We start from the raw sequence: 72,089 nt of genomic DNA, 5'->3' as shown, positions 1-72,089 counted from the left end.
TCCTTCCTTGCAATGCCTTTGAGCAGTGTAACTAGAGTAAGGTAGTTAAGCTGGAAAAAAGGGATCTTTCCCTTCTACAGAGAAAGTGGCAACTTATCAATGCAAATTAAGAGTGATTGTGATCAAAAAAAGACTTGAGTTTATGTGTAATAGGAATGTTCACAGGGAAAAAATTAGCACAATTTTAAAGGAAAAAATGAGTGACTCCTGGTAGCCTGAGGGTATGAGAAACTGATACGATGTGTTATTGCGCGCTTTATGCCCTTGCAATATTAATGCAATTGCCATGACAACTGTGACATCCTCTGAAATTATACACCTTTAGAATTACAGAGCATCTTGCAGAGGAAAACACCTCTGCGGCTAGCAGAAAGGCTGCTGTAATCTAAAACATATCTCCTATTTTTAAAAGCATTCAAACATTTATTCAAACAATTCTTTCTTCTAAAAAGCATAATGATAAATTTAACCTACAGCTAAAGCTAAACTCTCTTTGTTTTCTAATTTGTCTGAGCTTAATCATGGCTGTCTTTTTCCATAGTGAAAGGTAAATGTATGCCTTAAATTTGCTTGATTTTTCTTGTTGACCTGTTGACATTAAACGCAAAAAGACTTCTGAAAGGAGAAAAATATTCATTTCCTAATAAACTGTATAGAGATCTGTTGCACAAAAGCAGCTAACACTTCTTATGAAAATTAAAAGGTTAAAATGCCCCAAATCATTGACCATGACATCTACCAGGCACCTTGCTTAATCAGGAGTTAACTAAGGCAGAATGTAGCCTTTACATAGCTATAGTGCCAATACAATGTTTTGAGTGAACACTAATCTGAATCACATTGAGAGCAACACGGGAAGCTGTGTATCTGCGGGACTGAATAGCAACCGCATAGCAGTGATAACTGCTCCGTCAAATAACATAAAGGCCACCAGATGCCTCATCATGCGAATATTATCCTTTTCATAATATATTCAGAAAAAAAATCAAGGTGACATAAGCAGGCTTTAGTAATGATGTCTCCTTTCTAGCAAAATGCCTCATGTGTATTGCCTACACCTGCATCCTTTTTATAGTATCATTACAATTCTTTTCAAAGTGAAAACAAGCTATTATTCAAATGCCTATTCCTCTACTAATTTCAATATCAAATGAAAGCATGCAGTACCTCAGATTTATCAGAAAGCAAATGAAGATTTATGAAGCACAGGAGAGTGAAATAAAATGCTAAATGCCTTTAACACCTAGTAGAATCCCAGGCATAGGTTCAAGATAGCAATTACTTACCACCCAGCAAGCTCTCACTGAACAGTAGAGCAATAAAAGTATCAGAAGGATATCAGATTCACTTTATATAGTGTCCAATATCTCTAATCCAACAAGAATACCTTAAAGGCATTTCAAAGTGTCAATATAGCTATTTATCTTAATAAAAGGCTGCAGATAGAGACTACATGAACATACACAAGGAGTGGAATCTTTAGTCCATTAAAAAGCTCAGAAGCCCAAATCCTTTCACTAGTTGAGATACTGGGTTTTAGGCATTTCTCTAGCTTTCTTTTTCACCACATACTAGTCAGACATGAATCTAAATGCTCAGTCCCACCTATTCAGCCTAAATGTCTTATAACAAATTACAGCATAGAAAAGCCCAAATAATATTCCCAACTTTTGCAGAAATGCCCAGAAGGCGATCACAGGATACCCACACTAATAAATTAGCAGAATAATCCTGCATCCGTTTATCTTCTTTACAGTCCAAGCGGGCTATGGGAGCCCTTTCCATCCAGCATCAGTTCCAGCCCACTGGAGCAGGAGCCGTCTGCTCCCGCTCAGGGAAGGGCAATGACTGACCTTGACTAGAGCACAGAGCCCTTAGGAAGCTCGGACGCTGATCTGGGCCATGGAATCTGTGCAACGGTGTAACACACGCTGCTAATAAAGACCAACCCAGCACCTGCACTGCTAGACCCAACTGGAACATCAGGTCTGCCCTGCACCTATGCTTTTAAAACCATCTGATATAACCCCTCGGCAACTACAGGTCTCCTCATTAGTAGGGTACAAAAAACGCTGCCTTTCAATTCAATCCTGATGTCATGAAACTTGTAGCAGATGTGAATTTAGTTCAGTGGCATAAACTGCTTAACATAACTTAGGTCTCACCCTGACAGCAGTAGATGGTACAGCAATACAAGTTAGGTGATTCCAAGGACATAGGGGGAACCTTGGAGAGAGATGTGCACTGTATTACTCACATTTCTGTATGCTTCGGATGGAAAGAACAGCAGCATAGCTTGTGTGCTGAAATGTGGTCAAAGTGTAAAGGTAGCCAGCAGTTTTGCACCTTCCGATGATAAAGGATAAAAATAGCAGATAATTAACCAAGAAGGAAAGAACAGACCAAACACTCACCTCTGCAACCCTCTTGGAGACTACATATATGTGTATATATATATAAGATATGATATATATATATATATGATTATATATTTTATATATATTACTTTGATGTATCAAAGTAAACAATCTGAAAATCCCTGAGGACACATTTTATGCTATACTTAAACTGACTTATATGACTTATGTATAGGCATATATTAAAAAGACCTGTTTAGATTATATAACAACTTTCTTTGGAAAAACACTACAATCTAACAAATATCAGGGTTGTGTATAGCTTGGTTCCGGTGACAGCTTGTTTTTTTCTATCATGCTAACTTCTATGATTATGCCAATGAGAATCATTGACCCACCCCCAGTAATTAACCATTAGCAATATTTTCATAGCTGTTCCTTTTATACACATTTATTTACCTTCACTAAAATCAAACCATTCCTGAGACAGAGAGAAGCAACCAGAAGGCACTTTTAGGGCAAGCTCCAGCCAAGACCTGCTCCAATCGAGCAAAGCCTAAGGCAAACATTTCCAAATCTTTAATTGGGAATGGAGTAAACCAGGCTGCAGACCCATCTGAAGGGCAGATCATCTAGTCCTTGACTTGCAGCTCCCAGACAGAGCTGTAGCTTCACCCACAACATCATTCCTCTCCAACTCCCTATTTATCCTAGAGCTTCCTTCATTATAATTTTGATTATCCCAACATCTAGAAACACTGCAAAGATCTCAGGTTGACAGCACACACTACGTGCTATGAAAACACACACAAAACACCATAGCCTTGAAAAAGTTATATAGGCTAAGCATAGAGCATGAATCAACAAGATCACACAGACTGGGTGTGCACAACACAACCATATTGGTCAGCACTGCTAGCAATGATCTCAGTAGTCCAGCGTTATAAATTAAGCTGGTGGAACTGTGCTGATTTACTGAGAAAACATCCGTAGAGCTCATATTTTATTCAGCTGCTGCTTCGTATTTAATTATAAAAACCTTAAAGGCACCCCAAAGCCTACAGCAACAAGGTTGAGTCCTGCTGCGCTCCAGCTGTCTGCATTGGCAGAGCGGGCCCAATTTTGGGGGTCTAAGGACTGTGTCCAGGTGTGAGGGCTGAGCACAGCTCCGCTCCCCACAACCCAGGCAGGCAGCACCACAGCCGTGACCGAGAGCACAGATGTGAAGAAAGCAAATACACAGAGCACACAGCAACCTGTCCTGTCAGGAGAGGAAGCAGGACAACCACCGGACTGGTAGCAAGAGCTCTATCGCTGCAGGGGTCTCGGCGAGGCCTTGGTGTTTTTTGGACAGTTTCTTCTAAAATTCAGCCCTGGATTTGCTTTCTGACTGCACGAGAGAAATCTAACATGCTATTTTTTGTCCACTTCTGGGCAGTTTCAGTGAATATATTGCAGCAATTTACTGTCATTAAACATAGCCGTAAGCAGCTGTAACTAAGGGAATCAACAAGATAGTCACGCACTGAGTCACAGTGCCAGGACTCTGACAACAGTGGCTAATATTTTGGAGGAGGAGGAAAACTTTACAATGCTAAATTATGAAATAAGCAAGTCAGAAGATTTTTTTCCTATCTTCTTTCCACCACTGAAGATGAGTCCCTGAAGACTAAGTCCTAAAATGTTCCCTCTCCTTTCCTGAACTTTTCCTGCACTTCACCCCAGCAAGAAAATAAAACAAAAATCTTCTTTTGTTTTTGATTTCTGTTGCTGAAAGAGTTTAACAGAATGCTCAGGAGAAGTTAACAGAAGGGGGGTCCAGTAAAGACTATCACTCAACTTGGCTATTATATTTCCAGCCTCCCCTTCAGCTGTTTATCAAATTTTCCATCTGTTTCAAGAGTCTCTCTATGATTTTGGAAAATCAGACGTGCTGAAATCGTGCTAAAAATATTTCAATTGCAAAATATGATGCTTCATAAAATACCAGAAGGCTAGAAATAATTCACAGAGAGGCTTTCAGTATAAATGCCTCAAGAACACTTTCGTCTGAAACTTCATGCTGAATCATAAAAAACACTAGGAGACACAAAAGACCCCAAAAGACGTTTAAAGATTTTTAAACTTTTTGTACATTAACATTTAGAAATTGAAGGAAAAAGGAAAACACATTGATGACATTTTAAAATGTTTTCTTTATATGGAAAGAGATCTCTCATTGGATGCTCTTATATCCAGTTCATATTTTATTTTTAAATGTGCAGAGAAGAGTGAGAAATTTCAGGTGGAACATTGGTACGCATTATCAGAACAAACACCATTAGAATGGCACGTTGCCATGTGGCCATTTGTGTGTTGAGTCAGATAAGACAACTCTGTGCCACTGCAGGGGAAATGCAAACTAAAGCATATTAACTGAAAACACCTTGATAGTTTACTTTGCATTTACATTTGCCTGGGGTTGCACTGTGGTTAATCACATGGGTGACTTATGGCAGCTAAACTGGTACATTGATTGCCTGTGAATGTGCGAAAGGCCAGTTTCTATTTTATCTCAGCCAGATTGACTCATTGCTACTTTGCAAAAACAACAACAACAACCAGTAGTTAACCAGTAGTAGTTCCCAATTAATTCACTAAATCATAATCTCACTATGCTTTAACATGCCAGGACTTTAGAGGAAAAGGTGTTTTTCACCTGGAATGGAGACTGAAATCCAGAAGGAGATTTTTGCCAACAGTGATATGCATTTTGTAGCATCATTTCACAATACCAGGAAGGGACCTAGTGTTCCTCCTCATGAAGCAGGGCAGTAAATGGATATTGCAAATGATCTTGTAAAACACACTTCAGTGTGCTGTGTTTGAACTGCCCTCGTGCCACTTCTGGCAGTTAATGCAAAACCAAGAAAATTATTTGCCAAGAAAGATTTATAGCAGGAAGAAAACAAGAGCTATTGAGCCATCACACGTTCTATTATTTTTGACAATCCATTCACTACTCGGTGACAATGCATCTCTGCTGCTTGAACTTTGCACTATTTTATTTTATATGACCAGACATGGATAATATTGTACTGCAAGACTTGAAGCAAAGGATTTTCAGCTAAATTCTCAACTTGAAGAACCCAGTAAATATATGATTACTTTAATGTAACTGAACAAAACTACCTGGCTGAGAAACTCAACTCTATGTATTTAGCAGACCCAGAGTGAGGAACATATTGTTTAAATCTGTAATTTAATCCCTTGCAAATGTATGCAGCAGCATTTACACAGTTTTATATACCTTCCCCAGCAGCAAGCTGTCAGCATTGTCACCACATGTAAATAGTATTTCTGAGATCAAACTGACCAAAATCAGAGAGAAATGCAATAATCCACTGGTCTTCACTACGTGTCACTTGTGCATTACCATAGCCCGAGAACTGCTGAGAGTGGGAAAAAATTCTTTCCTGCCTAAAAGCAGGTAGGAGGAGGGAGAAGTGTGGAGCTGCAGTCCCTGTTTGACTTGCTGTCTGACAACACTGAGAGCATTTAAGACTCTGGGCTCTGCCCTGTGGCAGCAGTTTTCAAAGCACCCTGACATGAACCAGCCAATGTCCTCCCTCAGCTTGCCAAAACTCTGACATGTCTGAGCTGAGTGACCCATTGGGACTAAAGGCAGCCTAGTATGCTATTATGAAAGCTCTGTTTGCTGGAGACAAAATGCCCAGAAAGGAGGAAAGCACTGGGTTGCACCCACTAGTCTACCAGACTTTCCACAAACAAGAGAGAGGGCAGAAAGTATTGCCTCTGTATCATCAACCAAGTTCTAAAAACATCGGCTTGGTTTATCACAAGATCCAGCGCTTTCCAAGAAACATCAAGAGGATCAGTATGGTGAGACCTACAGGACAATGTCCATTGCTTGTAATTCATTCACTTATTTTCAGTGCTGTTTCTCTATCCACCAGTCAGCAGTTCTATATTCCACACAAGTCCCTGAAGAATGTTTTAAAAATACTTGTTGTTCTAAAGCTATGTGGAGTACCCACAGCAGAAAGGAAATGTCATGAAGAATTAGAGCAAATAATAAAGTACAAAAAGAAAGTTCAACAATCTGTGTGGCATTGGTTGGGACAGAAATTGTGCCATCCTGCTTCTGGCAGACACGTGTGGTTGCTGTGAAATAAAATGTTGATGGGGAGAAATGGAAGGGAGAAGCATTCCCAAGTGTCAGAAATGTCAAAACCAGTAAGTATGCCAATTTTAGAGACTGTCTGAACTAGAACACTCAGAAGGGCACTTGATCTTTGCTGTCATTCCTTCCATCTCACCCACAGACATAAGCACATCTTGATTTGAAAAAAACAAGTAATCAGCTGCATACATAAAAAGATGTTCACTTTAGATATGCCGTGCTTTTCATTGCTGATTGCCAGACATGGCAAATACTTGCCCAGAGTACATACTTTTTAAAAATATAGGACCTGGTGCATTACCAGAGTATCTGTCTGCTTTATATTACTCTAACAGTGAAAAGCATCCACAAACTCATTTAAAAAGGCTGCTTATGCATGAGCTGTGTGGACAGAATGAAACAAAACAGCAAGAACACACAAGTCAATGTAGCCATAAAAATCTATCTCCACTAATAATAGACATTTTTCCTTCCTAAAATGTTAAGCTTTAAATGGAGAAATGTGTCTCTTGGCTACTGATGAAATTTCCATATTTCCTATAACATTAAGATATGCCTTAAAAATTGCGTATTCTGGCAGTAGTTCATTTTTTTCCGAAGGTCATACATACATCACATGCTCAAATCTGTCGATGATTGAGTTTAAACACTGGGGGAAGGATTCTTGTAATGACTTCATCTGTTCAGTATCACTTTCTCTCTACTTCCTAAAGCAAATCAAATCACAAGGAGTATTTAAGTCCCTGGTCACATATGTGAATGTTTCAGAAGTGACTTCTATATTTATCGTCCTAAATGGAAAACGGATTCATCACCTCTGAATTACTCTGTTTATTTTTACATCCAAAACATACAAAAATCAATGGAAGTTTCCTGAATAAAGTTATTAGGCCTAAGAACATGTCCTGAGGTTGTTTAACAGAGGAAAAAAAAATCCCATTACGTCTGAGTTTCTAGATTTAACCACTGAATTTGTTCGGTAGTAATATTATTTAAAAATTCAAAAATATTTGTCTTCAGTTTTACTCAGCTCTTATTTGTGAAATTAAGATTTTTGGAAGGTAATTTCCTCATTTTATCATCTCACTTCCCTTATTACTATATGTTGCAGCCCAAATATTGTCAAATATTTATAGGCAAAACTAGGGAGCACACACAAAGCTCATTTGCTCTTTGTCAGTTTTCTTTTATATCTAGGGACACTTTGCTGAATGGCACCATCTCTGACTAACTCATCCCTGATCAAAAAAGCTTCAGGAGCTCCATGAGCTTCCTACTGTTTGTCCCTCTGCTAGATTGTCTCTATTTTCTCAGGACATTTTGTAAAATGAGGCTGACATTGACTCACAGCATCTGCATGTGATATGATAAACCGAGATTATCTTTAAAAATATATAATACCTCACAGGGCTCAGTCATTTAGTTGGCACTGTTACCTTTGGGAAAGAAGCATGCAGAAGAACACCAACTAGCACTGTGCAAGGAACATAATTACATTGTTAGAAATCTTCCTTTCTTGACTTTGATTATGATAACTAAACACTGAAAGTCCTCTTGGCCCAATCTGGAAACATCAATACAATATTTTGAGAACAGAATTACACACGAGTCTCCTTGAAAAGAAGTAAAAACTTCTGACAGTGAAAAATGCATGTATATATTTGCAACACCTTTGGTTTTAGCTGAAAATATTAAACTGTAAGGAGTATAGAAATGCACACCTGGAGTATTCTTCTCTGTGGGGTTACAGAGCCTTGTAGTTCCTGCCAAATCCCAAATGTTGAATCATTATCCAAGACTTAACTGAAATTAACACTCTCCAGTAATAGCAAGTGCAATTCAGATCCACAAGCTTTAGAGATTGAGGCAATTTCTTGTTGCTTGGTGTGCCTACCTTAAAGATCCATTTGCAGTCCATATGCACAACCTTGCAGGAAAAGGATGTTTATTTTTAGCAACATCCTTGAACACTTCCACCAGTGAGCAGATCTATAAGCAAACAATACAGTTTCTAAACCTCATTGATCCAACTGCTTTTCATTACTGAAAAACACAAATAGTGGATTTATGTAATGCAATCAGGTGCTACAGACTGGAAAAAACAAAATAATCATCTTATGTTCTTTTTATTACTGTTTTTATAAAAATAAATGTAAAGAGAAATTGAGGTCACAGCTTATTTCTCCGCACAGAATGACTCACATCTGGAGTTATGAAAGCCCTACAAAATTCAGTCCATGCAACTGAGTCTTGTGGTACAGATAGAGACAAGCTACAGAAGATACAACTTTAGAAGCCTCCAGCAGCAAGCCTGCCTTTTTCCTTTTCTGCTGTGCCTAGAGTTTTAGTTCTGCCATTTCACCAGTAAATTTTTCCCTCTATGGGACGTCTGTTCTATTTAACCAGCTTTTTCCTCACCCCAATCAGTCTGAATCAAGATGAGGAGCAAAGCTGCAAATCCTCATGTGTGCAGCTCTTTGCCATCCCAGACTACCAAAATCTACACCTTCCTGGTAGGTTTCCTTGGATTTGGAGAGTTCAAAGTCCTCCTGATCTTCTATATTTCGTGATGATATGGACTCGCTACCCCAGGAAGAGAAGCTGTTGCTTACCCATCATCACCCACCCTGCTGCCACAGTCACACTCCTCACACCCAGACACTTCCTGGCAGGGGAAAAGGCAGAAACACACAGCTCTTGTGTGCCTTGCTTTGATTATGCTCACTTGGGGCAAGACGATGTGCCAGCATGGGCTGCGCACAGGGCACATGCGGTATCATACTGCAAGAGGTTTTTAGCTCCTCAGTTGTTAGCAGGTAAGAGATGCCAGAAAAGGCATCGTCCCTCCTTCAGGAGAAGCTTCCAAGAGCTGCCCCACACCCGTCTTTTCTGCCCTGCACTATCCTCAGGCTCCCTAAATCAGATAACACCTATTATCAGAGCAGAAAGGCTGACATTCGTGGATAACATTTCCATAGAGAAACTAAACAAATCTCAGCTCAGATGGGTGATTTGATAGTAGGGCACACAATCAGAACATCTCTTTGGGGCAAAACTGGATTTTTATGAGTAAATGAACTCTTCCCTCAATACGTATTTGCTCCTCAGTGTTTCCAGCCTTGGCAACAATCATGGCAACCAAAATATTGCAGAGCAGCCTTAAAATACAAATCTCCAACCTCTTATATTCTTGGAATCCACAACAGACAGCCAGTCTACAGCTTACAACTACCCTGGTTGACAGAAGTGTCATGACAACTTCGCCATTCTGCTCCCATGCCTCCCCCTCCCACCTCAATCCTCTTCCCCATGACCACTTTCAGTTCAGCCTGCCCCAGATTTGAGCCAAAGGACGTCTTCTTCAGGAGAAGGTGGGCAGATTGTTCTACAGCTCGTGCTGCAGGTATTTAACCCTTAGCAAGGGCAGCAGCAATATAGTCTGTGACAAGCCTACGAAGCAGCAAAACTGAGGAGCTACTTACCGGAACAGGATGGCTCTTTATAGGATGATGTGACCCTTGTGATTAGTAGTGGAATAAATCCTCGAAACAGCACAAAGTAATCAGTCCATACCATGAGGAGCAGGCAACTAAGAAATAGCAGGGATACAACATTAATATCATTCTTTCCATGCAGCAGATCCACACCAGGCCTCACCGTGCCAGTTAATATGTCCCATGATGGCAGGAAAGCTTGTTCCTCCAAAATAGAGATAGGAAAAAAATATATTATGGTGGAACAACTCTGATTTTGACAGAGAGAAAAAAAAAATATCAGCAGGAAGGAGTGCCCAGAAGCTATAAAGATTTGATTGTGTCTAAAGAACAGCATTCACTATACACACCTGACAGTTTTACACACAGACACACACACACAAAATCCTAGTCTTGTAGAATAGGGGCAAATCTCATGAGAACTAAATGGTATATATGAGTCAAAAGCAGTTTCTTTTACATGGAGAACATACTGCTTATACACTTTTATATATATATATATCTGAGAAGTGAGTAGAGACATAAGAGGCTACATAGGAGGAATCAGCATGCTTTAGTTCTTAATGAGGCAATAACAGTGCAGAGAGGTGCCCACACCACCTCTAGATGTGCTAAAAGGGAGCCAAGGATATTTTGAGAAAAGGCCAAACTGGCAAATGCCTCAGAAAAACGCAGATCCTGGTTCCACTGTGGATGATTCACTGGGGTCCACTGCTGACCAAAGCTAGTACAGCCTTGAATGTGGTTTTGAGGACCTTGCACTGCTGGCAAAAAACCTACCTGTAGTACCCTCCTCCTTGCAGCCAGATGACAAAAAACACACCACGCATTAACACTAGGAAGTTCAGTACAAATGTGTCTTCAGTGAAAAGTGGCTGAGGTTCTCTACATGTGTGTTATAAGCTGAGATTCACAGCATCTACTGATCTTCCACAATGGCTCACAGCGCCTATAGAATGACAGAATAGTAACTATTAATTAACACAATCTTCACAGTACCATGAAAGATGCACACAGGGATCACTGTACGCAGATCTCTGGTAATACTACCAGTCAACTTCAAATACGTAGGTGTGTTATGGTGTTAGACTAAAAGTATGTGCAATACTGAATCACAGGCTTAGGCCACAAGCAAATCCACAGCAGCCTTTTTACCTTGATTTGATTCCTCCCTGGTAAACAGGATTTCCATGACCCAGAAGACAACAGCATCTCCTCTTCTAGAGGAATAAGTACCCAGATTGCATATCTCGAGCAGAAGTAAGAACACAGAGCATGATAATAGCAACATCCAGGAATCTGTATATCGGATAGTGAAATACAGTGAGGTAGCATTTGTCCATAGTCTCTGATCACGTAGGGAGATACCTACAGTAGAGTTTTCATCTGGACACACTCCTGAAATTACCCAGTTATTCCCGTTTATCATATGTTGGTTCACACTGCAGACAAGTCTTGCAACATCTGAACCAGGAGCACACCCAACATTCAGCTGCTAAGGGGCATTTGGTCCACAGGAGCAAATTAGAGCTGGTCAAGAGTAAAATCATTTTTAGTACACACAATTTGGACATTGGGTCCAATTTATACCACAAACAAATCTACTCATCATAGTTTGCAGTGCTTGCCAAGATGGACACAACCAAGACAAGCAGGAGATACATGAACCATGAGCAGGGGAAATGGTAAGGACATCTTTCAGAAGTAGCAATGGGTTTATGGTGCTATTGAACCACGGTGCAGACCAGGAGGGGACACCAGAAGGTGCAAAGACTGAAGAGCCTCCTCATAACCCAGTCTACAACACAAAACTTCATCTCATTCACTGATATGTCCATCAAAAATAGTGTGTATATATACAATCTTCTTCAGCTTATTTCTATATTCAAGGTGGATTTCAAGCACTTTCGGCTGGAACAGGTCTGGTAATTTCAATTTCAGCTGTGAAACTATTTTTGGTGTTATTTGTTAAGAATTCTTGAAATAGGGGCAGTTTTACTTTCATATGATTGCTGACAGATCATATCATAGCGTTACGTACTAACACTTACTCTCTTGCAATTGGATTTGAGAAACACAAAATGTGAAGATTGGCTATGGATTTTTGAGAAATTAATCCCAATTTGAATTCAGTTATATTTTTTTGTGGCAGAGAAAACATGATAAAGTACAGCTTAACACAAGATAAGGTTCATATAGATATATTTTCTAAAGGATTTAACAACACATTTGCGGAGAAAAATATTGCACACAATTTTTAAAAAAGCATTTTTGCCTCTCCTTGGAAAGGTAGATTAACACTGAAAAATACTTAGAAGTCCTGATAGTTTTCTATGTTAATTCTTCTGGAAAAATACCTCAGTACCTTTCTAAGCCATAAGGATAAATAAGAAGCAAATAAATTGTGTCTATTAGTGCCATTCAGAGAATCAGCTCTCAGGAATGAGAGAGGGGTAGCAATGCAGCCTGACATCCTGAAAAGTAAGGCCACAATATTTACTTGTTCTGTCACAGGCTCTACATGCAGCTTGCAGCAGATTACCCAGGGCACATCTGAAGATGGGACAGACATATTTACAGCAGTGTAAAAGGAGAGGCATGGTATCTTAAAATATCTTAAAGACATCGCATTTAAATGGTGCCAAGGATCTGTTCTACAAGTACAAAACCTACCTGTGCCACTAACACAAGACTCAAACAGGTGATTTCTTGTACTGCACATGCTACTCAAAATCCTGCTTAGAGCAGGGCTCTAAGTGCCTCCTAGACCCCAAGCATCTTGCTAAAAAGTACAGCTATCAAACCATGCATCAGATGAAACATTTCTTCATTAGAAGTATTGCCACACTGGAATATCACTGTTCGCCCGAATTAGCCTACGTGAAGCCCCACGGTTATCATGGGTAAGTGTCACGTTGGCTGCTCGTTGCCTACCGTGTGTGCAGCGAACACAACGCTGAGCACATTCACCATGTCTGTTGGCAGCAGAGCAGTAGGTGGGGATTTAGGCAACAAGGGAACTCCACTTCAGCGTGAGTTTGCGCAATTTAAGGCAAATATGAAAGACTTAGTCTGATTTTGGCAGTCCTCTATATTATATCATCCTCTTCCCACAGGCAGTTTCATACCTAAATAGTCTTGGGTTTTATATTTAGCATTTTACTGCCTTGGTCAGACTGACTAACTGTGACTTACCACCATTAAGACATCCGTAGACAACCAAAAATTCCCATTTTCCTTCATTTGGGTAATAGTGATTTCACATGCTTATCAGAGCAGCTTGTCATGGGCTTACACTCTTATAAGTCCCAGTCTTGTACTTCCATAAATCCTGTTCTCTTTGAAATGCTGCATACTCTGCTCCCACCTGAAGAGCTATGTAAAATACAATGTAAATCAAGAAAAAGCACCTCCTATAGCTAGTCCCAGCAGAGCCACATTACAGAAGCCCAGAGTTCCTGTTGACCACAGGACAAAACATTTCAGCAACTTGCACGAGTTGCTCTGAAAACTGCACTTTTCAAGTGTCACCTATAAATCCAAATAGGACAAGAGTGGACAGTCTTGCACAAAGTACTTAACAAAAGCACATGCTTTGGCCATGCACAGTTCTACAGGAGACAACCAAAGGCTGTGGAAGCTCCCAGGCTTTCATGTTCCTGTGACGGCCATGGCGAAGCTGCTATGGAAGAGACACCTACTAGTAAGGATTACATATGGCTTTATATGGGTTTATTCTTCATCTTTCCACGTTGCACAAAATTGACAGTTTCTTTCCATCTGCTTCCTCTCCAGAACATTAAAAATAGCATTTACAATAGAGACATAACAGTCTTATTTTTCAGTTACAAGAAATTCCACAAGCACTACCATCCCCAGCTGCTTCCTCTCCCTCTAGACCCAATCACTGCCCTTCCTGTTACCTACTTCAGCTAAAAAAAACCAACCATTAAATCAAGTGTAATACTTGGCAAGTGCATTTATTGCAGCAGTAGATATGTAACTGGAAGAAAATAACCCTGCACATAAACAGAAAAGGTACACAGCCTCTCAGCTTCACTAATCCATTCAGCTAATACCAAAGTCTGTCCTTCATGAAAGAATTGGCTACACAGTGATTTCAAGCAGTTTACACCAAAAAGTCATCTGAAAAGCCCCTAGCCATCAAGCCCCAAACCAGAGAGAAGGAGGTTCCCAAATGGTGAAGGGACGGCACTTAATAACTGTGGTTCACAATCATTGTGCCACTACATCTCTAAGCACCTCTGCTTTTTTATCCCATGATTTCTTTAGTAAATTTCCCTGTCTCTCTAGCAAAACGCCACAGTGTATGGAGAAGAAAGCATGAACACAGAAGAGCTAGAAATAGACAGGAAAAAAAAAAAAAAAACCCAAATAACAAAAAAAACCACTAACTTTGAAATTTGACCCATGAAATAACATAACCCAGCACAGAGCCATGAAGAGTTGCAGGATAGTCCTTTAAGGCATTTGCTGTTTCACACAAAAAATCATTGCTATAGAAAAGAAGGGAAACCTGCACAATAAAACAGCAGCACAACCAGTTCTAAAAAGCATTATAAAAACCTACGGCCACAAAATCAAAGCAGCAGCCAACACTGCAAGCCAAGTACTAGAGAAACGACACATCGCTTAAAACTGCGCAAAGGCCCCACAGTGATACCAAGTTCTACCACCTGACTCTTACTGCTCCACTATCAGCCTTCTTTTTTTATCAGTGGTCTTGTGACTGAAAATGAGTGTTAATTTAGCCATTTAATTCATGATTATGATGCTCATTAGTGTGTCCTCCATGTCACCTGACAGCAATAAAAAGGAAAAAACATACTTATGAGAGTAGCAGGAGCATGAAATAAATCATATCTAACTATGCTGCTTGTGTAGGGGGGCAAAAAATTTCACCACTGGATTTCTACCTCAAATACAAATGAATTCTGGCAAAGCAACGATTAACAAAGTACCTTATTTTGGCGTAACAAAGTGCTAGAGACATCAGTCTGCTGCACCTAAAGCACAGCAGTCTGCAAAGAAAAACATTGAAATAGCTCTGGTATTTCACCGCAGCCACGTTAAAAATGCAACTCAACCCCCTGGGCATCAGCTCCCAGGCAAGGGACAGACACCCAGCAAGGAAGCAGGACATTTGATTCAGTAACTGAAAGGGTTCAGATGCTGCCCAGGCTCCTGCAGCCCTGCCTGACTGATGGCCTTTCCTCAAAAATTCAGCCGGATTTTTTTCCCCACCAAACAGTATTCTGATCTTTCTCCTTCCCTGATCTCAACACCACAGCTTCCATCAAGTCTTTCATTAACTATTCTAGGATGACTAGGAACAGCAAGGAAATAGCCTGAGCTTTTCTTGTTGCCCGCTTGCTTTAATCTTTGTCTATTATATCATTTTCTTGTCTGTCAACATGAGATTTTATAAGCTTACTAGATGGTTTAGTAACTTTGAAACCCCGACAGTGTTCATGCTGAAGCTTGTTAAGACTGATTTTTGGGGGGTAATTTTAATTTTTTCCCCTATGAAAACCAAAATTAAAAAAAAAACTTCCAATTTTCAATTTCTTTTTCACCTATAAATAACTTTACAATTCATGAAACAAAAGAAAATTGAAAAACGGGAAAATGCATTTTTCATTATTTACAATGGTGGAACCTTATAAGTTTGACATGATGAACTATCTTTTCTTGATTCGCAAATAACATACTAACATACTAAATACAGGACAAAATCACATCCTTTTTTACAGAGTTTTATTGCAATAAAATATTTAAACTTAATTTGTTTCTTGTTTATTGCTCTTTAGTTTTGTATTCTGAAGTATAAAATAAAAATCCCATCTAATCAACTTAAAAACCCCAATGAATATAAATTTAAGCTTTGACAATTTCTATGAAACTAACACTAGTGTATCGCAAATTTCCATTTTGATCACAAAGCCCATGACAGAAGACAAGCTATACACTGCTTTGATTCCATAAATCAAACTTGAAAGCTGTTTTAATCTACAAAAAATATCCTGACAGAACACAGCTATTAGCTTTTATTAATCAAAACTATAAAGCACAGTTCTCTCAACTTCATTTTTCCCTCTTTTGTTTCTCCCTAATTTATAATATTTGCTATATAATTTGCTATATAATTGCTATGCTGAAACACAGAAAGTGTCAGAAATTGTGACTACACACGAGTTCACCCCATTTTCCACACACTGAGGCACTAGGATTTCTGAAAAGCCATTATCACTTTTGAGTATGTGCAAAGCAGATGGATTATTTGTTTGCCTGGGTAACTGCTACTTTTTTTGGCAAGCATCCCAACTGTTCTGATATCAATTGTTTGAAGCATGCATCCTACTCAACCATTTGTACTCAATATCCATCAACAACTTCATTTGGAGCAGCTTAGAACAGATAAATATTTGGCCTTTAATATTCTAATAGAAAGAACTTTCATATAGGTTATTTCATGAGCCTGAACCTTCAGGGGGCAAACAGCACCAGTACAGGGCAGCTAGAAAGGGGCAGAGGGGCTGTCAGCAAAGACGTGTCCATCCTCCCGGACTCAAAAGCAAAAGTACCTCACATTGCCTGCAGTGAATAACATGAACTTCAGAAGGCACAACTTAAACTGCAAATTTGCAGAGTTAATATGTTAGAAACAGTTGTAAAAAATAGGAATTATTCGTTATGTGTTTATGTTCTTTTTAAAATTTTTTCTTGCACAGAGCTCAATAATTAACTCTTGAATTTGTATCTTCTCATTCTTACTATCTAGCTATCTTCATGGGATAGAGGCACAAAGACTTCCATCACAAAGTTTTACAAAAAACACTTCTTTCAGGCAAGGCACAAAGTCAGGATTTATTAGCTTTAGTAATTTTTTTTTTAAACATTAAATACAAAAAGTGGCTGAAATGTAGATGTAAATACAGTTGTGCCACAGTTTTCAAAGAGGTTAAAAATCAGTTACATACCCAGAACTGTAAAAAGCAGTTAAAGGAGCTCAGGACATAGAGATTGTTTACCATAACTGCTCAGAAAGCACACAGTCTGAAGATACTCAGCAACCTCTAGTAACAAACAGCTCCTTTCTAATCTTTTATTTGAAAAGCATTTAGCAGTTCTTTATCCAATAATGGAAGCATTAAAGAAGAGTACAGATAAAATTTACTCAAGCTGAAGCATAAATGAAATGAACACAATTAAAATCAAGTAAAACTGATTATTTTGGTTGAGCATTTCTTAGAATATATGCTAAGATAATATGCAAAAAGAGATTCAAGAACTTCTCAATTAGGGTGTAGAGTAGCTGCCTGATATAGTCTAACAATTATAGAAAATTGTATTTCAAAGCTTGTTACATGTAACTATCCTAGATAACAAAATACATTGAAGACAACCATCCATGTGCTTGTTTACAAGTGGAAGTTTATTCTTTTGAAAAGGGGTATAAAAATCTGCTCCAACACTAAACATAAGGCAATGCATGATATAACCCTAAGGTAGCAAGTCACATGAAGCACAAGTGGGAGAAAATACTACATTCTTAAGGAAAGTGTGAGAATTTAAAGTCCTTAGAAGGGTAAAGTTACTTGCAGATGCTGATTATAAGTCATCCTATCCAAAATCCTGAGACAATTGTGCTATGTCTTGTGGGAGGATATATCTATCATTATCAAGCTAGTTTTACTACCAGAAAATGGCAAATAGTTTTAAGAACCTGTTCTATTTCTCAAGCAAGCAGAAAAACCTCCTTTTACACTGTAGTTCCACCTTTGTTAATGATCTATAAAAAGAGCAAAGGTAACTTGTTCATTCACTTCAATGAGTAAAGGCCATGGATTCAGACTTCACTACTACAGCATGAATGGGTGTTTTAACAACTTCCTTTTTGCATTTCCATCAACTCCAATCATCAGTGAACCCTAAATTCAATTTCTCAGTGTTGCCATATTTGCAGCACAAAGGTTGCAAGCCCAGGTTTCAACAAGCTGTGGATTTCACATAAGTATCTTAATTTTTGTATTCATCTTACTTTTAGAAAAGATTTTTTTTTCTAAAACTTAAGGCAAAAAAAAAAAAAAAAAAAAAACTTATGTCACTTTAAAATGTGAGGTGTAGGGAGCAGTTTAAATATCAAAAAGCTATCACCATATACAATATTACCAACAAAAGAATAAGGCAGCATGCACTCTTACGATGAAAAGAATTTAATTTTACAAGATGTTTAAATAATCCAAAGGCAAAAAAGTGTCTGTCCCCTCCAACAGCATTTTAATAAAACATGGAAATTTTAGAAGACATCAAGTTACTAAAATATTCTGTTCAACGTTTATACAAATACATTACTACAATTATAAGAATACATACAGTCAAAAGACATTTCAGAGTTACCCAATTACTTAAATTTACAAGACAAACATAAATAAAGCTGTTAAAACAGGCAAGTACAGTACTGATCTATCATTAAACACAACATTTTATAATTCTTTCACCTTGAAACCAGATTAGAATTGTGTGGTCGCTCTTCAAACCTAAAAATAAAAGAGAAATAAGTATATCTAAGTTTTACACTACATAGCCATATCCCAAATGCCGAAGTCCTGTTTTCAGACATTTAATTTACCATTTAACAAAAATCTGCTTGCTCTTAGAAGAGGCCACAGTCTTTCAGGTTATTTTTTATAATTACATCAGTTACAGCATCAAAAACAAATTGCACATTCTTTGTATCTGTGGCACATGTGAAATGAGTGTAGATTTCCTTTGTGTCTTTTCTTTTGTTCAGATCTTCAAACTGGCATTGAATGTAGGCAGCTGCTTCTTCGTAAGTGTTAGATCCTAGAAGGAAAAAATTGTTCAATAAGCAGATTTCAAATTGAGAAAGAACAAGATGAATGTTGCATCTCTGCAGAGATCTTTTTGAAACAGTTAACCTAAACATGAAAAGCAGGATGTTGATTTAGTTTCAGACATTGTTTTAAGGTACCATGAGTAACTCTTGTTAAAGAAAATATTTGGACATTTTTTTTAATATCAAAAACGAAGGAGTCAATGCAACTGCAACACCAGGGGTTTTTTCATTTTCTTTAGTGACAAATAGAACAAGTCACTAACAAACCACCGCTTTTCTGCAGACTGACATATTTTGGCTACTTCAATCAAGTTATTCGTGCTTAATTTTCCTGTTTTAACAGGATTTGATGCTACCCCCCACTATCATTCCATTAAATACTTTTTGCACCTACATTTCTTCCAAGTTTATCTCCAGCTTACTACCTTCCATAAGATGGAATAATCTAAAATTAGAATGAAAAAAATGACACAAAAGGATACACTTTTGTGAATAAAAATCTTAAAAAAAAAAAAAAAAAAAAAAAAAAAAAAAAAAAGAAGCTGAAAGCTACTAGACATTTTTCCCCCTCTCTCCATACCTGAATATTCAGGGTAGCAAATAGTGAGGGGACTTCTTTTGATTTTTTCTTCAAAGAGATCTTTCTTGTTTAGGAAGAGAATAATAGAAGTGTCTGTGAACCATTTATTGTTGCAGATACTGTCAAACAATTTCATGCTCTCATGCATCCGATTCTGTATTGGAAAAAAACACCTTATTGTATCTTATCAGTTTTCAGTAATAAAATTAGAATACATATATTTGATAAGAAATTTACAAGTGATGCAGACAAGTTACAGAATTAAGCAGCTAGCATCTGGAATCAAGGTTTATCACAGAGAAACACAGAGGCCAAGATCATTACACTGGACTACCTTAGAGTTACACTTTCATAAGAAGTACTCAAGAAACTGCTTCCTGTTCTTTGTTCTCACTTCTAGGCTTAAGCCCATGTTTAATATTTTAGGAATTTGTGTTCTGCAATTACAGTTATATTCTGGCAGAGTTACTGTGTTACCTCAAAATTTTATTTTAATGATTAGTTCTTCTGAAAGTTGAAAACTAAGTTTGGCACCTACCCCATATTCCAGCATAAAAAAATAAAAAAAAAACCTACAGACCTAAAAAAAAATCAAGTGAGTAATTTTTTTTAAAAAACATTTTTAAACTGTTGAAAACACATCCCATGTAAGTATTTTGGTCAGACTTTTATCCATTTAAGTAGGACACCAACTATGACTCTTCTTGACTAAATCAGACTTGAAAGTCCTTTTCCCCCCATCTTGCTCCCCTGTTGTAGCTCCTTTCCATCTTCCCCCTCCCCCACACTTTCTTCATGCATTTTAAGGGAAGCAGAACACTAGGAAGGATCACAGAATTCTCAAAGATTTACAGACAATAAACAAGCATCAGTTTAGAAAACTATAAATAAAAAGCAGATAGAAACTTTGTGCACACTGTTATGGGAAGAGGAACATTTCAGAGGAGAGAGGACTGAAGTCGTCCAACTATTCCTGTTGAAAACATCAGGAAATATTTCTGATACTCAATCATGATCTGTACCACAATTTCTCATACAACCACAAACTTAAAGGAACACTCTCTCAAAAAGGTATTCAGCCCTCCTTTCAAACTCACGTAGTTCCTATCCCACAACTATTAAGTTCTTCAAGATTAAGGTACTTGCCATTTCTTCATCTTCAGCCAAGACTAAGTCATAATCACTTAATGCCACACAAAAAATAATTGCTGTAACACCCTCAAAACAATGAATCCACTTCTTCCGCTCTGATCTTTGACCTCCAACATCAAACATCCTGCAAAAAAAAAAAAAAAAAAGAGCATGGAATGAACTTTGCGACTTCTAGCTTTCTGCATGTTAGCCAATAAAATCTGAAACTAACAATTGTCTAAATCAAATCAAAATGTGAGAAAGGGCATAAAATTGCAATATTGCATTTTGCAATACCTAAGTATGAAAAACAATTTTAATAAAACCTTAAATATCTTTGCATGCGACCTTTTACAATAAGAGATAAAGAGAACCTAAGTTTATTAGACACCATTATGGAGTTTTCTTCAAGTCTAATATCATCCTGCATGTTTTGAACTGTGAGCCATATAAAACAGGAGACAAACACTGCTGTCCTGAAATTAAGAGATATATGCATAGCTGAATCTTTTCCTCATGTCAGAACATAAATCTTTCCCACCTGTCTTATCCCTATCACAGAAGTCTGTTGTCTCAAATTCTGATGGTCATTTATGGCTTCAAGACAACAAACAAGGTCACCATGCAATGCTCCCTATTATTTTTCTTTCATAGTCTTATCATGCAAAAACTTTCCTCCTGGTTACAAGGGAACGTAAAGAGTCCTTTTAAAAAAAAAACAAAACAAAACAAAAAAACTTTTTCCTTTCTTTATGGGTTTTCAAGGTCAATGTTAACATCTTTCCATGTTGTCAATATGAGGAGTTTAGAATTCAATACGTATAAAAATGTTCAAATAGCAGGGGGGAAAAAGAAGGGAAGAACACAGGACAGATCAGTTCCTACACCAGCATTCAGTTTGCTCCAAGCAGTAGAAAGGTCAGTATCATTAATCTCTTAACTGGGTAAGTGTCTCTCATCCAGGGAGGCATTAGTACTAAGACGTTAAAGTCTTAAAGTGGACAACAGAACATGCAGGGTTGGAAAACTACAAATTGTTTCTTTATAGAATATAACAATGCATAAGGAAACTGGTTGACAAAACCACCAAGAAAATCACTTCTTGTATCCTTTAGCAGATATCAGCTTTTAAGGACCACGAGAACTTAAAAGCTTTATACTGATGGCAGCACTATAATATCAATCTGCATGATCTCAACCACTTCAATAACGTTCTAAGATAAGGCTCAACACAAAACCATCACCACTGAGATGGTAACTGCAAGTGCAAGAAAATGGCACAACTTTCCATAGGGATTAAAGTAGTGCAATAAAAAGCTTTCTTTTTGAGAATAAAAATCTGCAGAAAGAAAACACAACTGTATAAGCAGCATCATATCCTGATAGTCTTGCTGCTCTTATAGTATCAGAAGGTCTGTCTACCAAGCACAGTTCTGGCTTCTTTAGAATATTGCCAGGCAGAAGACTTAAGACACAAAAGTAGTATAATTTCCAGTTACATACACAGATGCTCATTTTAGTCAGAAATCTTTGCTTCAGTTCAGAAGAGCCTTCTGCCTGTGGTGTATTTCACAAGCATCAACTGTCTTTTTTGGTTTATCTTTCTAATACAGCATGCAACAAATTCCCAGTTCTTTATGCAAACCATATTCTGGACTCATCTTTGAGATTGTTTATGTAGTAAAATACAGCACTGAGTGGATTTTTTTTTCTACAGTCAACATGCCAACAGAAACAAGAAGGATTATTTTTTAATATAATGAAGCTTCATCTACACAGTTCAAAGATGAGCATACTGAAACTATTTAGGAAATAGTTTAGTAATAACTGAAATTCTTCAGTAACAAAGATAAAGCTGTGAGCATCTTTCAGCAATGTTAGCCATTCTGAACAAAGAGGCCTCACGAGTTCTTCTACTCTCTAGATGTCATACTGATGCTTGTTAGGTCACAGTCTCAGCAGACCAAAACATTCAGAGAAGCCCTTTAATCTATAGAAAACTCTTAGTACACCCTAGGAGGGGAAAAAAAAAAAAAAAAAAAAAAAAAAAGGCTTCGATACTCTACAGATTCCACTTCCCAATATGGAAAAGGTTAAATGGGAAAGCTCATCTTTTAGGCATTTGCCTCAGGTAACAAAATTCATGGAAGTCACGTACAGGTTTGGCTACTCAAGAGGATCATGATTTTGCCCACGTAAAGCAAGTCAGAATTCGCAGTAGATTCAACAAATACAAAGCCATGCTGAAGGAGCAGGTGTTTATAAAGGCTGAATTTACCTTCCTTACCTAAAGTACTAGAGACATCATTTAATGACTTTCTATTTCACTTGCATAAAGCAAGTCTTTTGGTAATATTATCAACTGACTATGCCACATTAAGAGGAATTATTTCACTGAAATTGAAGTAAACATAAAGCATTAAAAGACTTTTCCAGTCATCATCCCAGTAAGCATGTTACTTAGCTATTTTTATATTACACAAGTGGCTTTGAGTGGATTATTTGGAAGGGAACATATTTAAGGACTGGTGAAAGATATTTCATTAGCATATTTTGACAGCTTTATGCAAGACAGTTATCAGATTTGACATATTCTGCCTTCTTCATATTATTTAAGCCAAGAACATGATTCCAGTATCAATACAGAATGCAATATAGGCACTAAGTATTTGCTGTGGTTGCTTTTGCTTCTTTAAAGTTACACAGGTTGTTCATCTCAACCTTGCAATTTTCAATAAATATTTCAGGTAGGCTGGGTGTTTACAAAAGACACACATATCTAGAACTCAAGAGAAATTCAATCTTTCACATTTTTAAATTGTCAGATATCTCCTATTACCCTGTTTTTTCTTAAACTACCTCCAACTTTATGTTTGTGTACAGCTCAGAGAAGTGTTTTTTATTACTACTCCTACTACCACTCTGCAGTTTAGATGACATTAGTTTGATAACGGAGCTTACATTCTAGGAGTTTACTATTTATAAAGCACCATATTAAAAAGAAATTACAAGCCTATTAAATAATAGGCTAGTGTACTACATAACTCGATAAGTTGCATTAGGAGGCATTTAAAGTTATTTTAAGGAATGTTAAAGTGTTCAAAGCTGCTAAATTTGCATTTTAAAAAAATAATCAAATAAGTAGAGAAGAAAACAAAGAAAAAAAAAATGGACAAAAAGATGTTGAACTTTTTTTTGTTTGGATATGCTATTACACAAGTGACTAGGCTCATTCTCATTGTTCATTTAGTGTTCTGTAGTGGAATAATGCACACTAAAAACATTTTAAAGATTATTTCCAATAGAATAAAAATGGAAAAAACTTATTTCTTCACATATTAGAATTTTGTACCAAACCCAAAATGTCACAATGAAATTCAGAATTACCAGAAAAAATATTTCTATGAAATCAGATATTCTTTGAAAACATAAGTAACTAATATCGAGGAAGTCTTGATTTCTTAAGTAGTTTATAGAAGCAACATGAGGCATACATTAAAATATTTTACACGTAAAACACTTAAAGCACCTCAAAGGAAAGCCTTTATTACTAAGTACATTTAAATACTCAGATGCTGAGTTATTTACAAGAGTTCCCATGACCACCACATCCCTTCAAAAATGAAGGAATTTGAGGCCAAATACGAAGAAATACTCCAGGAAAACAAGCACACTAAACAAAGCTGTGTCTAGCAAATTTGATAAATTGCATAACAATACTTTCTAGAACTTTATAGAAGTCATAGAAATATGCATCATGATTTACATACTTAAAATGAAGATCTTTGAAAGTAAAGTGAGTTTCCACTATTCCTGTGGTTTTCACTCTAGTCCTGAGAACATCCTGTTGAGTTGGAATGTAGCTGGTTTGTGCTATCCTGTCCAAGTCATTCAAGTAACTAAAGGTAAAAATAAACACTGCTTTCAGTTATTTACAGAACAGAACAGTAATCAGATAATACAAAATTATGTAGTCCATTCATTGCTGTACTTGTTTTTATAAAAGCCAATTTTCTTTAAGAAAAAAAGGAGAAGACATGTTACAAGATTATTTGCCTAATTATGAGAATATAATTGAGATGTTTTATCCTACAAAAGCAAAATCTGACACAATTGATTGCACTAATAAAAAAATCTTCAAAAATCACAAAATTGGAACTGTATTTTTTTTTTTTTTTGCAATCAACTAAACGAACATTTTCATCTTTGTATCATTCTATTGATGCCCAGGCTACTTTTCTGAAATCAAAAATTTCCTGCAAATAAAATGGAAAATAAGTGTGAAAAGAACAATCCAGTGTTTTGGGAATAACAAATACAGGCAATGCTTAATACATGACTAGCAACTTGTTATTGGGAATTTTTAATTATCTACATTTTTTCATAATGTAATTTTCATTTCCAAAGCTTCTGTGATTCAGGCCAAGAAGCCTAGCATTTCTAAATATATATTTTATTGGCCTTTTTTTTTGTAGTAAGAAATTATGCTTTTTCTCTTTTAGTGTAGCACATTTAAGGATAGAAAAAATTCTTATGGAATTGGAGGAAGAGATACTTAAATCAGGACAACAAAAGAAGAACAGAGAAGGTTATCAGAGAAAGGTAAAGTATCTTCAAGCCCTGTCATGAACTGTAGTTAAATAAGATAGTGTGTGTGCTTGCATAAGTGAAGGGTTCTGTCATCTTGAGTTCAGCTTGTTGGGTCAACCTCTCTGTGCCTTTAATGCAAATCCAGCAAATAAATAATAACCATGCAGAAAACAGTGGGTGTTTTATTTATTTTTTTTGACACTGTAGTAGCACATTTCTATTCATTCAGCATGCCTATGATTACATTACTCCAGCTGTAATCATATAGTAGTTACTTCACCTAGAAGCAGCAAATTTTAAGGGAAGCACATAACTTCAAACATTACCAAATAATTCAGAAACATAAGACTTGAAGAGCTGCCTTCTAAGGATACTATAAACACCACACCATTCTTGTGTCATCTTCTTTCCTCTGATTCTTTCCCTCGACTGACTTGCCATCATGTCTTACCCCTTGATTCCTAACTACATTTACTTTCTCTCCTTTTTTTCATCTTCTTCCATAAAGTAGTCAGGCTTCTTGGACAAGTTCAGATACTGAAAAAGTAATTGAGTCATGTTTTTGTAACTAAATGCCATTTAACATTTTAGAGCAACAAAAGCAATTTTTTGCCTTCTTCAATAGACTAGAACAACTAGACAGGACATGAGTCAAATGTAGAACACCACCATAACCCTTCCTCTTCAAACTCAGGCAGCAGCTGCATCATTCTGACCCATGGAGACAATATTTGTCTAGTTATTTCAGCATTTTATATCTATGTAGGAACAGAATTCCTCAATAGATGAAACAACTTTAAGTTCCTTTAGCCCATACTGACAAGAGAGGGAAAATCTTGTTTGTTACCCAGTACTTACTAGGCAGCAGAGTCATTAAGCTGGTATTCTCTAGATCTGTTGAAACAAGCTTGAACTCCACTGTCTTTCCACAGTCTCTTGATAACTCCAGCAAGCTCAGCAGTCATAAATCCTTCTTCTGCTGCTCCAGCTAACACAAACAGTTGACGAGCATCATCCTTTAGGATACAAAAAAAACAAGGAGACAAGTGTGAAATGCAACAGGACTACACTTGCAATGGTTCATCATCTAAAGTTCAGATCTTTCAAACAAGTTTTCTTCAGAAAATATACATGAATGTAATCAACCTCAAAATTGTGATGTAAAATGACTCGTCTTACTATTCTACTCAGGGTGTTAGTTCCTACATTTTTCAATAACAGAAAAAGACAAGTCAACTGAATTTCTTATAAGCTGATAAAAATCAACCTTCTTCCAATCCATTTATCATTTGAATTGAGTTATGATTATCTCTTCCCAAATCATTCACCAGGTCTGAGATCTACACCTCTTCCCACGACTTTTTCCAGGTAAGGCAGGGTTACAAATAACCCCTACCTTAGTTATTCCACAAAAATCAAGTTTCTTCCTTGTGCAATTTGAACAGCCTGCTAATTTTGACAGCAGAGACTTGAAAGGTATTGTTATGAAACAGATAACAGCTAGCAGAGAAGATACCAACATTAGTACTGTCATGAAGGTAGAAGCTTGACCTTAATTATCAGATGTGTGCGACCTATACTACACACCAGCCAGCAAATCGGCGTATTTGTGGCTTAACTACCCACAGCATGTACTGTTCATTTTCAGAGAAAACCAAAAGGTAACAGATCACATTGGAAAGGATAAAGGGGGAAAAAAGGAAGGTGTAGGCACTCAGCTTGAAATTGAAAGCATTTCAGAAAAGATGATAGAAAAGTAACATGCAAGATTATTCTCATATAACTGTAACTGTAGGTACAGAGCGGAAAGTCTGAGGTGGAAGATGAGAACAAAGTTCTGCCACCTTTACTGTTACAGCTAATTGGAAACTGTTTGCAAATTGCCTCTACTTGATTCAATAGAAGTAATGTTAATAGCTTAAAAACAAAAAGCTTTATGTGAATCCAAGAGACTTGAAATTTATATGCATCTGTATACTTGTATGTAGTTATACATACGAACAACAAATAATTAACAGTTGTTAATACATAGTTCAAGAGATCTTTTGAAAGCTTAATTAGCAACAAAAAGAGAAGCGCTTGCCAAAAACTTTACAGAATAGTGATTGCTGTATGTGCAACAGGTCAAATAATGCAAGTAATTAGTAAAACTTGAATGGATTGTGATTTATTACATTAAAAACAGTCAGGGCACAAGATGGTCAGATCCCACTTCCTGGAGTTTGAACAATATGCCCACATAATGGAAAAACGGATGACAATTCTGCTCTTGAATACTATTTGTGGGTGGAAAGGCCATGGATGTACAACTTTTTCAAAAAGTCAATCATGAAAGACAACATAATTTACAACACGTGAGAAAAACAGATTGGAAAGTACCAAGTCAATTTTGTCATGAATGAAAAAAAACATTTTGCACCTACCATGATCTAACTTTCAAATACAAAAGTTAATTCTGGCCAGCAACCCTATATAACTTTTTCCTATTATTCAGTGAAACTGCCGTCTATCAAGAGGAATAAGACGGAAGAGCTGTTGCAAATACAGCAGATCTACATCATCTCAGACTACTTCTTGAAGGAAGGGCAAGGGGCAGGATGCCACAACAGGAAACGGCAAAGAAAAAAGACACACAAATTTCAGTTTTTAAAAAGCTCATCTATTAAAACAAAAAGGGTTATTTGTTCACCCCATATTTCCCTTCTAAAGATAGAAACCACATTTGTGGAAATCAAATACTGCCAATACAGAACAATTAAATCTTATTTTCACTAGGCAGTGTTATATACTTCTCTTTAAGGCTGGAATAGGGCATGTTCCACTCTAGGACTTACATTTTTTGTATCAGATTTCATAAATGAGACATTGCACAGAAACTCATTTAGTCATGTCTTAAACTTATGGCAGCAGATCTCATATCTAGAGAGTTGATCATCCTTTAAAGTATTCACTGTGTGTCACTCATAGCATGCTTTTTACCTTCAGTATTACTTTGTCTTCCAGAACATTGAAATGTACAGTCTTCAGACTGTTACTGGAGTAAAGTTGTCAGTAATTTGTGATCATATAATTCAACAGCTTTACAGAAAAACTTGTGTGTTCAACTCACTGATTTACCATGAGTCCAAAAAAAGAGATCAAAAGATTTTCCAAATGAAATCATTCCAAATAAAACCCTCACCAACTCTCATGAAGAAATTTGAGAAAAAAGTCTTAAGAAACAGTTTTCCTGATTTCCTGACTCCCCAGTTGTATACCAGAAGCTCTGGACTTAGCTCTGGATTTTTCCCCTATTTTTGTTTTTTACAATCAATAAAAATCTGGGGCTGATCTGCTACAGCAATTTTGTCCTAGAAAAGAACCTGGGAGAAGTTAAGATCTGCCTGAATGCAGAAGGATGAGCAGTTATTTCAGGACCATCCCTAACAAATATTTATCCTCATCAGTTACACACTCAGGATAAAAAAAAAATCTCACTGGAGTTCAAATTGATATCATAAGTAAAATAAACCTCAAAAACATCTTGCTAGCCACTTATCTGCTCACTATCAGATTACCTCCCCTCCATTTGTTTTCACTATGTATTTAGTTATGAATCTACCATATGCCTCTAACACCAACAGCCAGATTCTGGAAAAGACTATTGCACAGCTACCAGACTAATGTGCAGTGAGATACTGGTCCTCCACAGAAAACTTTGGTCTTGAGGCAACACAACAGCAAACATGAGAACAGGTGAGGAGAGGAACAGCCAATAATAATGTATGCTTAATTGTGAGCACAGCTAATAAACCTTCTTCAGGTAAATTCCACATATGTGCATAAAATAACAACTAATCAAACAGTGAAAGCAAAATGTCTAATAATTTACATATAAGTGACAACAGGAAGATTTATAGTTCAATTATACCTTTACCATCCACTTCGCATAAGATTACAAACATCTGTCTCCCTTATACACATAAGGCATCACACACGGCTACTGATACTAACCTCACTGATATTTATAATCGCTTTCTAAGCGAACAAAAAAAGTCTTGAACACGAGTTAAGGAAAGCAGCACCCACATACCACTTTTTCAACAATCTGCTGATCCTCTAACTGTAATTCAGCCTTAACATGATGGAAAGCGTAATTATGACAGCGTATCCTTCTTATTACTTTACGCATTTCTTTCAATAAGGGAACTGCAAAAACCTTCATGCCTTCTGAAAAGCAGCAATAATGAGGGTAGTTCCTGCTTCAAAAACTGCTTTGCTGACAATTCCATGCAAAGGAAATAAGGCACATAATCCTAACCTAAGACTTCAACACTTCAGACTAATAAATTCAACCATCAGTTTCAGTGCTGCAACAGAGCAAATTGCTGTAACCAAAGGGCAAATAAAAACACCTAATCTAAGCTAATTTTGGAGACATTCAGAGCATCTACCCTCCTGACCACATAAATAAGAACAGTCAGCATGTAGAAGGGTACAGGAGAAGGGCTGGAGAAAAGATAAGCAAAAAGAATTAATCCTGCAGTAGGTGGGATAGCAAATAGTTTAATTACAGGAACAGTAAGCGAGGTGAGATGGAAGAGAGGCAGAAGAGCTTAGAAAGAGCTCTATTCCCTAGCTCAGCAAAAGCTCCTATTTATTAGGAAAAAAAGTCAATCCTTATGCTGTCATTAAGAGTAGATACCAACAGCAGACCTATGCCCATTCCTACTCTGCTTTGAATAAAACGGAGGCATCCACATTGGAAGTCAGTATGAAAACAGGATTGGACCCAGAGGTTAGAAGCATTTTAAGGCACGCGTTATTGTGCACATGACTTAATAGAGAAAAAGTAGGCAAAAGATGACCTATTCAAATTGATTTTAAGGAACGTGAAAACATCCAACTTAAATTACATAATAAGAGTCGCAAGTTCATAAAAAGTAAGTGTAATGACTGAGTACCTCAATGTTTTTCAAGATCTCCCTACGATTCAGATGCCTAATTCTCCAGATTTAGGCAAAACTTACCTCTAGCTGTCCTGTATTTAACACTACTTGCTCCCATTTAAAGCTTTCTAAAAGAAAGCCAGTTTTTTTTCATTCTGGGTTACTTGACTACATGAAAATGAGTGCCGTTTATTTATAAAACCTTATATCCTAGAAATGATTTTTTTTTTTTTATAGGAAAAGATGCTACTGACTTTTCTAGGAAATAAAAATGGAGAAAAGTGGAAAAAATGAATGAAACTTGTATTGTGTAACTGTGTAATTAATTCAATACTCACAGCCCTGGTTGGATCACCAAAATCTATCTTCAACCTCCCCATTGCTCTAATGATAGCAATAATGGACTGAATGGTGTTACTGTAGACAACAGCTTTGTACTGTTTACACTCTTCTTCTGAATAACCAGCCTCATGGATAATCCTAAAGAAGGAGAAAAATGTTTTTTTTAATTCAAAGAAATGATTATTTATAACATACTGTTTCACTATACTTACTTCATTTGTTTGACAATTGTGCTTTTCCCTGATTCACCAGCTCCTGAAAAATAAACATGTAAAATTCATTAGAATAGACATTCATGTTCAGAATACTTTTAAAGTTAGTTTCCACATGTCCAGTACTTAACCAATATAAGTCCTCAAAAGCACAAAATGCATTTATTAAACATTACTTGTTACTAACAAAAGAATGCCTCTGGAAGTGTCATTTTAATAAGAAATCATTTAATTGGAAAGAGTTGGGAGTTTTCTTTTAAGACTTTGGAGTACTCAAGAGCATGATCTTCAGTCTGCAGGCGTTTCTAATAGAAATAGATTATCAGTTGTCCATTTCTAAAACAGCCCTTTACCTACCTATCAACACCAAACCAGAGACTCCCTACACCCATTTCGCACTGCACTAACAGTGCTCAGTGTTGCAGGTGAGCATCTTGCTTTTGAGCGTTCTAGACTCATTGCTATTACTTGGCCCTTTCAAGAATAAACCAGCACAGCCAGACTGCTATTTGCGGAAAAGATTACATAAAGTTTGTCAGTCTTGCTGATTCCATTCTCAATGATTAACAAATTAAAAGAGGAACATTAAATTAAAATGCAAAGCTTACAAAAACAAATAATGTTCATCAGCAAACAAAAAAGCACAATTTCTGCTGTCTCAATTTATTTGCCTTCAGATTCTTTGACCTGCTTCTTCCCCTGACAAATCCACGCAACTCATTTAAATCCCTTCAGACACAGCACCCTCCTTGTTTGCTTTTACTTGTCAGCTTGTGCTGAATCCTCCCCCTTATATCCCTGCCTCTCAACATGGCTTTGTAGAAGCACATATAACCTTCCCACAGTCTGCCAGTGTTTCTAAAGCACACAGAAAATCCGTTGTCCAATTTCAACAGAGCTAAAGAAAGTGCTGGTCTATAGCTGAAGCGGATGAGCAACCTGTCATGAATGAAAAGGAAAAGGCTGAAGTGCTCAGCACCCTATTCAGCCTTGGTCTTTACTGACAAGGTCTTCTCTTGAGCCTCCCAGATCCCATACAACAAAACTGGGGGCAGAGAAAGGCTAAAGGAAAACCGAGCTAGGAACTAAAATGAATTGGAAAAGGATTAATCAATGAGACCAAAAAAAGATATAAAAGGTGCAGAAGGATCTCAGCCATGCCTCTGATGTTTCTCTACAGAATCTTCACAAGTCATCATGATCACTGGCTGCTGAGAAAGGCAAATACTGAACTAGGGAACAGCCTTGGAGAAACCGAGATACCCTGCAGAAGTTGGCAACCAACCACATACAGGGCTGCACTGACATAATTAAGAACACACAGCGTACAAAGAGAAGCTAGGGAATCTGTGCTTTTTCATCCTAGAGAGATGACCAGTGGGTGTCCTGTCTTCTTCACAAAACCCATTTAGATGCCTTTATACAGAAGCAGATTTTACCTTTAAAAAAAAAAAAAAAAAAAAGAGATGAGAAAAACATGAAGCTGCAACAGGGGAAGTTCTAAAGATACTAGTGGAAAGAAACACACACACAATCACTGCACTGTTTTAAGGGTAATGGTTAAGCACTGGAACAGATTGCTCAGAGGGAGTATAGAACCTCATCCTTGAAAGATTTTTAGGGAAAAAATGGACATGCCCCTGAGCAGCCTCAAATTTTGATCCAAGCGAGCCAAGTGTTCAGGGTAACACTTCCCAGTAGGTGACATCCAGACATTTTCTCCAAGTTAAAATGACACTTCCATTTTAACTAGTCTCTTACATAGCAATGCCTTCAGAATGTTCCTCCTGGCAGATTTACCCAGTGTGTAGTCTTATGACAGTCCGAAACCAGCTCAGGGCTGTTTGCCTGCCAAAAGTTGTCCCACCTCCCTGCAACACTGTTAGTGATGTGGCTGGCTTTTCTTTCCTCCAACACACAGCACAATGAGTGTTAGTGCCAACACAAAGCACTCCGCAGAAGTACACAGATACGGAATAAAGAGAAGGATTGTCAATTTCAACCTAAGATTGGCTTAACGTCATATTTAGTTAGACTCCACATTTATCAAAAACAGGTCTTATTTGCATATTTCTTTCTACAGAGCAGCAATAGTTCTCACTCTCTGAACTGCCACAGAAATTCAGTATCAGATATATATATAAAAAAAAATCTGTATAACAACTGTAAGAACAAACACTGACCTCTACAAGTTGCTGATGAATACTGTACCTTATGACAACAGAACAAATTCAGGCAAAGTTTACACATATCTTTCAAGAATCAAAAGGATGACATGAACACCTGTAGTATCTACCAACTAAAAGCCAGAAAGCCTTTTAAACAAAGTTACACTTTAAGAGACACTATTTCAAGGTCACTCATTACGACTACAATTAAAGTATTTATAATACAAATTAACACTTAATCTGTAAATGCTTGATTATGCACTTTATGGACAAACATGGGACAAAACCATCAGGCAGTGAATTCAAAGTTTTGAAAAAAGTAGTAATTTTTCCTTTTATACAATTATGCATTTAGCAGCAATTTTGGAGCACATTGAACAAAAAAAAATATTATTGTTGTATTTCACTTGCATTAACTTGTGGAGTGCTATTTCCCTTAAAAAAATTACAATATTTGACTGTAATTGAGCAGGTAAGTGCCAGGCCTGGTCATGTTATCTCATACTTTCAACTTTTTCCTACATTCTTTCTATTCAGTTTTTCTTGAGTGGAATATGGTCTGTTAGTACTCAAGTATCACAGATAAGTGTACCACACCTTTCATTTTCACAAAAGCTCTAACAGCTCTAACACCACCACAGTCATATAATATAAACAAAAGTAACTGGTTTCACAGCACCTAACACCTACAGTGAGCTCCTGGACATGCATTGTCTATTATATCTTCCGGAAAATGAAAGAAAATAATTTTTTGTCTGCATCTTTGCTGACAATGTCTTACATAAGAAAATGATACCTTACTATCCCATACTGAAAAAGATTCTTTTGCTTCCCTAAATAAAAGCCTCAGCCAGGTTTTCTGGCAAATGCAGAGCCACACTGATGCAAAATTCCCTCTTACCTCACTGTGAACAAGCTGTCCTCATCTAGAGGAAAACATGAACTTGCTTTTAGAAAGTTTTCAACACGAGCAGGCAATATGAAAAACATAGTATTACATTTGCACACTAAATGATAGCTGTTCTTTCTTTCATATGCGAACGCAGATTTAGACAGAACTGTATACTCCTTCCTCATGTAATAAAGCATGTTATTGATGGCCTTTGATACTTGACTTCAGCTTCACTACTGCCAATAATTTTAGTACTACTGCTTCCTTACACAGCAAGCACTCTAAAATGAGTGATTTCAGGAAGAATCATTTATGAATCCAAGTACAGAAACTGCTTTTTGCAAGTACCAGGATCTATACAACATTTCTAACTTGCAAACAGTTGCTAATTGCTTACTGAAGAATCTACTCATACACCATAACATAAATAGAAAACTTCCAACAGACATTTTTCAACTTTCCAGACTGTACAGCAGAAGACTTGCACAGAAACACATCTGAAATTTAAAATAAATCCACTGACTCAGAAATTTTTGATTTCACCTACAAGTCCTCTCCCTACAACTGTCCTGCCTGTCTTCTGCCATATGTTATCTTTTTATAGCAGAAGGCACAAAACATGGTACCAGTTCCTTACTTGCCACTAATCATAGCACAAGTTAAAACAACCAGTAATTTCTGTTCTTTCTACTATGCACCCAGTGGTCTTATATAGATTAGAAGCATAATCACTTAAATTTATCACCCCAAGATACCTTACCAGATACTAGTAGCTGCTAAATATTGCAATATTCAAAACACCTGTGTTACTACAAGAAACTCAAACAGGGAAAACTTGTTATTACACTTCTAGCACACAAGTGGACCACTAAATGAAACTCAGACACCAGTACCCAAGCTACCACACCTGCTCTCACTAAATTCTATTTTTGTCATATTCTCCCGCTCCAACACTTTCACTCCTTCCTCCAAATAAAAATAATAAAAATAAAAAATAAAAACCACCCACAGACAAGAATTACGCTTTTGTGGCTGCTGCAGTTCCGTAACTACTGAAGTTCAAACATGTCAGGAAACTTTGAATGAATTAATGTGTGAGTAATACCTGGAAGAAAGTACTTCTGTAATTTAACTATGTAGTAATGACTGCGAGTCCCAGATTACATCATGACTGCTTGAAAGCACAGGAGTAACAGATTCTAAAATTACAACACTGACTCATCTACAGAGAACTGAGATAATTCTAGGTTTGCAGTATCTGCACACTGGTTTATTTCTAGCCTAGAAACAATTCTGCAAAGTACTGTCGCTTTTGGAAAGTCCCTAAACAAAACCCAAAACTGATCATATCTTTCCTAGGTTTTCAATGCTGCTCTAAATAGGTCTTTGAAATTAACAGTACAGAACAAAATATAGTCAATATATTATGTTCTAAGCACCGTTATAAGAAATTGTTTATACAAAATGTTACCTCAAAAAAAGAGCTACCCAACAAAGTCCTACGCATTTATCCAGGTCGAGATCTGCAATGAACTTAAATTATTTTAAATTTCCAAGATACCTAGACTACTATTGTTATAAATACATGATTTAAAAAATATATTAAAACATTTAATATTGAAATACTGTTTTTATATTTTTGATCTCAGAGTTCAAAGCATCATCTTACAATTTTAGTAGGATTCTACCTTAAAGTGCAGAAAAAAATTGAGCCTATTAACTGAACTATTTCTAAAGTATATACTTTTCCTGTAGCTGCTTAGCTTTGCCACCTACAAACCAGAAACAAGAGATATCACCGTATATATACGAAAAGGATCCTTATAAATATATCCTGAAATTTGCACTAGATTGAACCCTTTAGTGTACCTTCATATGGCCACTCTTCTTGTTTTACATGAAGACATATCACCATCTTTACACCATACTTGCAGTTCAGTGATTGAGATACAAGAGGACTTCTACTCCTACATGGATTACCAATTTATGACTTGGAGATACTTACCAAAATATTCCCCACTGCATATCTTATGCAGGTTATTCCAGTGCAGACATGCAACTGAACTTCTCAGCATTTTTCTGTAGTTCTGAGCATATTTTTCATCATATGCTACATTTGTAATTCAGAACTACAGTACTGTTGCATTATCTAGGCTTGTGATAGATCCAAAAGTCCCTATCTCAGATAACTACATAATAGTATAAATAATAAGTTGGGAAAATGAGACAAAAATGTAGATGCACTTCTCTCTAAACAGGAAGAGATGCAAGTCTCAGCTGAATTTTTAAAAACTATTTGTCACATGACAACAAGGAATCATCTGCAAATGCAATAAATGGGTATCCTCAAAGTTTACCCTAGGGCAATAGTAGCTATACAAAAAGTTAGCTCATTATTGTAAAAGTAGTGCAACACATCTGAGCTCAAACAAATTCTTATACTTTACCCATCTCTAAGCGAACAGGGCTTTTTATTTTGCTGTTTGGGAACTGTAAGATCCATGAAAAAAGGAGAGTAAGATTCAAAGGGCCAAGTAAGAGCCAAATTCACTATCTTCGCTGAAATGGCAGATTAAGTGACACAACGAAAAATAACCTACATAACTAAACTGAACATGTTAAAACCAAATATTTTCAGAATTCTTTCTTTCAATATGAACCAGCAGAAGAAAATCTGTTTGTATACACAATCATTCTTTACACACAGGCATTTTTTCCCACAAAAAAAAAAAAAGTGTTTAAGAGTACTGAACAAATTTGGACTTGACAAATGGTGTCAAACTGTATGAGAAAGCTTTAAATGATTTCAAATTTTGATACAGTTCAAAATAGGCAATTGTAATCAACAAGCACAGAATTGAGAAATAAGAGAAACCTACATAGACCTGATTAACTTCAAGTTATAAGGAGGAAAGACAAAATGCCCTATGGTTCTGAAAAGCAGACAGAGAAAATAAGTAGTCTGTCACTTAAAAACTAGATGACAGGATTTGCTACTAAATATTGAGCCACTAAAGCATATTAGAAGCAATCCCTGTTAATGCCTTTAAAAGCTTAGAAAGCACATAATGGTTTTGCTAAGAGTCTACTAGATTTATCAAGGATCAGTAACTAAATAGGCATACAACTGAGAAATCTACTTCCAAAATGCTTCACGAAATATATAATGCATGAAGAATATAGATAACACTTAAATGAGCTTTAACAGCTTACCTTCAGCCTGACATCATACAGTAAATCATAGGTAGATTCAAAATATATATATATATAAATCAATGAACATTCAAAACACTTAATTAAACAAAAGCCATGAATACTCAAGATAATTTTCTTGTTTATTCACAGTTCTATTACTGCAAGATATTCTATTTTCAGTTCTGGCTGATTTTAAAGTTATATTTCAATACAGTATTTACACAGTATTTAGTTACAGTAAAGCAGAACTAAGAACAACCCAGATAACAGCTAAATACCTCACTACCATGTTGCATTTTCTGGTGCAGTAACCCAGACTGATAAGTAGAATATCCTTCCCAGCTGACACTAAAACCTCTAAATAGAATAACATTTTAAGGAATGGAGAAAAAGAAGTTCAAGTTCCCTTGGGCTTGGTATGAAAACAAGCTCACACCTTCATTTTATCAAATGCTCTATCAAAATACTACTTGAAAAAGTCAGGCAATATCTCCTACTCTAGTAGTAATGTTTTAAGAGTGGGTTTTGAAAGGAGCTTAACACACATAACTAGACCTCACAGAAAAGTTAACATACAATTTCACATTATCCAGCTTTACAGTTAACTCTGACAGAAGGGGAGAAAAATGGAAGAATTCCAGTCTTTTTCCCCCCTCCCACCCACAGCATCCATGCGCCCTGGGCACATGCTTCTGCCGCTCACTGTGCCTTTATTCAGTGCTCACTATGTCCTTATTCTATGATCAGACCACTATGAAATATCACTCAGTTCACTCAAATATCACTAGCAGCAAAATAAGTCACAAAAAGGCAGTTGATTTGACTTCTAAACCATCACCAAACTAGCTGAAGTGTTCAAAGGCATCAGGTATAGAGTAAAACCACAGTCAGATGCTGCAAGAGTTCTCCAGCAACAGAGTCACTGAACTGCTCTCACTATAATATTAGAGAACTGGCAGTGCTTATTTATAGAACCACAGCATAGGTATAAAGAAAATCATCTTGGCTGCTTTTTAAAACTATAAATACAAAACACAGATTCAGATTTTTTTTATAATTGTAATGGGTAAGAATCAATATCACAGCCAATGGCTATATGCTTCATCCATGTAGAAAACACATATGTAGGAAATTATATTAAAACTTTAAGGATGGAAGGATAAGATCCATGCAGCCATTCAATTGTAACAGCTGTGCTTCTGGTTAGTTCTTTCATTTAAAAAAATGAAGAGAGTCCTACAACAAATCAAAAATTATGAGCCTGCCTCACAAATCCAACATACCATTGTTCATTACGGTACATTGATTTCATCTTTAAAAACTGTCAGTTTAGTGAAACAATTGTAAAGACTGCCTTTCCATTTTGGTTGCCTAGATACTCTTACATTACACTAAATAGTTAATAAGGAGCCTTTGAAAAGTATATTCTCCATCCCATGCACAACATTACAGTTCTAAAAAGCATGCATAAAACAAAACGATGTACAGTTTATACCAAAACCCAAAATACCGCATACTCATTTATTTTTACTAATGCCTTTAAAGCAAGTAGCTTTATGAAAATTACTTTTTGTATCCTACTAACAGGATATGAAGAACAACTTAATTTCACTATCAGTTTATACAGGCATACAAAATATTACAGGTGGAGCATGCACAGTATCAGCATTTAGAGATGATGAATCTCCCCCATGTAAGTGATAGAACTATTTTTATCAGAAACTTTTTAGATTAGGACAATCAAGGTTGGCATAATACTTAATGCCAACATCTCTGAAGACATCTGTAACAAACAAGTTTGAGAACTGCCATAAGCTCCCTATGCCTTGCAAAGTCCTTTGTTGTTGTTTGCAAAAATATACTGGAGAAAAGGCAAGAGAAATAATACTACAAAAAGCGTGTGCATGTATATACATGTACCATATTGGCAGCCAGGTCTGGAGGAAAACAGCTATTTTCAAGGTCTATGGGTACAATATTGTTGAGAAGATGAGTACAGACTGGTAGTAGTTGACTGAACAAACAGAAGTCACTAACACAAGAGAAGCAGACACATAAAGATGTTGGGATGTGAAGATTCAGAAGAATGGCACATGATTTTTCCAGCTCCTGCCATAAGCAACAAGAACTGCAATAAAAAAAAAAAAAAAGACCAGTGCTCTGTCTTGGAATAAAAGATAGACAACTTTAAGAGCATGGCACACCTCTGTTCCAGCATCAATCACAAGATAGTTCAGAAGTGGAATAGTGCCTCTACAGGTCATGTGTACAGAAGTATCTACTGAACTTAAAAATTTAAGTGTCATTATCCAGAAAGCAAAACAACTGCAGTCTTACAAATATATTGCCTATGGTCTCCTAGATTCAGGGACCCACTCCAAAAAATTTTGCAAGACATCTGAAGGCATCCTAATTCAATGATGCTAAGAACCTGAATGCCAAGTTTACTATATTAGGTGAAGAATTCAACAATCCACAAGAAAATGCTAATCCTATAAACTCACATTGCCAGGTTCAACGTATTCAAAAAACACTACGAATAACTTCATACCAGACGGCTTTCTGCTAAATGGGGCACTGTCTGTTCTGCAGTTGGCATAAATTCAGTCTTGTGTGCTCTGGCTAATTCAATAGAAGAATATTTCTAAATCCACACTTGATCTGCATCACATGTATATTAAAAGCAGAACACAAACACCACCTCCTAGCATTAGTAGAACTGCATTCATTTTGGAAGCATCAGATTTATTTGTTGGGCAACACAAGTTAAGATTATGAACCACAGGGAAGAAAAACAGATTTTAGATTTATCTACCTGAAAACTAGCCAAGGTATATACTGCTCTTCAGAAATCCAGCTCACAGTAAGTATATGAGTTTATTTGTAAGAAACAAATAAAAGAAACAAACAAAAAAACACTAAAACCACATGATTACCTCAAATAATCGGGAATGTACATTTAAAAATATCGACTTGAAGTGAATATTAGGCCTTTAAGTGAAAGATTCTTTTACATGTTAGATTCTTAGTGTTTGACAGTATATTGAACAGCACTTACACCTTTCATTTTAAATTCCTATGCAATTTAAGTATTTCTTCATCAGAAATAGAAGGCACTAATTGAAGATTATTTTTAAAAAAGCTCATTTAATGATTTAAAAGAGAGGGGAAAACCACCAATCTCCATATACAAACGAGCATGTTCCAGCTAGCTTATAAACTACATACTCAAATTGAGCCTTCTAATAATGAAAACTGCTTTTGGAGAAATTTTCCTGAAAAGATTCTCCTGATGCTGGTATATCATATCAACATGCATAGGATAAGGATAACGTTGTTTTGGACAGATAATTCTTCAGAATCCAGGATTTTTATTCCAAGAACAACTCATCTACAAGCTACAGTCAAATTTACACACAGTGACGAGAAATCTTATCTAAGTTAGATAACCTGGAGCAACAATATTTCTAACCACTTAGATCTAGCTGCATCTCCCTATAAATAGGCTAGAAAATATAAACCACACAAATTAGTTACATTAATCACTAAATCACAATAGTTTCAGTAATGTCAAATCTTCTTCATTAAATCAGTGCTATTTCCTGTTTTAGACAAGCATTTAGGGAAAAAGATATAATGGAACAAATTAAATACAAAAGCTGGAAATAAACTAATTTTATAAACTTGCCTTCCTTCAGTTTAACCTATTAGCTCAATCAAGAGATAATCAGTAAGATTCTCTAATCACCATGTAAATATATATATATATATATACACACACTTTTTTTTTTTTTTTTTTTTTTTTTTTTACAACTCCTGGAATAAGTTTCCCTTATTGAGTCAAGGCTCAATAACTACATGAACATTTCCTACATAAGCAAGATATTTTTGATGCCTCACATATTGCCTTTTCCTGCCAGCACACTACAGCTCGGACTGTTCTTTTTATTGCGGTATCTTTTTAACTGAACAAATCCATAAATAGATACACCAATACAACCAAATAGAAGATAAACTGTAACACGTGGACAGATCAAAATTGGGAAAGTGAGTGCAGAACAAGAGAGTGACTCTAGCGCAAGTACCCCAAGTTAGCTTTGTCAGCAGATAAAGTATTCACATAACATTTTATACTATCTTGTACTGTTGCCAGATAAGTTAGTAAACCTGGATTTTATAAATAAGAACATTACGCAACTAAAAATACAGTGGCAAAACTCAATCTCAAGATTGAGGAAATTAAAGCATTTTCTATAGATGCAGAACTCATCCCTACCCAGGGAAAACAATGAAACAAAGATGACAATACTACACACGTTGCAAATTTCATAAAAACAGAAAAACTCTAAAGAAATATTTCAAATGTCTTTGAACTGATGCCTAACATACATCAGTTCATACATGTAGCAAAACATCAGTTCAACATATTCAAAAGAGACCATAAGAACATCTTCTGCACTACTACTATTGATCTCATACCTGATAACATTCACACTCAACAATCCATTACTGAGGCTTTCAAAGCCTCATAGAACTAAGACTTATTTTGGTTGGCAGTGTGCTATCTGGAAAATACACACAAAAAAATTCCCAAAACCCCTCAAAAGCAAGATTTAATCTATACATATAGATTTTAGGACTGTAGGACACTTGCCCTGCAGCTCACATTGGGCATGTTTCAACTCTTCACCTACATATGAAAGTGCTTCCCTAGAATTGTTTGGAGTCATTTTAAAAGAAATTTTCAAAAAGATTTTTTTTAAATAAAACTACTGTTATCACTAAATAATGATTATTTAGTGATAAAAATATTGTAGATAAGTATTTAGCATAATCAGTTTTGAAGGGAGTGAGAAATTGCTTGATAATTAGAAAATTTTGACTAGAAACTGTAGCTTCAAGAAGGGAGGGGGAGCACCAGTGGAAAAAAAAAAACAACATTTTAACTCCAGTTTACAAGAACCCTCTCTTGTTTCTGTTAAGAAGGCCAAGTTAAGAGTCACTTCAACATCAATACAGTTTGCTCAGCTGTCCGAGTTGTACAATAGTGTTAGTTCTGAATGAAGGTGCTTTCTAATTAAAAATCTCATTTCCCCTTTTTAAAACTATCTATATTCTCAAGCACCTAAAGCACCTAAAGCAGTCAAAAAGTATGCCAGTAATTATGAGCAAAGTTTAATAACCCAAGAAAGCATGTGGGCTGATTCACTAACACACCGCAGAATCCCCATTAAGATTTCACCAACATAAGCAGCTTCCACAAAAACAAAGAATACAAAAAGTCAAATGGTGGTTCTGCTCATGTTCTTTCCTGCTTTGTGCACTTTAATCTACAAAAACAGTTTATAAATCAGACGTTCTGCAAGAAACATTAGGAACAAACATCCGCCAACCTAAAGTTTCCATAAACTCCTCCGCTTAGTGGATGTACACAGGACCCACCACATAAGTTTAAAATGTTACCTGCTTTAAATGGATGCTACAGGAGACCTTTGGCCAAGCTACTCCGTTGCATTTCTCCACTACGGCCCTGCCTCCAACCGTGGTTTTCCTACCTGCCTTACCAGGCTGCTGCTCCTCTCCTTAGTCCAAAAACTGTCGAGGAGCCACCAGCACCGACCCCAGCGAGTCCTCCCGGGGGTGTTTAACGGGAGCCACCCTACAGGGCCGCTCCGAAGCGGGGGCCCCTCGCCCGCAGAGTCTGTGCCGCGTGCGCGGGGGCCCCTCCTTAACGCGGGGCGGGGGGACGATACGATTTACCTCAGGATTCGGGGCGGGAAAGGGGAAACGACTGAGCTCAGGGCTGGGGGGAGGGAATAAGAAGGAGTTTACCTCAGAACTAGGGGGGAAGAGGATGGAATTTACCTCAGGAACACGGGGAAGGATAGGGTGGGAGGGGGAGATGAAATTTACCTCAGGATTGGAGAGGGGAGAGGTCGGACGACTTCGCTCAGGGAAAGCGGGAGGGGGGAAAGCAGGCTTTTACCGCAGGACTTGGGTGAAGGGGCCTTAGCTCGGCGCGGCCCTTACCTAGAAGGAGCAGCTTGACCTCCCTGGCCGCCTTCTCCCCATCCTCGCGCAGGTTCCTGTCGATCATCTTGCTCCTCTCCACAGCCGCCTTGTCCTCGGCGCTCAGCGTGCAGCCCATCTTGCCGAAGGGGCTGCTACGTCCTCCCGGGGAAAAGAACACCCGGCGGCGGGGAAGCGCTGCGGGCGGGAGGGGGAGTGACCGCCCCTGCGCTCGCTTTCTCCGGAACCCCCTCCCTCACCTGAAACGCAGCGGCAGCAGCAAACGAGGGCAAGAGGGGAATGGGGTCGCTATGGCTGCTGCCGAGGGAAGCGAGGCACGCGGCGCTCCCGCCGCTCCGACACGGAGGCGCTGCCGCTGTGGCCGCCGGCGCTCCCGCGGCGCCGCCCCAGTCCGGCCCGCCCCGCCGAGGCGCTCGCTGCCCACACGGCGAGAGGGAGAGGGAGGGAGAGCCGGGAGTGCGCGTGCGCAGAGCTGCCGCCGACCTGACCCGAAAGCGGGGAAAAACCGCCCAAAACCAAAGCGGGAACGGGGTTAGAACCGGGAGGAGGGAGCACGCCCTCCTCCTGTGCGTCTGCGTGACGTCACCGCGCGCAGCGCCCACCTGCGGCGGGAGGAGCGACCGTTGGGAGTTCGAATTCAAACGGTTCCGCGCAGGGCGCTACCATTGCGCGCGGGCGGGGGGAGGCTCCGGCTGGGCTGTACCACCCCGCGCACAAAACCCCTGGGAGACAAAGGCACGTCGCGACGGCCGCTCCCCGGCTCCAGCCATGTGCGTTAAAGTGTTTGGGTTATAAACCAAAACACTCGATGGGAGGGTCTCAGGAGGACCTCAGCCCGGCCTGCCGCTGGAGGGCCGGTCAGCCGGGGCCTCTCGGGTCTGTCTAGTTGTTCTTGTTTCTTTTTCCCCACTCTGGTTACTTGAGCACAGTTCGAAAGAAAGTAAATTCCAACAAATTTCTTAGATACTGTTAGAGAGTCCACATGAGCGGCGAGCTTTGTGGATGTGCGAACCTCCAGAAAAGCTTCCATCAAAGCTTTCATCTTGCGAGTTACTGTCAAAGTCTGACTGTAAGACAAATCTGTAAAGGTTCATCTAATCCAATGAGGTTTGTTTGTTTGTTTGTTTTTAAAAGACCTCAAAGCCTTTACTGCAGTGATACAAAAAAAAAAAAGTTTTTGATAGTACAGGCAACATTTTAGCAGTAGAGTCCAAAGATGCAGATTCAGATCATCGTTACTGGATAAATTAAGACTTTTTTTTCTATATTATTCAATCTTGATGAAAAGATATGTCAAGTGTAAGGTTTTGTTGGATGAGGCAGGTCAGTGAATGTGACAGTAGTTAGTTCTTGCCTGGAGAGACACAAAGCGAATGGGTAAAAGGGGAGGGGAACTGACATTAATAGTGGGGGAGAAAGCAATGTGATGGAAGGACATATTTTATGGGGAAAAGGATATGAAGTAGTAAAAGCAGTCCATAAGGCTGCATTTCTCGGGGTCTTACAGCATTGGTCATAGGAAAATCCTTTCTCAAGTCAGGTCAGCTGCTTGGCAGCAGCTACAGCAAGGACAGGCTTCATCTGCTGCTAGCAGCTATGGTGCCAAAACTCTCCAGAGCAAAGGGTTTCATGCCACCACTGCATTCATTTTTTTGATTGATTGCTTTCTTGTGCACATTTCCACACATAGGTCTCTTACATAATGGTTCAACTTGTATATGGGAATCTGATCTTGATTTAGAGTTCCTGGTCTGTCCTGTGATGAAGCTTCTGTTCAGGAAAGAAGGATAGTGGGGGACATTTGAGTGTAAATAGTAAAGAATGATTTACAAGATAAAGGACATGAGTTTTGCATCCTTGCAAGTGAAAGTGCGCAGATGAGAGGGTGAGAAAGTAGGAAGAGGAGATTCTGGAAGATAGGGATGACATAAGGATGAAGGTATTACAAGTAGTCCGAACTTTGCATGGATTTCCTTTCATTTAAACATGGGCCTAATGCACAAGCTTTTAGTACTTTTGATTAGGAGTGTCATTACAGTTCAAGTGTCCTTGATGTCGTTGTAACACTGTCACTACACCTATACATATAAAGGGTGAAATAGGCCCAAGTGCCCTTTTTTTCATCACTCTAATAGAACAGACATGTACATCATCTGCTTCTTTACAGACTGTGTCTTAGCTACACTTAAATGTAGAGGGACATAATTATCTTTTTAGCTGCATCAATTCTAAAAATACTTTATGTAAGCGTACAGTGCTAAGTAGTGGGAAAGGATCACCTGAGAGCAGCGTGCTGTATTGCAGCATGGGATACGTTGGGCCTTCTCTGCCACAAGGGTGCATTGCTAACTCATATTAGACTTGTTGTCCATGAGGACACCCGTCTCCATCTCTGCAAGGCTACATCCCAGCAGGTCATCTCTGGCCTGTACCGGTGCCTGGGGTTATTCCTCCCCACGTGCAGAACTTTGTACTTCCCTTTGTTGAACTTCATGATGTTCCTCTCTGTTCATCTCCCCAGTCTGTCAAGGTCTCTCTAAATAGCAGCAAAATCATATGGTGCATCAGCCACTCCTCCTGGCTTTGTATAATCCACAAACTTGCTGAGGGTGCAAGCAGTCCTGTCCTCCAGGTCATCAATGAAGAGATTAAACAGTAATCGATTCTTGTGGAACACCATTAATGACTGGCCTCTGGCTTGACTATGTGCTACTGATGACAACCCTCTGACTCCAGCAGTTCAGCCAGATTTCAATCCACTCACCTTACAATCTTTCAGTCCTTACCTGACCTGTACTTCTGAGCTTGTGTATGAGGATATTATGGGAGACAGTGTCAAAAGCCCTAATAAATTTAAGATAAACACTCACTGCTGCTAAGAGATTCACTGCCCTTCTTTTTATCCCCTAGGCCAGTGATTTTATCATAGAAAGTTATGAGGATAGTTAAGCATGGTTTCTCTTTCATAAATCCATGCTGACTACTTGCAATCGCCTTCTTGTTTTTCATGTATTTAGAAATACTATCTAGGCTTAGTTGCGCTGTCACCTTCCCAGGAATCAAGGCTGACCAGCCTATAGTTCCCTGGTTTCTTGCACTTCTTGAAGATATCTGCAGCATCTGCTGTCTTGCAGTGCTCAGGAACCTCCCTCAATCACTATGGCCTTTCAAAGAGAGTGGCCTCAGCGCTCTTGGGAGTATCTTCCCAGGTCCTATGGACTTCTTGTATGTCCAGATTATTACATATTCCCTAGTCTGATCCCCCTCTATTCCCGCGGGTCTTAGGGGCCTAGGATTCATGAAGGCCACTCTTACTAGTAAAGGCTGAGGTGAAGAAGGCTTGGCCTTTTCTATGTCTTTTTTTTTTTTGCCCTTATAAGCAAATATATCCATAATTTTTCACCCCCTTTGTCTCAATTTTCTTTATTTTTTTTATTAATGGCATCTTGTAGTCTTTCCCTTGGCACTGTATTATCCCACAGTGAAGATTTCGATACTCTGCTATTGTCTTTGAGGAAATAGTCTGGTAGGATGCTGTTTGGATATTTTTTCTCTGGTGAACATGTTAGTTGTGTTGAAATTTGCAGTCAGTTTGTCTTGGTTTTTAATTTTTACTTGACCAGACAAAGTACTATGAGTTATATATGATTCACCAGCATTATTTACACATACCATGTTCTCCAAAATAATAAGTTCCCCAGTGTTCCCCAGTGTCAGTGGTTTAGTTTTACTTATGGAGGAATGGCACAAGGGTGTATATTCTAGAAGTACTTTGCATTAATAAAAACTCTGAGGATTATAGAATAATATAAACTCTTTGTAGAGATCAGAAAGTTTGGGGAACCCTACCTTAGCCCAGAAAGTCACAGTACTCAGAACAAAGAAGTTTGTCAGGTTATGTATTACATTATGTACTAGTGTAGAAGGGCTGGACCACCATCTTGAGTTAGCGTAGTTCAGCAGGGGGGCCTTTGGGGTCTTAAAAATGTTTTCTTACAATGCAAAATATTCTAGTGCATAATGCAAGAAATTACATTTAAATATGTGAATATTGGAGGTTCTTGGGCAGCCAAAATCATCTAACAGTTTTTTTTTCAAAATGTCAGGAATTTGTTCTGACAGATTAATTAGAGTTGTTTTTGGTTCGATTCTTTTTTTTTTGCTCTAACAATAAAAACTGTTGTTGGGTGTGACCTCCTTTTCAGTCTCTATCACCTACTCTCTATTACATTATTTTTTTCTGTAAAGAGTTATTGCTCCTGCATATCTACTGCATGGGTAGGATTTCTTATATTTGGCATGCCATATGCTGTGATTGAAGAGGATAATGATCAGCCTTGCAGACTTTTATTTTGCTGTTCTTCAGGTTTTAATTTAAATCCTCTATTTCAGTCACCGCAGTTGTTCTCTGTCTTTAACCAGACTTAGTATGCAAAATCACATATAGGAAGTTAAATACAATTATTTTGAAAGAAATAGAAGACAATGGGCAAGGATCTGAATTTCTATCTTTGGAAAAGTGAAGACACCAAGATAAACTACTTTTTGAAAAAAGCATATAAACATATGCCTAATAAAAATTCTATGTTATTAAAATAAAATGTTATCTACTTTTTTGTTTTGTTGTTGTGCTAAGAAACACAAAGTAAAATGTTGACTAAGATTCAGCATAAGATATCTTCTAAACTAGTACTTCACTTTTAAAGAGTGTATATTGCATCTTCTTTACTTTTCACAATTCTACTAACCTCTATTTTCTCCACATTAACTAGGGGGAGTCTGAGTGGCAATAGGCTCCCATGTGGCACCATTTCAATCAAAACCATAATAAATAGTAGGAAATTGTATTACTGATTTGATTAAAAAAAAAAAGTGAACAATCCATAAAACAAGCATCAAAGACAGGTGGCAAATGGAAATCTGTAGTGGATAGGGGATACTTCAGTTGCTAATGAGTTGGTTTATTCAACTTCAGATGCTAATGAGGTAATGTCCCTGTTTAGCCATATCACTAGCCAAAAGACACCCTTAAAATGTCATGTGTGACCCCCCTAGGAATCACTTTTCTCGCTAGGAGATTTTGTATATATATATATTTTTTTTCTTAGAACCACATAGCAAATTCTGCTTCTAAACTTGGTGCCACTGTAGTGGAACAATGTTGGACAGGTTAAGCTGCAACTCATTAGCAAACTAATGTCAATGCTACATATTCATATGAATGCAATGGAGACGAGTAATTCTCAGTGCCTTGGGAGACTCCAAGGAAATTCCAAGGTCTATATTCCACATGGGTGGCACTGATGGAAAGGAGATATAAGCTGGTGAATGCCTTGTGCATGACTTAGTACTCACTGCTCACACTCACACTCACACAGTGCAACTTCTGTTAATTTTAATGAGGTCAATGCTAATTACACTAATGTGAGGGCAGAATTACCTCTGTGTTTGTATACAGTGAAATACAGAGGTCTCTGAATATGGAGTAGTTATATTTTGCCAAAAAAAAAAAAAGAGCATTAGGACAAAGTTGTGTTCAGCATTCGGTTTATATTATATTAATATTTCCAAAAGATAAGTTTTCCAGCAAGCTGTGCAAGTCATCTGTAAGTGATAATTATTAAAAATACTGTAGCTAAATACTAGAATATGTTAGAGCCAGGAGAAAAACATTCAGCAAGGTGGATTACTTTTAATGCAATCTAATGTTTTTGAAAGATTATTGTTAGAATTAATGCTGAATACTTAGGGCAAAAAAAACCTGGGTAATTTACTGTCCATGCTAACCCATAGTTACAAATGAACTAATCATGATATGGACTTATTACAAGTAAGCAAAAGAAGAACTCATAGAAAATCTGACTCTGTTATTAATAGATATGATATTAATTTGAAAGAGAGAGACACAGACACAGGTACACATTTGTTTCTACAGTGCTAAGAAGCTGGCATAAAAATTCTTTTGACCCCCAAAACATTTTAGCACATTAATTGGAGTGGATTATGCCAGTTTATCCAATGAATATATTGTTTATATATATTTGTTTCATGTAAATGAAAAGTACCTGAAATTTGCATGAATTAAATGAAAAAATGCCTTTTTAATAATAGCATTTTTTTGAAGACTTTTTAAGAGTGGTTGATTATGGCCGTAGTCTTTCCATGGAAAATGTTGCTTTAAATGACTGTGAATACTGATAATAAATACCAAGTAGAATAACTTTGGAATACATAAGTGAGTTTGTCCTGGCCTAGCACTAGATTTGTGGGCTTTTATCACTGCAGCTCAGTAGGAGTCTCTCGTTTGCATAAACAGAGAAAGAACAAAGTCCTAAAACTGTCTATCACCTTTTATAAATATTAGGGAGCAGCAACATTAAGCAGCTCAACAGGAAGGCTTTTGCCATGGTCTTATGCTTACACATCCTCTGAATCTTCAAAATCTTCCTGTTCATTCTCAGTCGTGCAAGATTCTGGTTTCAATCCAGAGTTACATTTATACTGTGGTTAGTTTTACTCTTAGCTTGTACTTTGCTTTGAAGTCTGCTGCTTCTGAAGAAGGGCTTGTGTGTCCTAAAGCTTGTCATTTTATTTTTCCCCAACTTTACTTCTTGGTCAATAATAAAAGGTACTACCTGTACCAATAAACCTTGCCTTGCCTAGTTTTAAGCAGTTTATTTGTCATGGCAAAGTTTATATCCTGGCAATATGGAAGTCAAGGGACATTTTGCCATATACTTCAGTACAGTTAGAAATTCTTTTGTGGAACTACTCATATATTGCAAGTTATACATGTGTTTAAGTGCATTCCTGAATTACAGCCAGGATACTCAGCATCTTGTACATTTAAGGTTTGTGTATAGCTAGATAGATTAGGTAGATACTTACTGTATTGCAAAAAATGTTGTTTCTACAGGGTCAATGAAAAAAGTAAATTGTTTGTCTAAAATTGGATTATAGATTATTGGGAAAGAAATGTATTCTTTGAGCTTAGGCCTTGAAATCAGAATGTGTAAGTTAATTTCCATGTCCATTCACAATTTTTTTGTATCCGGGGACTGAGTCAGTTTCTCTTTTTTTTTCGTCTTTCAGATGCCTAAAAAATGCTGAACATTTCCTGTCAGAGTAGAGACATGGAGAAATATGCAGAGTATTTTCTAATACCATGACAAGTTATATTGTAACCTTATTACAGAGAAGGAGTAAGTAAACATCTCATAGTTGATTATAATTCAATGCTCCTTTCTTTTCCTTCAGAGTCACTTCACTTCTGTATTAATATCAAATTAGTTCAAGCTTCTTATTCAAGTTCAAGTATTCTTATTCATTCTATTGTTTGTTTATGTGGTTAATACCCTTAAAAACTGTAGTAATAATGGACTGATTTTCTTCTCAACATCTATATAGAACAGTAGTAAAGTTATCAATTTTTAATTTTCATAGTGAATTGAATACAGCAGTGGTGTTTAGCTAAATAATGCATTATGTCTAATAGGGCCTGAAGTTATAAATTATGTTTTGAGTATAATCTTCCCTTTCAAAGCTAATAAGTTTTGTGTTGGAGCACTCTACTGATCTGTTTAAGTCTCACAAAAAAGTTAACATGTTCCTGAAGGTTTTAATAGAAGGTTATTTCCATAAATAAAGTTTGCCATTTCAATTGTTTTAAAATAATAAAATCAAGCAACACAGACTAAGTGCTTTTATAATAAATTCATAATATTGAAATAAACATGATATTGAAACAAACGTAATATGGAAACAAACTGTTGTAAAAGAATCAAAAATATTTTCATAATTTTTTGTTTTAAAAAAGAAGTTGTTAGCAATATGTATAAACTATACATTGTCAACATGATTAATCAACTGTAATGAAAGAAAAATGGTGTCATCAATATTCATAAGATTTTTTCGTAACCGTAGATTCTGTACTATTGAAGAAATTGGTAAAAGTATTTAGCAATAAAAACTACTGCAATAATCTCTTACTGCAATAATCTCTTCCCTCTTCCTGTGTGCAAAAATATTTTTTCCTTGTCTCTGCCATGAGATCACCTAATTTAATAATCTGACAAAGTATTCTACAAAGTTTATTCTGTCCTGTTGAGTTCTGGCCAGTATATCTAGGCTTTATTCCATAGGAAGATGGATGCTTTATTCCATATAAAATAGATGCTGTTTTCTGTTTGTCTCATGAGAGGCACTTGGAAGATACAGATATTTCCCTAACTGAATCAGAACTGTAAAACGGAGTCATGAACCTTCACTGACAGAATCTTAGGAATACAGATTAAGAAATCTATATATTGATAAAACTGTCTGAGAAAGCAGAACCAGGGAATGTTTCAAGATGAGAAAGAGCTATCAGGAATTTAAACAGGAAAGTAAATTTGTTACTAGGGGATGTGAGCTGACCAGTGCCCATCTAAAGACGGGAACTTTAACAGAGAGTCAGAGCAGGCTCCAAATCAGCCGTGCAAAGTGGTCCAGAAGTGCTTGGTTAGTTTAAAACCAAAAATGGTATCATAGTCAGGGAGATAGAAGCCCTACCTATCCCCTACATTAGTTGTAAACCAGATCATAGAAAAGACATAGGTCAGTCTAAGAAAGACAAAGGATCACAATAAGGGTCAGAGAAGCTGGAGGCAAGTTTTGAAGTAAAGACAAGTTTGAACTCTCCAGTCAGAAGAGTGCAAGGCATCAGGAGCTGGCCCTGAATTGAATTCCAGGATGCAGAATGTGTTGTTATTTGCAGGACACAAAGCTTTGCAGAGGAAGATGCTGAAATCCAAGCTAGGATTTAAATGCTGCCTTTATACCCAGCTTTATGCAACCACATAACTGCACCTCCCCTGGGTGTGCCAAAGCAGTTCTGTGATGGACTGGCCTGCAATCTACTGTCAGCAGTAAATCTTACCATGAGCAGTAAACTCTAACAAACAGGGCCGACCCTCACAGATGCATTGTCAATTGAGACACCTTTGGAGTTCTTAGCAGCTCCTTTGCTAATTGATAAGAATTATTATTTAAGTGAGCAGGACTGCAAAAGGATTTCAGTTATGAACCCTCTGGACTTAGGAACAACTCCAAGCAGCCCATCAGCCTCCCTTGTGTTTGAGGCTTCAGCTGAGAGTCTGGTTTAGAAGTACAGGGAGCATGGGCCATGTTCCCCCAGAACTGTGCCTTGGTCTGAAACCAAATATGCAGTGAGCAAAAGATTTGGGAATCCACAAACTGATATTTACCTAAAAATTCTTCTGACCTTCCCTCTGACTTCTCTTTCTTAACATACTGATACAAAGCAATAGGAAGTCCCATCCCATACTTATTTTTGTTAAGCAAAGTAGGCAAAGTCAGGCTACCGGGAAAGTTATGTTTTTTCTTTCTATTTCAGGAGAGATTCTGAAACAGAAAGCATTTTCAATTAATTGGACACTTAGCAAGTTTCCACAAAAAGTTTATGTCCCCACAAAATATTATATAGTATTTCTGTATTATTTATTAAGAATTGGCAATGATATTGCACAAAAATAAATTGTAGAAAAAACTATGTGAGGACTCTCCCTTTATTCGAATAAAGTTTTAGGACTCCTCTGTCTCCTTTTTGGACATTCAGTTCTTGACAGCGAGATTTTCCGCACAAGTACATACATTTAAACTGAAATAATAATGCTGAGATAATCCTCACTACTTTAATCCATGTTGCCTGAGATCTGTCCTGTACAAAATAAAAGAAAGCAGATACACAGTTAATTTCCTTTTGAAATAAAATCTAGGAATAAAATCAGTTCCAGTTAACATTCTGCTGGATGACTTCGTCTAAAATAAAACTTTTTATTGTTGTTGTTAAAAACTTGAAGATTTTTGACTGAAAATTCAGCAATATGCTTTATCCACAATTCAGACCTTAAGAATTAAAAATGTATATACAATTTTGTAGCTTTATAAAAGCATATTTTTTTCACTTGTGACATTTATGTTAAGATTGATTATCCTCATATTCTTGTTGATTTATGAGTTTTGTAGTGATCTGTTGAAAACAGAACTGATCTCTGTTCGGCACTGCTTGATAACTCTGAATGAATGCCATGCCATTTCAGACAAACTCCCTCACTGCACAGAGGTGGACAAAGCACTAAGGAGTGTTGAAGCAAGGGCAATGTATTGAGTTTCCTAGAGTGACTGGAAATGCTGGATCCTTTTTGAGAAAATGTGTTTCAGTTCAGCCACATGCAAAACTTCATGCTTAGAAACAGGGAGTATGGTCCATTGCGTTGTGGTGGTAACGACTCCAAAAGAGACTTGGCTCTAGTAGAACAGAAATGGACCTAAAGCACCCAGGGTGAAGCTCTAGAACAAGTGTGGGGGGTGCATGTAGCTAAACAATGAATAAATGTATAAAGAATCAATTTTGCATCTACTTGAAGCTGTGGTGAGATCATTATTAAAATATCACATACAGAGATAATATAGACATACCTAAACTCATAAAAATGACCAGGAATAATTCTGTAGCAAGAAGGATAAGGAATGTGAGAGATAACAGGAGGAGCTAGGCTGCCCATGCTGTGTGCACTTGCTACGTCTTGCTATGGCTGCGAGAGCCTATTCACCAAGTATTGAATATCTGCTGCATTTTACAGAAGAAGACGTGGATTCAGAGCAGGCTTTCAACGGGAGGCAACGCACTACATAGACTGCTGTAACAAACTTACCAAAAATGACACCTACATGCAATTCAAAGGTAAGTGATACATGTAAAACCAGACTAGATAATTTGATTTTTATACCTTGTTAATGTCAACATATCTATGATAATGTGAGCTCGGAATGAACAATATCAAGTCTCTTCTAATTATAGATTCTAAATAGCCTCAGTATGATTTTTGCAAAAGATCCCATAAGTGAGGCTGGCTCTCAGTACATCGTGACAGTCCTTTAGTTAAGCTAACACTGGGTGACTGACTACAGATAACTACGATAGAACATTTGTTGTTTGGATGAAAGAACATTGTTATTCGTTATGAAACATGGTTGAGGTACCCTGGCATGCTCATATTCCTTTGAACTCCTTATGTTAATATTCACTGGACTGTTGCTAGATTTTCCTGTTATAATTCAGAGCCTGATTTATATCACTGATTAAAGTTACCTAAAAGCTGATGGTAAATTCAGGCATGTGAGTAGACATTACACCTCCCTCTACCAGCATTATCAAAACTTTAACTGGATCTGGCTACTGAACTTGATCTGACTTACTAAAATATCAAATGCTGGTGGCTGAAAGAAGAGCTGGTGCTGACATAAAAAAATAATTCTTTTCCAATTATATTAGTGATGAGTGTTCTGACTCTTCAGTCTCTTATTTGAGATCCAAGAAGGACTATACATAATTGATAAATGAGAAAAAGGGCACTGGAGAGAGTATAGTTAATGCTTTTTAGTTATGACACCATGGGATGAACCTACAATTTCTGATCTACCAGAGCCATGCAAATAAAGCTTCACAGCACGGTGCTGCAAGGAGGGTTTGTAAGTTGGGATACAGTGCAGTGCTTGGACTGCAGAGCTGGCTCCGCCACTCCTACAGCTCCTCAGCACACGGTTTGAAAATGTCTGTATCTGCCTGCCTCTAGGCACCCTCTACACTGCAGAACACTTGGGAACTTTCAGAGATAGCCGTGCCCCATTTAAGGCAATAATAAGAGACCAAACAACCTAGATTTCAAGAACTGGAAACATATATGAGATATCAAAGAAACTTGCAGTTTCCTCTTTCCCCAGGAAGCTATTTTGACGTACTATTTGGCCACACCAACCTAGACAATGCAAATGTAAATATTATTTTTAATTCTGAACTTTTCCATTTTAATTTCCTCTTTTTAAGTGCATATAGTTTGTTTTTTGTTTTTCACAAGAGTGTTACAGTTCCCAGTGGACTGAAGCAAGCAGTGGGGCATCTGACTATTCATACATTTCTGCCTCTTAATAGGACCTATTCAGAGCAAAACAAAAGCCTGATTGAATGGATGGGAGAAATTTTGTATCATAGAGTAATTTAAATGAGGACTAGAACGTTCTCTGGACAATTACATAAAAATGGCAAATGACCCTCTGTACAATAGTTGCTTTCAACATAATCCAAGGCCAAGACAGGCCTTTGACAGTTATATAATGCAGATGGGTCATGCTCAACCAACACAAAAATGTTGAACATTATGCAAAAAGAGAATCACAGTTAGCTGAAGTTGAAACTTAAAGAAAAAAATGGCAGACAAAAAAACTTTCATTTTCAGAGTATACTCATCAATTCTCTAAATGATGATATTCAATTTCAGAAATCTGTATTTCAGTCTAAAATCTCACTACTATTAGGAAGGTTGGAAAAGGCTGAGATATGAAATCTGGGAGTTATTCAAAGTGATGTACCTGTTTGTCCAAAGCATTGTAGATGTAGATTTATGAGGCTACTAATTAGTGATCATGTATGTTATTAGTATATACAAAATACATGCAATTTCATCTAGAAATATTTTGCTACATAAACAGCTTCAGATTAATTTAGTTACCAAACTGAATTACAGAACTCACTAGTCCAATGATTTATGTCATCAATGCTAATATGCAGGAACTTTTCTTGTAGCCATATCCACTACAAAAATTGTTGTTTTGTACTGTATGTTAGTGCTTATTTGCTCTTTCGTATGCTGAAACAGTAATTTCATTGAAAAATGTCAGCAAGGTGTCTGGAAAAATATACTTGCATTAGTAAACACCACATCACAGCAGTGTATGCTTTCTTTACTCCAAATAGTAATATCATCCTAAACTACATGGAGCTGGGGCATTTTATTGTAGTGAATTTATGCAGTAAAAAATAAAGGCTTACAAACTTCCCCCTCCCCCCAAAAAAAATTCAGCAGAGACTGTGGGGAATATTTCCCTGCTCTTTTCTACTATTATTTTTTTCAGTGTGGTCTGAAGAGAAATCTGTTGATACTAAGGATAATTTATAGTCTTCCTTCGTAGTCTCTTTCACACTTCCAGGATGAGAGAAAACATGTGAATTACTGGTATGTAAGAACTGTAACATCATTTCAAATGAATAAGCCTTTCGTGGTAGCTCTTCTTTGTTAAGAGCTGGCCCCTAATGCACCCCAATAAATAATGGAAGGTATTTTAGGGAACAGTCATGTAAATACACATCAACCAGAAAAGCTGTTCTAAGTAAGGATAGTAAGTAAGTAGTTCATTTACACAAACTGTTGTTGCAGTTATTAGTACCTGGGTTTCATGTGACAATAGACCATACTTCATCATTATTCTAATCTTGTTTTCATTAAACCTTTTATCCACAAAAGCACTTTGTGGTGGTGTTTTCAAGAAGGAAATCACAAGAAGTTCCATCTGAACATGAGAAAAAAACCTTGTTTGCTATGAGGACAACAGAGCACTGGCACAGGTTGCTCAGAAAGCTTGTGGAATCTCCTTCCTTGGAAACATTCAAAAGCCATCTGGACAAAATCCGTGGAAACATGCTCCAGATGACCCTGCCTGTGCAGGCAGGGTTGGGCTAGATGATCTCCTGAGAGACTGGGACTTCTTTATCAGCCCTAAGCTTTTTTTTTTTTTTTTTTTTTTTTAAATTAGTCTGAACTGATCTGCATTTTATCACACCAAAGAACTGTACTTGTCATGAAGTTTGTTGAACTGTAAGGATAGCTAGTTTTGTTTGCTAGTTTTGCTTGCTTTTGCCAAGTTTTATGCTGTCAATCTGGAAAAACTTTCTTATAGAAGACATATACAAAAGACTCAGTATAAGAATAGAATAAGAATAAACTTAAACTTGATTCAAACTGATTCTGAACTTTGAACAAGTATCATCCGATTAGAAATATTTTTATAACTTAAATTGTCCATTGAAATCTGCTGGCAATGTGATTTTCCTGGATTTGATACTAATTAATCTCTTGACACCGTGTTTTGTTGGACCTTTTTTTTTAGTTTTTGAGATTTAGTTAAACTCAACTGAGAATCATCCCAGAATAATTCTGTCTCTTAATACAGTAAATATTCAACAGATTTAAAATTTAACTCTTTCATGGATTCTTCCTTACTATTTACTTAAATAACAGCAAAGGTGAAACATAGTTTGATCTTGTTAAAAGTGTTGATCCAGGTACTCTAATCTGCTCTTTGCTAAATTAATTCTCACCTTATAGGCTGTATGTGGTCAGATAGCTAACAAAAGTACATAAATAAGTAATGACATATCTTTTTGCACAGCCCTAGAATCTGCTTCTTACCTGAACCAGCATATTATCCGTACATATCAGTGCAGTTGTGGAATGATAGTTCTTTGATGCTAGGAAATGGGTGCATTATGCAAGTGTTGTTGAATCAGTTCAATGCCAAAAACAAAGAAGTCATAAAACAATCACACACTGTTCAGCAGCAAATAAGCAGACAAGAGTCTGACAGATCTAGAGTGTTTGTTTGTTGTTTAATATGCTTATTTATTAATAAAGACCTTCCCAATCAGTTGGGATTCATTCATAAAGTGAATATAAAATTTATTAGAACTTGCAGAGTAATTGAAAGAATAGATGCAATCATATCCGTAGAGAACGGAAAAGTTTCTTCATTAGCACTTTTCAACAGACAAGGTGTAAATTTCTTACCCTTCTCTTGATCCCCCTACATTTATAGAATTTCAATGGATATTAAGTAATGCATTATGCATTAATGTATAGTATAGATACTGCATTGAGTGTCTGATGGAGTGAAGGGCTTAGCCTCAAGACAAAAAAATGCAACCTTACAAATATTTAATTCTTTTTGTTAGTTTGACTGAATTAAAATTATCTAGTAATTGAGAAATTACCTTGGCTCTATTTTTCAAAAGTAAGTCATTAGTCTGTATTTAAATTTGCCCAGTAGTTATTTCATGGTTCTTTACTTGGACATAGTTTGCTTTTCCTGTATAAACCCTTTACCCTTTCTACCAAGCTTCTGTCAACCAACCTTCTTTGGCTTAGTTGCCTCTTTCTACTACTGTATATAAACTTATATCCCCCTCTCCGTCATGATTCTACGTTAACATGTAACTCACTGTCATGATTCTATGTTTAGTTAAGACTCATGTGAACTGTAAACTATCCAAGATACAGATGAAAGCTTGCTATAATCTAAAGAACGATGCTAATTCACTCTATAAATATTAATACAAAGTAAAAAAAAAAGTATGCTGGTGTAATATCATTACTATTTTCACCTGCTATCTAGCAACATTGCAAGCAGGGGAAATAGGACGAAGCTTACTTCATTGTAGGCTATCCCATACATGGGACATAATTTTTGCTAGAACATTAAAACATGGAAACAGAAACATAATCCCTTGGATGAAGGTTCTCACGTGCACATCTCAAAATGTCTTCTTTCTCCTAAATACAGGATTAATGGTGAATTATTCTTGAAAGAAATGCATTCTAACTGTTGTCAGTTCTGGAGAGAAAATTTCAAAGTGAGCTTTCTTCATATTAATAATACCAACACAATACCGGTGTTTTTGTTATGAAAAAGCTAAAATATAAGAAAAGACATAGCAAAGGCTTGTGGGAGGAATAGTCCTATTCACCTTCTCTTACCCTTGTGATTTAGTTAAATACTTTTCTCCCACATTTGGGAAAAGATAATTCATAAGGGCATCTTAAACATGTGGCATAAATGTAAAATGTACAAGAGAGTAGCCTCAAGAGAAGGACACAGTATTACTAAGTTTGTGTGGTTAATGCTTATAATTATAAGTGTAAGCAAAATCAACATTTGAATGAGTCAAATAAAATGAGAATTTGAAAATGGTTGATGAAACATGAACATGGGAAAAATAATTCACACAGTAATGTTGTTCTAAAGTGTCAGAAGCACCATGTTGCCTGGTGCTACACTCCTGAAAGCATCCAAATTACACCTTACATCTAAAATCATAATTACCAAACCTCTCCTTCTGCTTCTGTGATGAGAAGAGAGGGATTGCTATGGAGACAGCGTGCAGCTAATAAACTGGAGAATAGCTGGAATAAATTCAATAAATAAACAGTCATAGCTGAGAAGAAGGAATGAGGGATAACAACCGTGGCTGACAAAACGCTTCTTATTTTATACTGAAATTTTGAAAAGGATGTAGAAATTAAATACTGTCATTAAAAATGATGAAGCCATTGAACCAGTTAGTGAAATATCTACTGTTCAAAGCAAGAAGCTGACAGAGTCCTAAGTACTTTTACTAAACTCTGCAACTGTGACTTTTAATTGGCCATTTGTATTATTGCCTTCTCTTAGCACCAGTTTACTATGAGATCCCACTAAGTTTACTGCCTGGTTGTGAGCACTTGTTCTGTCTATTTATCTAATTAATTCATTTATTTGTGTGATCTTTAAAGGAGCACAAAGCTAGGTTGGGGTGAGAGACCAGCTCCAAGAGATAGGATCAATCTTACAAATCAGCTGATGTTTTTAGGAAGCTCTTATATGGTTAAATAAAACCATTAAATAGTGCATAATATGACAAATTACATCAACTAAAACAGTTAACACTGTGTTGCCATGGCTGGTGTGAAAAACATGTCCCAAAGGGCCAATGCTCTTGACTACTGAATCCAGAAAACCTACTTCTACTTCCCCAAAACTTACAAAACACTGAAGAAATGACTATCATTCTTTCATCAATTAAAGGCTGAATATAACTGAAGTAAAATCTGTTTGTTTCTTTTTTTCTGTATTTCTGCTATATTTACATCACTTGCATCACAAAATGTTATTTACTATTGAGAAAGAAATATTCTAACAGTAGGAAAGGAAAGCTCTCAACTACAATAGCTGATTTCACACCTTCCATTGCAGGGTCTCCTCATAAATGTTTTTCCATTCATGACTTTTCCAGTGCTGCTTCCTTCCCAATCAGATGGCTTTCAATAATTATATTATGTAGTTCTATGATGCCTTTTTTTTTACTAGGATTTCTGATCTAGTTCTGTCACTGGTCATATCTCATGTCTTAGGAAAGTAGGATATTTTGGTCGCTGGTTGGTTGGTTAGAGTTTTTTCTTTGGCAGGGTGGAGAGCAGAGGGAGTAAAGGTTGTTGATTTTTTTTTAAAAAAGAAAGTCTAAAATTCTACTCATTTGCTTCTGTTATAGTTACTCATGCAAACTATATCTAATGAACATGACAGCTTTGTCCTTTTACTTCTATTTGCAAGAAATGAGCTTTGTTTTTCTCATTAGCATATAAAGATTCCTCTGAATTTGAGTTCCTCATTAATCTTCTGTAAAATAATACAAATATTTAAAAATTTACAAATACAGATAGCAGAACTATGGTGAGAAGGTTGTGTTCAGCTCGTTTCCCCGCAGTTGTCATCTTCTAATCAAACAGGGCTGGCAGTGAACTGTAGCAGTTGAGAAGCTGGCATACATTCACTTCTCCTACTGCATGTGCAATAACTTGCTACAAAGAAACTGTAGTAGCTGTTGAGCACAGTGGTACACTTATGTGGTTAGATCCAACAAATAATGGTTATCATTGCCCTGAGAAATGTGTGAGACATTCGGTTTAATTGCTGTTATAATTGGTGGAAAGGAGCAAGGGGGTGTGATGAGGTTATAAAGGAGGAAATAGAAAGGAACGTAACTGAGAAGCCTGAAATCTTATGGGTAATGTCTGCCTTTTAATGCAAGAAGGATCAGAAGTATTAAGTAAATTTTACTCAAAGTTTCTTTTAGAGTGCATTTGAAAGTATCTGATAGTAAGGTCAACGCATGCAGTTGATCAGGAGGAGCAGCAGGTGAGGAGGAGGAGAAGAGATCTCTCAGTATGTGCAATGCCTACACAGTACATGCACCTGGAAGCAGCAACCAGAGCTTGTGAAGGTGACTCACTTTCAATGATCAGATTTACTGATATGCTATGATGTGTAGCTGATGTGAACAGGTATTGTAGGAACTCCAGGGAAATAATCCTCAGATCCCCCCAGGAATCGTAGTGAAATGTAGGAGTGCACAGTCCAGTGAAACCAGACATAGCAGAGGGCTGCCACTCTTCTAGCACGACCAGGTGTCTGTCTCAAGCTACACTGTCTCTCTGACCACTGCTCTCCTCCACTAGAAGTTGCAGGAGGACATGTCCAGTGCAGAGTTGCTTGGCTTGTGCTGGGTACCACAGCAGTCTGGAGAGAGCAGCATGGATTGAGCACCATGTGCTCACTTTTTCTTTCCTAGGATGGATTTACTGCTAATGCTGGAATCAGTGCTGCCGTGATGGTTAAAGGTAGATAAGCTGTATCCAAACTGTACTCCTATCACTGAGGAAGATTTTTTTCCTTCCCATTTTAACAATCGGTATTTTAGGCAATTTAGGTATCTAATCTAAGAAAATCATCTCATCAGTGGTATTACCCTCATATAGGCAGTGGGAAAGATAAACACTTCTGAGAGACAGTTTGTCTCCTGTTATGTTCATCCATTTTAGGATGAGATGAATCACCCTGTAGCCTTACCAGTCTATACTGATTACAAAGGAAACTTAAATGACTAATGGATTACTCTACTTTTTTGATGGTAATAACTAGGAGGGATGAATCTCACCAAACCTGAGTGATAGGGAAATTTAGAAAGAATTTCCCTCACCTCAGTGAGGGAAGCTGAAATACAGGACTGCAAAGAAAGGAACAATCTCTAGTAAAGCAGTAGATGAACACATTGTACACATATCTTAAACCCATAAACTGGAAATGAGTTGGTAGTATAATGCAGCTTTGTTACAAAATGCCATGTTAGGTCCCAGAGTGCAGAGATTCAGGTATGTGTTGAAATTCTTGTATTGCTGTTGAAAAATCAAAATTATCTACTGTCACAGTGTTTTGTGTTTTTATTTAAATGAATTTATTTAAATGGAAAATAATGTTCTAGAACATTTTGATGACATGGAGCTATGAATCTGCATGTCTAGGCCCAGCAGTCTTAAGAGCAACTTGCATCTGTACAAATAAACAGAATTCCCCTGGCATAGGGAGTGCCATACTGATTTATGACGACCAAGCTTTTGGAACTGGGTATTTTGATGTAAAGCATCAAGGTGAAATAAATAATTCCTTATTATAAAAGTGTAAGAATAATCTAAGCACAGGAATTGTTTACTCTTTTTAACTATCCAAAATGAAACACAACTGCATCTTTTTTCTTTTGTGCATTTGTATTTATAGTACACAATAAACTATCGAATGGAAACAACTGGCGTATTGTGCAGCTTCTAACAGTGGTTGACATTAGTTCAAACAAATGAGCTTGACAGTGTGCCCAGTGAAATGTTTCTGTTTTCCCATCTAGAAAGTGTTGTTTCTTCTGTGTACTAAGTGCTTACATGAAGGAGATATATATATAATAATTAAGAGCATAGTTTTTACTTGCCTATAACCACAGAGTAATAGTCAGGTGTTATTCTATTGGCTTTATTCAAGTTTATTGGATGTTTACAATCCCACAGGAAGAAAAAGCATTTCCCTGACCATCTTTGAGAAGTGAGCGGCGAGCTCATTGCAACTCACTACTTATCTGCAAGAGTAGGAAAACTGAATAGAGGTTGAGTAGCTAATTATTCCATATTTCCATATATCCTGTTAAAACAATGTTCCCTGTCAGTTCTTACTGCAAAAGGCATGATCCAACCCCAATATTTCCCTGAAGAGGTTGTGTGAACTCTTCAGGTCCACCCCAGAGCTGTGGTGACATATACAGATCACAGCTGCAGAGTGGCGGGGGATCAGACTTCTGTGCTTTGTATGGATGTATATGAATATGTATGCATACAGCTTCAGGGAGTATCTTCTTCTTAGGGAAACTATGGAATTAAAATAAATTCAAGTTTCATCAGATATGAATGTTTGTATCAAAAGTGTGATGGGAGCCTAGTGTGGAATGCTACCAATAATAGAAAGAAAAAAATTAAGTCTGTCGGCGTTTCCCTTGTATTGTACTTCATTGGTTACTTATTTTATAAATGTTAAGAAAAAAAATGTCAGGCAAGTCATGTTTTTATCCAGAAAATTATTTATTAAAAAAACTCATTTGCTCAGAGTAATTCTAATTAGTACAAAAGAGAAGTGTAAGCAAATCAGGATTTTCTAGTAGTTTTCATCCCAAATATCTAAGTTCTTACAGCCCTCGCTCAGAGGCATAAGGAATCCAAAGATTGCCACCACTCCACAGCTTAAATACCCTCCTCAAAAAAAAAAATACAAAACCTTCTGCTTGTGTGGACAAGGTGTGGCCTGTAAAATGTGCTGTTTTTACAGTAAACCAACATGATCAGTAAAAGCTTCTGCTATGTCCTTGGTGCTCAGGACAAACTGACAGCTGACATAGCTTATGATTACTATTAGTTTTATAAAAAATGTTGTGTCTGTGATTGTGTAAAAATTGATTTAGATTAATAGACATTAGCTCTTACTGGAAAAATAATTCCAATATAGCCATGAAGTGGTGCAATATTATATAATCTGATAATCTGACATGTCAGTTTTTGAATACATGCATCTGTTTCACAGGGGAGTATTTCATTTTCACACACAGTGTTACTGTAGTCATAAAAATGAGCACATCCATTACAACAATTTATTGTGATAATTCAGACTATGACCAACTTTCAGTCAGTGTACGGAAGGTCTGTACTAGCTGATGTGCTGATAGAGGGACAACCTGGTTGTGCCAAAGTGCGACACAGTTCAAACCACGGAGTGCAGAGCAAGACAAACAGAAGCCATAAAATGCAGGGCAAGCTAACAACAGCTGTGAACTAGTTTCTTCCTGGGTCTCAACTCTGCTACTTTACAGATTTGTATTTTCAGAATTCTTTTTTACTCCCTCTGACCTGCCTTCTACTAGTCGGTTTTGCTCAAAACAACCCATGGTTGCTGTCAGCCTGACAGCTCCAATTTTGGCAACAAGAGTTGGAACTTTGTTGTATTTAAGGTTCTGGCAATCACGAGCATTTTAACCATGCCTTAATTCTACATACGTGCCCCAACAGAGGGTTAAAATTCAGGCAATTTCTATGAAAATCAACTAGCGATACCATGGTGCAACATATCAAACAGTGAAGCAGTCAGGGTATGGAACAACCACTGGTTTTTATTATTAACATGATTTCTGTTCAATGCACATATGTTCTGGGGCCAAGATGTCAGCTGATGTTAGGCCAGATGGGCCAGATGCTAACAAATATTGAAACCTGCACTTTCAATCTCAGACTTTTATAAAAGTATTGTCTAATGAGAATTAAAAGAAAAATATTGTGTTAAGTTGAAGTGTTGTGAATATTATTTTTGGGAATGTCTGCTCTTTATTTCATTTACATTTTTATCTTCCAGAGTTAAAAAAAAAAGAAAAAGTCTTTTATGCAGTATTCCCACTCAAGGGAGAACAGACTCTCCATTACCATGTCCTAATTAAGAGGATTCTAATGGATTAGAAATGTGAATTCTTAGCCTAATTATATACAATAAAATTGACTGATTTAGCTCTGCATCTGTCAGTAGCAGTCTTTCCTGCAGCCTCATTCCTTTGCTTTTCTATAATGCAAGTACTCCATAAATAAAATAATCCATCTCAATCCCTCTGTTCCTGTGACAGCCTGCCTGGGGCTCGTTAAGTGTTTGCAGTGTTTGGGTTGTTTTCAGATTTGTTTCTGATTGAGAAATACACTGGCAAGTGTGGTGAATATGCTGAAAATAACTCACCTACAGTACCAGTTCTTGGGCTATTATTTCTGGAAGCGGTCCCTGGTAACACTGGGGCAATGCTGTAACGCTGTGTAAATTATGTTTGTGTTCTCTGAAATGATTCTGGATTTATACTGAGTTGGAACTATGATTTTGTATCATTACTTTTATTTCCAGAAGCTGCATGTTACTGATCTATGTCCTGGCCCAAACATCTGTTTTGCTTCTCTGTCATATGAATGTATATTTAAGCTTTGGAGTTAAATGCAAAAGTCTGATAAAAATAGTGAGACTGAGTGTCCAGACTCAACAATATTGTGTTCAAAATGGTCTGAGTAACCAAAAATTTACCTCAAATTAGAATACAGGCCACATATCAAATCATATCTGCCAGTCAGCATCACAATACATGGTTGCTTAGCCAGTTCCCACTCCAAAACAGAAACTATTTTCAATTGCAGATAGGAAATGTTTCTTCCCAAATACTAAAATTACAGAATGAAAATCAATTAAAAGTCCCATTACTATATATAGATAGCTAGTTATATATGTAAATCACATTTTAAACCAAAGGCACGGATGTCAGCTAACCATATATTTTGGACATCTTAATGAGAAGTTGCCAAGCTAAAATCTTTTGATAGATATTTTGAATCAGTAGGGTCCACAGGAAACCTTTACAGTTTATTGAAAGCTTTCCTTTTTCCATTTCCCAGCTTCTTTGGCTTAACTTTATAATCCTGAGTTTCAGCATTTACATTTGTCCATCTGTTGATGACCTAATTTTTTGACCTCATGAAAGGTAGGACATGGGCCTCGATGCCTTATAGCATAGAGCCCGTATAGTGTCCCTGACAAGGGTGCAGCATCGTGTTGCAGAGCGTTTTTTGGGGAATGCCCATTGGGACTGCAGTATACTAGAAACACAGTCTTAATTTTATTTTGTCATTTGAGCACACTGTATTGATTTGACAGAATGCAGCAAAATGTAAATTACTTAGACAAGATGTCAGAGGGTTTTTACCGTTTGGGACTGAAGTTGCCTTTGGGATTGGGACCAGTTAGCACCAGTAGTGTCACAGGTCTGTCATCTCACTGACGGCAGCCAGCGTTCAATGGAACGGAGCAAACCCACATCTTGTTGTTTTCTTTAAATATTAACTTCTTAGGGAAGTTAAAAGGTTCTGAAAAAAAGGTTGAGAGCCAAAGAAAACATGTTTTGCCTCTGTGTGATTTGTGACAGCTTTAGTACCTTTTTTTTTTTTTTTTTTTGTCCTTTGAAGGATATTCTACATTAAACCTTGACATTTCTTTAGAAATCTAAGTGCTGTGCAGTTAAGGCAGATTTATGAGGTCGAACTTAGCATGTGCAACAGATAAAGGAGAGATTCAAGACCAATACAGAATGAGAAGGACAGAACAGAGAGATGTGAAGCAGGTAGGGAATTCTGTACAGGAATAAATGGGAACGTACTGGTGTTGGCTGGAGCAGTCAGTAGAGAAAAACCTATTGCACTGTCAGAGCACCTAAAAGCCAAGAGGAAAGAATAATAAACTGCGCGAAATCTCAGTATTCAAGAAAACTCCACAATATCTGTTTTTTATTTGAGATTAGAATTAGATATTAACTGCAGTAGTTTTGTCAGTTTTCTTCAGTGTAGTATTTTATGCTGTTTGCGCATTATGGGCTTATTTCTGCAAAGTGCTGAGTCCTTCTGACCCCATGGAGGTCAACGAGAGGTGAGACCACCTAGCAGCTCAAAGCACTGGATCCCATCTAAATTCATAGGGGAAGTTTGCATTAGGTATCTCATGGAACCAAAAATATGTATATTTTGTTTCGTGGAATCTTTAAAATGTTACCTAAATTCTGTCTACAAGTGTAATCTCACTCATCTTGGTCTCATCTGTTTCATACTTGCATAATTCTACTGAATTCAGAATAATTTGTGTTTTATTCTGTGTAAGCTAAGACAAAATGTTAGAAAGGTTTTCAGTCTGCAAGCCTTTGGCAGTGAGTGATCTGTACCAGATGTCTCATCAAGCTTGTTATATCAGATGGAAATAAAACTGGAAAGCTGTGCATGCAGATGAGCATATATTGAATACCCACTTCTGCTGAAGACTGGCTATGCAGTAAGAGCAATCCTATCAGAGAGATGGTGGCTTTCCAACATATGGGAATATGCAACATGATCACAATGCATATTTTTATTCTATCACTTTTTTTGGCAAACAACTTTCATGAAAACAGGTTTAGTGAAACCCGTCTTCCAGTATTACAACACTGAAAACACCATTTTGCCACCTAGTGGTTGACTCTGTTCTTAAGACTTTTCGACTTCTCAGATTTGAGTTTTCTTGTTAATGCTGTGAAGCGTGTCTCATTCAGGCAACAAATCGTTCCAGAAACTATATGGTGATTTACTTGAAGAATTGCTAAGTGTTCAAGGTGGATTAAAGTCTTTTTGTGGTCAACTAGCTGGCTCACTTATTTTAAGTATAATGTATTTTGGAAAGTTTTTTAGTATTCAAGATTCATATAATTTTGTTAAAGATTATCAAAAGTAACCCTTTAGCCCTATTAAATGTTTAAGTACACAGCATCTTATACAGTTTAACTCATTTATGGTTTTCAGAGTATCTCCTCCTTTACAATATAGCCAAGTAAAGCCACCTATCACATATGGCTCTCTGAAACTCTGCAAGTCCCTAATTGCATGAGTGGTCAGATTTTGGGGGAGATAGATAGGGAGTTGTTCTGCAGCCCTGCGATGAACTCTTCTGCAATAACAATGTCTGTAAAAGAAGTCCTTACAAAACAATGCAGGGAGGGTAGGATTTTGTTCGGGGAGACACTCCCATCTGGGATATATTTAGTTATAACAAAGCTTTCTTTTGTTTAGCAACTCAAAACCAGCTGTGTTTTGTCCATAATCCAGAGAAAGAAACCCATAAAAAATGAAGGTGTATTATTTTAGTCTGTGTGTTTTGGTTTTGAGTTTTCTCTTGTGGAGTAACATGGAAGGAATATATTTCCTGAGTGTTTTGGCAAACACATAACTTTGTTTAAACCTCTAAAATATGCCTATAATAATGATTTCCAACCAAAACTCCAGTGACCTTTCCTCTTTACTACAATGAATCATCTTACTGACAAGGGCTAGCTAGCTAAGTATTGCTGGTGAAATTATTCCTTCCCAGGAAGGAATTGGAGTTGGCTAAAGAAACATTACGGATTTGGCTAAAAAAAAAAAAAAAAAAAAAAAAAAACAAGGACTGAAGATGGTGTAGAAACTACACAGACTTTTTCCCCAAAAAACTATTTTTAGAGGTTTTCTTGATTGTATACATCATTATGAGAAGTCATGAGAAGTTCAAAAGTATTGCTCATGTTATAGTGAAACCTTTAAGCTGTGCAATATTAGGTTGCGTCTTTTAGAGAGAGGCTAATAGCAACCTTAGCAAACATGAATTCAGATATACAGGAGCCATCTAGTGAGCAATGATGGAACCACACACACAAATATTAATTACTTTTTTTTTTGTCCTTTTTATTGGTTTACAGTGTAGCATTACCTGCATTTTGCTTTAAAAATAAAGTCACTTCAGGATTTTCAAATGAATGTAAATGAATAATCACCAACCTCTATTAAGTGGCAAAGTTTTGTCCAAAGAGTGAAGATAAAAGAACAAGCAATGATAATTAGGAATTGGATGTGAACTGACACAGAGGCAAGGTTATTTTTTTAAGCTTCCTGAGTATATTTCAAAGTAAAATATCAAGAATATCCTCAAAAGAACCACTCTTAATTTGCACTGGCAAGTATCATTCTTCAACTCATTAGATCTCTCTAACTAAAATTAAAAACTCTTTGCTTCTTGAAATAATTTTGTGGCATCAGGAAGCTAGTAAAACTACATGTTTTGTTTTGCTTTGTCTTATCTTCTGTCTTCTTTTGCCCTTTTTTTTTTTTTAAATTGTATATACATCAAATCATATGCCAATTCACTGGTGAGGTATATTGTGGATTTGAGTTAGGTAGTCATGAGACAGAAACCTGAAATTATAGTCATTATGTTCACCAACTTCACCTCTTTGGAAAATATCTGCTATTTGGATCAGCTGAGTGAACTGAAACATTTCTTACCTGATCTTAATGACGAATCTCTATGAGTTGCTTTCCAGCACATTACAAGATCATAAGATAATTCAAGCTGGAAGAAACCTCAGGTGTCTTTGGACCAACCTCCTACTCCAACAAGGCTCAGATGAGATGTCAGGCTGAATTAAGGCTTTATCCAGCTGTGTCTTGAAAAACTCCTAGAATGGAGAGTGCATAACCTCTCTGTTTAACCTGGGGTTCAGTCACCTACCCCACTCACCACTGCTCCACCCCTGGCCCAGGAGTCCAGGTCAGCCCCTCTTCTCTACCAGGCTTCCTCTGACTAGGTTCCTTTTCCTAAATAGTCACTCTTTTTCAATAGCCATTTCCTTCTCCGAACTGCTCTCCCTAGCTCTTCTCTAGCTGTTCCAGCTCCCTGTGGTGGGTTCCAAACACAGATTCCCTGTGGTAGGCAGAAGGCCTCGTGTCTAGGGTCTTGCACCTCTGTCTTCGTACTTCTCTGCACTCTCCAGCTCTTGCATAACGTTGGAGTGGTCGCTCAGAAGAGCAAATTCAAACACAGCTCATGATTAGTCTTTCTGAGTATGAAGTTACCTGCCTGAGCTCTCCCAGATTTATGGCACAGTGATAGAATTAATGTAGATGTCTTCACTTACAGTAAAATGTGAAAGGTAAAAAAGATATTTAGACCCGCTCATGGGTTACTTCCATCAAACTCTTTTTGCCTCAGCTCTATCTATCTTGTCACTCTAAAATTGTCCTTTTCAAGCTCTATTAACCTTCTTTTTTTTTTTTTTTTCTTATTTAAGCCTGGCTCACCAAATTCACACTTCTGGTAAGAGTTCTAAAGAAACAATTTTAGTTTAAGAGCGATTTTACAGCAAGAGTGCTTTATTTTAATGGAAATCTTTCCAAAAGCCAGCAACATTGGAAAAAGCTGCCTTAACCCTATGCTTTAAAAAGAATAATTTTTCATGAAGTGAATTGCCGGTGAATTCTTAATATGCAAGTATTATGAAAAGCCAACTTTAAAATGCTGAGCTGCAGAGAATACTAAGAAAGCCCAGATTATGGTGCGTAATAAAACTCCCTCAGAAGATCAAGAATTTATTTGGCTAGTGAAAATTCCAAGCTGTGGCAAAGTAAGGCATTATATCTCCATGACTTGGGTTATAAAGGACACAGCTTGAATTGTCATGTAGAGGCTGGCCATGTTACCATTATTATCATTATCATTACTCTTCCACTCATCATATGCAATTTTATAACACCAACATAGAACCTGAATAATATGTAATGTGACAATCTAGCATAATTAATTCAAGACAAAGTATAGCATCTGAAATTAGATTAGGTGTACCTATAAATATACACATACATATACACACAAAATACTCACACACATGCAAGTGACTGTATGTATATGTGTGTGTCCATATATACATGTATGTTCGTATATATAAACACATATAACTCCACTACAGTGATCAAAAATATGTGAATCCAAACAGTTGTATTGATATCATAATACTGAGATATAAAGCTAAGAGAATTTATTGATCTCTGCAAGGCAAAATTGGTATTTTTATTTTGGCTTTCTTTGCTGATAGATGCCATCTGCCTGTTTATTCATCCTCTGTACCATGCTTTTTCAAACTTTGCATCTACAGTTCCAGATGAACCCACAGGCAGCACCAAATTGCTATAAATAGATGCAGAAGCAGAGCAGAAAGCGCAGGGATCAAGCAGCTCCTCTTGTTTGAATGAGAAACCATTGATCCCGAGTTGTAGCAATGCTCTTGGCATTCTTTGTTGGTATACGCAAGGTCAGGGCTCCCAGAAGCAGGAAAGAACCTTATGTTTAATTTAGCAACAATTATATTTGGAGGCAAGATATTTTAATCTCACATTGTCCTTTAGAGACAAGTATATATATATTTATTTTTGTCTGGAGAGGTACAAGAATTTCTATCTGAAATTATAGAATAAAATGCAAATATAGACTACAGAGCCCTTGTTCAGGGCAGGAAGGAAAGGGGCTAATGAATCTCTCTTTCCTAGCACTCTGTAGTTATCCGCAGATGACTGCAGAGCCCTCAAGGCAGACAACATACATCTCTGTTTACAACAGCCTGTCTCACATTGTCTGAGTGCTTCAAAAGTAGCCTAAAAATGGCAAATTGCAAATTGCAACATGTTTCTTTTTTCCTTTCTGTCCTCAGCTGCATACAGCCCTCACTGGCTAATGCTGAAAATCTGTCTCAAAACATGTCAAACTGATATCAGAAGAGGACATTTCCCATTATCATTCGCAAAAGAAGTCTATGCCCGAATAATACCCATTGCAGTTGTTCCAGAACGCCAAGGAAACTTTCTCACAGTAGTCTAGGCATTTGAATTAAAATTTGCTTTGTTTCTACATATATGTGGAGCCCAGGTTTGCCCTTTTATTCACCTCTTTCTATTGTTTGTAGCTATTTCAGATTTCGGTTACTATCAAGGAAAAGGGTGGTGTGACCAGACAAGAGGGTTTCTGCACTGTGGTACTGAAAAGTCTGCAAATGAACTGGTGTCGTGGGGCTTCCTGGCATCCTACTGCTGTATTATTGCACACAACACAATACTACATCTCCTACAGTACTTCTGATTTTGGCAGACCCGTATTTCTGCCCCAATAAATTGAAGCTGTCTCTTTAGCAATTCGCATAGGATGCAACGGCGTTGACATAGTTCCTCTGCCAAAAGACGCTGGAACACACAGATGAGATTTGGTGATCTCAGGTATATCAGAATATTTATGCAAACCTCAAGAGCGCTTACGAAGTTCTGCATCAGGGTCAAGTGCAGAATGTCATAACTGACCCCGCAGAAAAGCCTAATCATCACAGCATGTTGTAAAAATAGAAAAAATCCCACCATCAGCTTGTCTGCATATATTTAAAGGACACTGCTCCTGCTTATTTTTAATTACATTTGAAATAATAAGGTGACTGTTTAAATTGTGTTTTCTGCGGATATACACTCAGGATTAAATTTAGGACTCAATAAACTCAGAAAAATTTTAACCTAGCATTTTTTTAACTTAAGATCAATAAACATTTGAGGTCTTTAAAGTATGGAAGAATCTTGCCTCCGAACATTTGAAAAATTCTTTGTTGCTCAGAGGGCTAGAGATTTTTCTAAAATTAGATGTTGAAAACTCTTT

General features: G+C 37.1%; 1 protein-coding gene across 1 annotated transcript; it reads right to left on the bottom strand.

Annotated features, from left to right (window-relative positions):
- Positions 1-18,383: 18,383 nt before the first annotated feature.
- GNAI1 (G protein subunit alpha i1) lies at positions 18,384-43,150 on the bottom strand. The gene is made up of 8 exons (XM_010227236.2): positions 42,984-43,150; positions 30,699-30,741; positions 30,483-30,624; positions 26,075-26,232; positions 24,397-24,525; positions 20,642-20,771; positions 19,496-19,649; positions 18,384-18,902 (listed from the first exon to the last, which is right to left on the bottom strand). Exons 1-8 carry the CDS (start codon positions 43,099-43,101, stop codon positions 18,712-18,714), a joined length of 1,065 nt encoding a protein of 354 aa, XP_010225538.1. The 5' UTR covers positions 43,102-43,150; the 3' UTR covers positions 18,384-18,711.
- Between the last annotated feature and the right edge of the window lie 28,939 nt (positions 43,151-72,089).

This window comes from Tinamus guttatus, unplaced genomic scaffold, assembly GCF_059628265.1.
Source record: "Tinamus guttatus ecotype Peru unplaced genomic scaffold, ASM5962826v1 Tinamus_guttatus_pri_ptg000193l, whole genome shotgun sequence".
NCBI lineage: Eukaryota > Metazoa > Chordata > Aves > Tinamiformes > Tinamidae > Tinamus > Tinamus guttatus.
Note: the sequence above shows the minus strand (reverse complement) of the source record. Positions and strands in the feature narration are given on the sequence as shown.

Bases quoted from the DNA above. Each gene is read 5' to 3' on its own strand.
- GNAI1 (XM_010227236.2), bottom strand. From the start codon at position 43,101: ATGGGCTGCACGCTGAGCGCCGAGGACAAGGCGGCTGTGGAGAGGAGC. The intron at 30,742-42,983 runs GTAAGGGCCGCG...TTTATTTTTCAG, and splicing joins GGTCAAGCTGCTCCTTCTAG to GAGCTGGTGAATCAGGGAAA. The intron at 26,233-30,482 runs GTGAGTATTGAA...TGTATCCTAAAG, and splicing joins TTGGTGATCCAACCAGGGCT to GATGATGCTCGTCAACTGTT.